At 47.1% G+C, this 72,089-nt stretch overlaps 2 protein-coding genes and 1 pseudogene across 2 annotated transcripts in view; all 3 read left to right on the top strand.

Annotated features, from left to right (window-relative positions):
- The first annotated feature begins 25,208 nt into the window (after positions 1–25,208).
- LOC138419315 (putative killer cell immunoglobulin-like receptor-like protein KIR3DX1) lies at positions 25,209–30,430 on the top strand. Its single transcript, XM_069552039.1, is given in 7 exon segments — positions 25,209–25,242; positions 25,385–25,420; positions 26,693–26,717; positions 26,719–26,966; positions 27,853–28,047; positions 28,050–28,151; positions 29,221–30,430. Coding segments are annotated over 7 exon segments (945 nt in total). The 3' UTR covers positions 29,526–30,430.
- Positions 30,431–38,119: 7,689 nt separating this feature from the next.
- Positions 38,120–59,910, top strand: LOC138419643 (killer cell immunoglobulin-like receptor 3DL1; annotated as a pseudogene).
- Positions 59,911–63,605: 3,695 nt separating this feature from the next.
- Positions 63,606–72,089, top strand: part of LOC138419642 (killer cell immunoglobulin-like receptor 3DL1) — a 9,053-nt gene continuing 569 nt past the window's right edge. The window contains exons 1-2 of the mRNA XM_069552486.1: positions 63,606–63,672; positions 70,859–71,158. Of these exons, the coding sequence (XP_069408587.1) occupies positions 63,606–63,672; positions 70,859–71,158 (367 nt within the window). The remainder of the gene's footprint in view (positions 63,673–70,858; positions 71,159–72,089) is intronic.

Below are 72,089 nucleotides of genomic sequence, written 5' to 3'. Positions count from 1 at the left end.
CCCCAGGGAGAGAACGTGACCCTGCAGTGTTGCTCTGAGGTCCAGTCAGACATCTGTCCAAGGAGAGGTCGCTCGCTGCTCCCCAGCACCTTTGTCTGCAGGACCTGGCTCCACCCATTCAGGCCAACTTCACCCTGTGTGCTGTGACCTCAGACCACAGTGGGACCTACAGGTGCTACAGCTCACAGAGCACTGCACCCCCCACCTGCTGTCGCTCCCCAGCGACCCCCTGGAGCTCCTGTTCTTAGGTGAGGAGACCCCTGCCCATACCCACTGAGGAGTCAGACCCACAGCTCAGCCCTGCCCCTGGGGAGCTCTGGGATGCTTGTAAAGAAGGGAGACACGGGGACGTCAGCCACAGGTGGCCCCACCTCATGGAGGGATGGATAATACAAGGGGGTCCCTCTCCATCTACTCCATGTACCCCTCCCCAGGGTCCAGGCAGTGCTAGGTGTGCAGAGAGGGGACTGGAGAGTGGAAAGCTCTGGGCTCTGAGGGAAGACATGGAGCTAAAAGCAGCATGAAGACCCAGACACACCCCCACACCCTCCTTCTGTCCTTGTTCCAGGGAGCAGCTGGGGCCTGCAGACCCCACCCACTTGTGCAAGCTCCACGTCTGCTGAGTAACCGAGTCCTCCTAGCCTAGAGGAGATGGAGTTTTCCTGGCCCTGGGCGACCTCCTGCTCCCCCTTCCCCACTAAACCTTTACAGGTTGCTTCCCACAGGGTCTAGGTTGGAGTGGGGATGAAGGGAGGGGGGCTTCAGGTCCCAAGTATAATTGAGCTCACAGGTCCCTACTGGCTGCTCAGAGTGAGAAGAACTGTATTAAGGGGAAGCCACCCAGCTGGGCAGGGAGAGAAGAGGAGGCGGCCTCCTCGCCTCTGTCCGTGGTGCTGATGCCCAGGAGCCTGAGAGTCCAGGGCGCCAAGGGAATCAGCCCCACAGTGTGCAGGGCACAGTGAGGGTGGCCTCCTAGCCTCTGTCCATGGTGCTGATTTCCAGGAGCCTGAGAGTGAATGGCACCAAGGGAATCTCCTTCACTGGCTAAGCTAAAGCCTTTGACTGTGTGGCTCACAGCAAACTGTGGAAAATTCTTAAAGAGAGGGCAATACCTGACTACCTTATCTGCCTCCTCAGAAACCTGTATGCAGGTCAAGAAGCAACAGTTACAACCAGACATGAAACAATGGATTGGTTCCTGATTGGGAAAGGAGTACATCAAGGCTGTATATTGTCACCCTGCTTATTTAACTTATATGCAGAGTACATTATGTGAAATGCTGTGCTGGATGAAGCATAAGCTGGAATCAAGATTGCTGGGAGAAATATCAATAACCTCAGATATGCAGATGGCACCACCCTAATGGCAGACAGCAAAGAGGAGCTAAAGAGCCTCAGTGACAGATTTCATTTTCTTGGGCTCCTAAATCACTGCGGGTGGTGACTGCAGCCATGAAATGAAAAGATGTCTGCTCCTTGGAAGAAAAACTATGACAAACATAGAGTGTATTAGAAGGCAGAGACATCACTTTGGTGACAAAGGTCCATGGAGTCACAGCCATGGTATTTCGAGTAGTCATGTATTGGTGTGACAGTTGGACATAAAGAAGGCTGAGCACTAAAGAACTGATGCTTTTGAGCTGTGGTGCTGGAGAAGACTCTTGAGAGTCCTTTGGAGAACAAGATCACACCAGTCAATCTTAAAGGAAATCAACCTTGAATATTGATCGGAAGGACTGATGCTGAAGCTCCAATACTTTGATCACATGATGTGAAGAGCCAACTCATTGAAAAACACCCTGATGCTGGGAAAGATTGAGGGCAAGAGGAGAAGGGTGTGACTGAGGAAGAGAGAGTTGGATGGTATCACTGAATCAATGGACACGAGTTTGGCAAGTTGGCAAATATGGAATCTGCAAAAAAAAAAAAAGGGGGGGGGGAATGGACTGTATTTCAAGAATGAAGATGGAGGTAGAGAGCAGTGTCTGGAGACACAAAGTGGAAGCCCAATGATGGAAAGACAGGCCAGAGGTTCCAGAAAGCAGAGATCCAATTCTCTGTTCCCATCTTACCTCCGTCGCCCCAGTGTTGTCTTCAAAACCTAGCTTTCTCTTTTTCATCCCTTATGCGGAGTGATGCCTCTCACTGAGGAGAGAGCAGGGAGTCTCCCTGTCCATGAACATCCTTGAGGCTGGAGGCAGAGTTGGAACAGCCATTCTGGGAGGATCAGAATCTGGGCTTGCCAGGGAGAGGGCTGCAGGAGTCAAGGAACAGATGGATGGAGAGGCAGCCATTGTTTCCATTCTGATTGAATCAAAACAAATGAACTAAATTTTTCCTCTTAGCACATAGTTCTGCCAACTCTCTTCCCAGCTCCTTCTCTTTTGCCCAAGCAGATTCTGGGCCACAGGCAACCTCTCTATCCATCTGAATCTAGGAATTGGACAGCAGCCTAGGAAGCTCAAGGAGGAACTCTCAGGAACTCTTGCTCTCTCCCTACATCCCTCCCCAGTTGTCCCTGGGTGGGCTCTGCCCTCTGGATTTCCATCTGGCCCTGGGATGAATCAGGTCAGAAGAACAGAGGACAGGGCACCCACATGATCCAACAGGATCCAGAACCAGACGTTTTTCTCGTTTCCCTGCTTTCAAATTAAAATAATAATAACTAAGCAATAAGAAAGAGAGAAGATGAACATTTAACACTCCCCATGCCTGTGTGCTCAGTTGCTCCATCATGTCTGACACTTTGCAGCCCTGTGGACTGAAGCACACCAGGCTCCTCTGTCCATGGGACTTCCCAGGCAAGAATACTGGAGTGGGTTGCCACTTCCTCCTCCAGGGGATCTTCCCCAACCCAGGGATGGAACCCACATCTCCTGCGTCTCCACACTGGCAGGTGGATTCTTTACCACTGAACCACCAGGGAAGCCCAACATCTTCCATGGTGCTGTGGCTGCTAAGTCGCTCCAGTCGTGTCTGACTCTGTGTGACCCCATAGACGGCAGCCCACCAGGCTCCCCCGTCCCTGGGATTCTCCAGGCAAGAACACTGGAGTGGGTTGCCATTTCCTTCTCCAGTGCATGAAAGTGAAAAGTGAAAGTGAAGTCGCTCAGTCGTGTCCGACTCTTCGCCACCCCATGGAATGCAGCCTACCAGGCTCCTCCATCCATGGGACTTCCCAGGCAAGAGTACTGGAGTGGGGTGCCACTTCCTCCTCCAGGGGATCTTCCCCAACCCAGGGATGGAACCCACATCTTCTGCGTCTCCACACTGGCAGGTGGATTCTTTACCAGGGAATCCCAGCATCTGCATAGTCCCTGGGTAATTCACTTTTGCTCCATGTTTTGCTGTAAATTTTAAAGTATTATAGATGCATGCTATAGAGCTTTTGCTTGTTGAATGTATACATCCTCAGAAATGAACAATGTGTCTGACTTTGTTCATTTTTTGACATTACTTTCATGTAATGTCATGGATGGAGGTTCGTGACATTGTACAGAAGTCAGGAATCAAGACCATCCCCAAGAAAAAGAAACACAAAAGAGCAAAATGGCTGTCTGAGGAGGCCTTACAAATAGCTGTGAAAAGAAGAGAAGCAAGAAGCAAAGGAGAAAAGGAAAGATATAAGCATCTGAATGCAGAGTTCCAAAGAATAGCAAGAAGAGATAAGAAAGCCTTCCTCAGCGATCAATGCAAAGAAATAGCTGAAAACAACAGAATGGGAAAGACTAGAGATATCTTCAAGAGAATTAGAGATACCAAGGAAACATTTCATGCAAAGATGGGCTTGATAAAGGACAGAAATGGTATGGACCTAACAAAAGCAGAAGATATTAAGAAGAGGTGTCAAGGATACATAGAAAAACTGTACAAAAAAGACCTTCACGACCCAGATAATCACAATGGTGTGATCACTCACCTAGAGCCAGACATCCTGGAATGTGAAATCAAATGGGCCTTAGGAAGCATCAGTATGAACAAAGCTAGTGGAGGTGATGGAATTCCAGTTGAGCTGTTTCTAATTCTGAAAGATGATGCTGTGAAAGTGCTGCACTCAATATGCTAGCTAATTTGGAAAACTCAGCAGTGGCCACAGGACTGGAAAAGGTCAGTTTTCATTCCAATCTCAAAGAAAGGCAATGCCAAAGAATGCTCAAACTACTGCACAATTGCACTCATCTCACACGCTAGTAAAGTAATGGTCAAAATTCTCCAAGCCAGGCTTCAGCAATACATGAACCGTGAAATTCCAGATGTTCAAGCTGGATTTAGAAAAGGCAGAGGAACCAGAGATCAAATTGCCAGCATCCAATGGATCACTGGAAAAGCAAGAGAGTTCCATAAAACCATCTATTTCTGCTTTATTGGCAATGCCAAAGCCTTTGACTGTGTGGATCACAATCAACTGTGGAAAATTCTGAAAGAGATGGGAATACCAGACCACCTGACCTGCCTCTTGAGAAACCTATATGCAGGTCAGGAAGCAACAGTTAGAACTGGACATGGAACAACAGCTTGGTTCCAAATAGGAAAAGGGGTACGTCAAGGCTGCATATTGTCACCCTGCTTAACTTCTATGCAGAGTACATCATGAGAAACGCTGGGCTGGAGGAAACAAAAGCTGGGATCAAGACTGCTGGGAGAAATATCAATAACCTCAGATATGCAGATAACACTACCCTTATGGCAGAAAGTGAAGAAGAACTAAAGAGCCTCTTGATGGGTGAAAGAGGAGAGTGAAGAAGTTGGCTTAAAGCTCAACATTCAGAAAACGAAGATCATGGCATCTGGTCCCATCATTTCATGGCAAATAGGTGGGGAAACAGTGGAAACAGTGGCTGACTTTATTTTGGGGGGCTCCAAAATCACTGCAGATGGTGATTGCAGCCATGAAATTAAAAGATGCTTACTCCTTGGAAGGTAAGTTATGACCAACCTAGCCAGCATATTGAAAAGCAGAGATATTGCTTTGTCAAGAAACGTCTGTCTAGTCAAGGCTATGGTTTTTCCAGTGGTCATGTATGGATGTGAGAGTTGGACTATAAAGAAAGCTGAGCACCGAATAATTGATGCTTTTGAACTGTGGTGTTGGAGAAGACTCTTGAGAGTCCCTTGGACTGCGAGGAGATCCAACCAGCTCATCCTAAAGGAGATCAGTCCTGAATATTCATTGGAAGGACTGATGGTGAAGCTGAAACTCCAATACTTTGGCCACCTGATGCGAAGAATTAACTCATTGGAAAAGACTCTGATGCTGGGAAAGATTGAAGGAAGGAGGAGAAGGGGATAATAGAGGAAGAGATGGTTGAATGGTGTCACTGACTCGATGGACATGAGTTTGAGTAATCTCCAGGAGTTGGCAATGGACAGGGAGGGCTGGTGTGCTGCAGGCCATGGGGTTGCAAAGAGTTGGACTCTACTGAGAGACTGAACTGAACCATGTCAGAAACTGCACCTTTATTCAATCATGCAACACACCATTAGTCATAAACCTCAAGTTTTCTAGACTAGATTTGGGAGCAAAAAAAAAAAAAAAAGTCTAACAAGATGTGTTCCAGACACATCTATTTCAGCAGAAAGAAGACACATCAGGTAAACAGAGCAAAAACTACACTGAAAATCATCAATTATTATTCAAAGTTCTATCCCTCCTTCCATTTAACTGTTAATTAGCATTTCTGAAGTTGTTAAGAATGTTTAATCATTTTCTTATTCACGGACATGAATTAATCCAATCAACTTGGCTGATTGATAGTTCAAGCAAATATGTTCACGCTTGTTCACAGTAGTGAAGAATTCTCCCAGAAGAAATCTCTTAGGATAAAAACTACTGAGTCAGTGGGTACTGCACTCATTTGATCCTTATCAAATGTCACCAATTCTTTCTTCAACACCTCCAAAAATCGTTTACCAGCGTACATCCCATCAGCAGGAAGAGAAAGCCAAATTCCTCCTCCTGTGTCCAGCTGTCTTGATCAATCCAGTGGGCAATGGAATTAGCATTACATTCATTTGTATATTTTTATCGACATGTATTCACATAACACAAAATTCACCCCTTTAAAGAGGGTATCCCCACCCTGTATGCAAGACAGGAAAAAAGACACAGATGTGTATAACGGACTTTTGGACTCAGAGGGAGAGGGAGAGGGTGGGATGATTTGGGAGAATGGCATTCTAACATGTATACTATCATGTAAGAATTGAATCGCCAGTCTATGTCTGACGCAGGATACAGCAGGCTTGGGGCTGGTGCATGGGGATGACCCAGAGAGATGTTATGGGGAGGGAGGTGGGAGGGGGGTTCATGTTTGGGAACGCATGTAAGAATTAAAGATTTTAAAATTAAAAAAATAAAAAACTAAAAAAAAACCACAGTGAAAAAAAAAGAAAAAAAATTTAATCAATTAATAAAATTGAACAGAGAAACAGGAAAGCTAAAAGATAAAGTAGTAAGCTTTTTTAAGGAGTTTTTTTTTAAATAGCTAAACATATTTTTCAGACGTTATGAACATCTACATTTGATGAACTAGACAGTAGTCACTAAAACTTAGGTTCAGCGTATATATTTCACTGAGCATTAAAGGTTAGAAACTAACTCTGAGTGGAGTCTTTCTTGGTATAGCTTAAAAAAACCAGCATTTCCATCTAGTCCAACAAGTCTTTCACCCAGAATAGGCATTTTGAAACTTCCAAATATTATAAAAGATCACACCTTACTTCTTACATTTTAGAAAAGTATATTGTAGATACTCTTGGAGTCTTACAGTACTGAGATCAAAATTGTATCCCTTATAACCTGACCCTAATGTGCCTCTCTTTTCGGATGGATTTCCTGGAAATGTCTCTGACTCAAATTTGGGAAGAGTAAAAAAAGGTTTTTTTTTTTTCTTTTTTTCATGACAACCAAATTTTGAAGAAAGTTCAACAAATAAAGCTAACTGAACTATAAAAGACAATATTGGAACATTTGTACAGATAATAAAGTGAAAGTGTCAGTCACTAAAAAAAAAAAAAAAAAAAGAGGGTATCCCCAACCTCCAGGATCTAATGCCTGATGATCTGATGTGGAGCTGATGTAATAATAATAGAAATAAAGTACGCAATAAATGTAACTCACTTGAATCGTCTGCAAACCATCCCTCCATCCCTAGTCTGGGGAAGAACTGTCTTCCACAAAACCAGTCCCTGGTGCCAAAAAGGTTGGGGACCACTGCTTTAAAGTATATAATTCAGGGACTTCCTTGGTGGCCCATTGGTTAAAAACTTGCCTGCCAATGCAGGGAACACGGGTTCTATCCCTGGTCCGGGAAGATTTCAAACGCCTCGCTCAGGACAACTAGGCTCGTGCACCACAGCTACTGAGCCCACACTTTAGAGCCCGGGAGCCGAAACTACTGAAGCCCATGCTCGGGAGCCTGTGCTCTGCAACAGCGGAAGTCAGCAATGAGAAAGGACATTGCGAGGAAGAGCAGCCCCCGCTGGCTGTAACTAGAGAAAGCCTGTGCATAACATCGATGACCCAGCACAGTCAAAACTAACTAAATAAAACTTTTTACAGTATACAATCTCATGGTTTTCACTTCACTCACAGAGCTGTGTATCCCTCACCACAATTCATAAATTATATACTTCTGGCATTTTCCTGATGATCCAGTGGTCAAGAATCTGCCTTGCAATGCAGGGGACGTGGGTTCGATCCCTGGTCAGGGAAGTAAGAGCCCACACGCCTCAGGGTGACTAAGTCTGAGTGCCACAACTACTGAAGCCTGTGCAATGCAACTAGAGAGAGTCTGTGCATTGCAAGCAAAGATCCCACATGAGCAAAGACCATCTTGCACGCTGCAACTAAGACCCAGCATAGCCAAGTTAATAAATATTATAAATAAATTATATCATTTCATTAGGGACTATCAGTGAGTTTCTCCATCTATTCATGCTTTTCTTGGCTGGATAAATGCTGCATCGCAGAACCTTTGAGGGCAAGGACCTCGCTTTCCTGCTCTCCACTGGCATATTTATGTGGATTAAAATATGTTAGATGAGAAAGAGCTAGCTGGTGGACTACGAAACTTCCCTACATCCAACCCAAAGTAGCCACCAAAACAATGAGCAAGACCTATAATAACGACATCTACGTTCAGTGGCTCAGTTGTGTCTAACTCTCTGTGACTCTGTGGGGCTGTATCCTGCCAGGTTCCTCTGTCCATCGAATTTTCCAGTCAAGAATTCTGGAGTGGGTTGCCATGCTCTCCTCCAGGGGATCTTCCCCATCCAGGGATCGAACCCACGTCTCTTGCATCTCCTGCACTGGTAGGCAGGTTCTTTACTGCTGCACCATCTGGGAAGTCTGAAGATGTCTATATGTTTAATTTTGAATTTGATCCCCCATGTATTTCCAGCACTCTGGACTGTAAGCTTTGTTAGCCATGCTCTCCTCTAACCCCTGACTTCATGAGGGTCTGGCCACAAGAGAATGAGAGCACCCACTCAGCTGTCTGGACAGAACAGAGGCACCCCCAGCATCTTCCTGATAACCTCTGGCTGAGGGCATTGGCAGATATTGGGCTTTCCTGCTGGCTCAGTGGTAAAGAATCTTCATGCCAGTGCAGGAGACCTGGTTCAATCCTTGGGTTGGAAAGATTCCCTGGAGAAGGAAATGGCAGGCCACTCCAGTATTCTTGCCTGGGAAATTCCATGAACAGAGGCGCCTTGGTGGGCTACAGTCCATGGGGTCACAAAGAGCTGAACACAACTTAGAGACTAAACAACAACATATCACCAAGATATCATCAAGTCCACCCCAAACACCAACCCACACTAGCAAAGTATGAGAAAGCCAGATACCCATACCTTCCCCTACCAATCCCAGGCAAGGTCCCTCTTCTCAATCTTTGCCAATCTAATCAACAAACTACACTCAATTTCCTTTAAGAAATCATCAGAAGATGGCCTCTGGTCACATCTTATACACCAAGGAAATTATTGGATTCTCCCCTGTTGACAGTACAGCCATCAACTGTCCTGGTGACCAGTGTGTTTCCAGGTGCCCAAGAAGCAGAAAAGATGTGCAGTTATGGCAGAATGTTGGCAAAAAGGAAGCCAGGTAAATGTCCACTTTTAGTGGAATGCAACCCCGAGTGACAGTTCACAGTGACATAAATCAAATAAGATCTCTTTGCTGTGGTTCATGTATTGACCACCTATTTAATTTCATCCCACTGCTGATAGTCAAAGTCCCTGGGAATGGGCATCCTAAGTTGTGCTTTCCTCTGACTGGGAGAGAGTGTCCAGGAATTCCCAGGACACCCTGGCACAAGCCATGAGTTCAACCTGATGTTTAGACCCAGGTCTATGCACTCTGTGGAGTCCAGGAGGGGCTGGACTCCAGGGACCTAAGCTCCTGAGTCAGACATGGAAACCCACTTCATTCACTTACATGGGAAAGGGAGCAGGACCCCGGAGGTTTCCTGGCAGCCCCCAGGACAGGACTCAGTGAGCAGTGATTGCTCAGCAATGAAAGGATTAATCGATAATTGCATCTCCTGCGAGGGGGTGGGGCAAAGGAGGGTGGGTCCTGTAGGGTGTGTCAAAGTGGGCACAGTATATAAAGCTGGGATGTAGGGCCCTGGCCTCAGATCTTCCTGCAGAGCCCCAAAGGCAGAGAGCAGAGCAGCACTGAGGAACTAAGAACCTCAGTCCACCATGGGTGAGTACAGGCCAGGGCGAAAGGCCTGGGCCAGAGGCTGGGGGTGGTGAGGCTGGAGGCCTTCTGGGGACCCAGAGGAAGGCCCAGCTGTCGGAGAGGGCTTCCTGCAGTGGGGAGGACACTGCAGAGTCTGGGGGGTGGAATTATGTTATCTGGATGAGATGAACAGAGAGCCGGCCCATCGCGGCCCCCTGCAAACATCAGGGTCGCTTCAGCCCTTGGATAGTGGGGGAACCTGCCGCCCAGGAGAGCCTGTCCTGCCTGCCTTCCCAGGCTGGAGGCCCTGGGGCTGAGATCAGGCCCATCGCAAGGATGTGGACACTGAGGCCCAGAGATGTGTCGGGGCTGGGGTGGGAGAAGAGCCAGGCTGGCACTAGGGGTGGCCGGGCCGGATGCCAGACGCTTACCCCTGCACCGGCCTCTGCCGGCAAGCATGAGACCCCATCCGCTCACCAGGACCTGAGTCAGGCCGGGGTAGCCGGGCTGGGGACCGTCTGGAGGTGGGCTTCGTCTGACCCTTCTCCCTCAATGGCTCTCAGGGCCCGCAAAGAGGCAGCGGCGGCATCGCACGGTGTTCAGCAAAGAACAGTTACGCGAGCTCGAGGAACACTTCGTAAACAACCAGTACCCGAGCTACCGGGCCCGCGAGGACCTGGCGGCCAGGCTCAACCTGGAGGAGTTCCAAGTGCAGGTCAGATCCCACTCCCCGTCCCCACAGCCGTACCAGGGCCAGCTCCCACGTTGGCAGTTACCACGCGCCGCATCCGGGGGCCAGCTTTCCGCCCCTCCGAGGTCCAAGGGGCCCGAGCGTGGTCCTGGGTCACTCAGGAAGCAAGGGCTCTGCTGGGGTCTGGATGTCAGGGCCTCTGGGAACCCCGGGGGCCCCTCTGGCAGACCCCCCCCCCCTTCTGGCGCTCGAGCTCCTGAGTGACCAAGACCGGCCACTCCCGCCCTCTTCAGGTCTCCTTGAGGCCTCCTGAAAACCCCAGGAGCCTCTAATTGGGCCTGGGGGGACCGAGGCCGGCTTCCCCTGCAACAAGTTGGACTATAAAGAAAGCTGAGCCCCAACGAATTGATGCTTTTGAACTACGGTGTTGGAAAAGACTCTTGAGAGTCCCTTGGGGGCGGGCAGCCTCGCACCCACCCCCGGCGGCCGTAGATGCGCATGGCCCCTCCCTTGACGTCCCCTCCCTGGCCCCTCTGTCTCCCCAGGTGTGGTTCAAGAACCGCCGGGCCAAAAACGCTCGGCTGAAGCGATTGACCCAGGGGCCTGGCCGGGGTCCCCGCAGCGCTTCCACCGACGGCGGAGTCCCCGACGCCCTCGCTCCCGGGACTGCCTCCATCCCTGCCGCTGCGGCTGCAGGCTCTGCACCCCCAGAGGGCCCGGGGTTCCACAGCCCCTCTCCGCCCAGCCCCGCCGGCACGCTCAGCACACCAGCGCCCGGAGGCGTCCCCAGCCAAGGCCAGGCCAGCTGCGCCCCGGTGCAGGGCGCCCAGGACGACTTCTGTACGGCAGCTCCAGCCTCGACCGCAGGTCCAACTTCAGCCCCGACTCCAGACTGGGTTCAGGATCCCTGCGCCGCCTCGGACTCCTGGCCAGACTCTGTTGTCATCTTTGATTTCGCAGACCTCTTCCCTCTCCAAGAACCCTCTCACGAACCTCCCTCCATCTTGTTCTCGGAGTACCAAAAGGGAGATGACTCTGCGGATGCGAACGACTCTAGCCCCCGGCAGTGTCTGAGTTTATAGAGTCATCTGTCTCCGCAAAGTCCAGCAGACCTTGGCCTGCGCTGGCGCGCGGAAACCCTGGTGGCTTGGCCAATCATCAGATAACGGCTGGTCACTGTTGGGAGAGACTGCACCTCGGTGTATCCAGCCTGCGGAGGGGGTCATCTGTGTTCACCGAGAAGCGGCCCTCGGGGGTCGCGCTGCTCTGAGTGTCCCCACCACTTTATTTAGGGTGCACACGGGCAGTTCAGCTGGTTCCTAAGCCAGCCATGGAATTGCTGCTCCCGGTGTGTGCTCGGTTTTGGTGGGTGCCACCCGCGGGAACTTCCCAGGGGACACTTGACCAGCCTCGATCGCGCAGCGCTCCTGCTGATCCCCAGGGACATTTAGGATGTGAGCCTTTGTAATGTTTGCCCATCTGCTGTCTGGCGACTTCTGTGATTTTTCATATTGATTCCCCGATGAGAGAGAAGCTGAGCCCTACTCCTGTTTATTAGGCGTTAGGAATACTTGCAGAGTGCCCTTTATTTTTATTTTTTGAAATTTTTTTGTTAATTTTTCTTAATTTGTTTGAATGTATCATTTTATCCCTTTTGGTAATTAAAGTGTTGCAAACATTTCTTTTCCCACTGGTGTTTTTTGGAAGTAGAATTTCCTGACTTTCCTGTCTATTTCAGTGCCTCTCCTTATCTGTTGTGGTTAACCAGCATTTTCGTTTTTTTTTTTTTTTTGTCTCCATCAGTGGCACACTGACATGCTGTAAAACAAAATGTATTTATTAATAAAGACTTAACCTTCAGAAGCCACATTCTCAAGTTGACATAAAAATTCAGAAAACCTGACACTCAGTGTCAACTTGCCTTACCACAGACTGGAAATTGTTGGGGGTATCAGTTCTGCGCCCTTGGTCTACTACTTTCAATCCACCTCAAGGTTTGGGCAGCAGGGGACTGGGGAGGACTCTGTTTTAACTATTCCCTTCTACAGGTCATGCTTTTTCTTTTATCTTTCTTGTTTAAGAAAGCTTTCATTATCATAAGAAAGATATTGGTCATAAACATATTGTATTCTCTAAAATCTTACCAGTATCATCTCCCATGTTTAGGTCTTATTGAAAGTGTTAGTTGCTCAGCTAGGTCCAGTGCTTTGCGACCCCATGGACTGTAGCCCGCCAGGCTCTGTTTTGGGGAGCCAAGAGAGAGGAAATATCTCTGGAAATGGGATTTCCTAGGCAAGAATACTTGAATTGGGTAGCCCTTCCCTTCTCCAGGGGATCTTCCTGACCCAGGGATTGAACCTGGGTCTCGTGCACTGTGGGCACTTTGGGCCTTAAGACTTCCGGGATTGATTGTGTGTGTGTGGTGTGAGGCAGGGATTCCTTTCTCACTTATCCTCATGAATCTACTGCTGTCAGTGTACGGAGAGACTGGTCAACTTGTCATAAATCAGAGATCCATTCATGCGTGGGTTTAGTGTCTACAGAGTCTGCGTTTAGGGTTGACGGTCTGGTATCCTTGCGCCAATTATACGCTCCTTTGTCTCCAGTTTCTCGGCTGTCTTCTGGCACCATCTTGGCTCCAGGGTCTCCCCGCAGCTGGTTCTCTGACCCTGCCCTGGTCCTATTTAGCAAATGCTCCAATCCTCTTAAGCCAGCAAAGCCGCAGCTGAGCAGAAAGAGAATTAGATCAGACTGGAGGGAGGGAAGGGAGACACATAACAGGTCACAGATGTGGCAAGGGTGGACAGACATGAGAGTGTGGACAGCCCTGGCGGCTACCAGGCTATAACAGCAGCGGCTCCTGCTTCTCTAACAGAACCTGTTGGGAAAAATATAAAAGCATACCTAGGAGACAGGAGCAGAGAAAGGAAACCAAGAGGGAGAAGCGCTGGCACTTCCCTGGCCAACCAGCGGCTAAGAATCTGCTTTCCAATGCGCTGGCCTCAGGCTCAATCCCTGATCAGGGAGCTAAGATCTCACATGCTGCACAGCACGAAGCCCATGCACGCATCAGCCAGAGACAGCCTGTGTATGGCAAGGAAGACCCAATGCAGCCAAAATAAATGAGATAAAAAATACATTACCGTATGTAAAATAGACGGGTTTCCCCGATAGCTCAGTTGGTAAAGAATCCGCCTACAACACAGGTGATGCTGGTTTGGTTCCTGGGTCGGGAAGATCCCCTGAAGAAGGGACAGGCTACACCACTCTAGTATTCTTGGGCTTCCCTTGTGGCTCAGCTGTTAAAGAATCTGCTGGCAATGCGGGATACCTGGTTCAATCCCTGGGTTGGGAAGATCCCCTGGAAAAGGGACAGGCTAACCACTCTAGTATTCTGGCCTGGAGAATTCCATGAACTGTATAGTCCGTGGGGTCACAAAGAGTCAGACACGAGTGAGTGACTTTCATTTCACTATGTAAAATAGACAGTCAGTGTGAGTTTATTGTATGACACAGGGCACCCAAAGCTGGTGCTCTGTGACAACCTAGAGGGATAGGGAGGGGAGGGAGGTGGGAGGAGGGTTCAGGAGGGAGGGGACATATATATGCCTATGGCCAATTCATATTGATGCATGGTAAAAACCACCACAATATTGTAAAGTAATTATCCTCCAATTAAAATAAATATTTTTTAAAAAGTAAATGAATGTTTATAGCAGCATTAGTCATAATAGCCAAAAGATGGAAACATCTCAGGTGTCCACCAACCGAAGAAAGAACAAACAAAATGTGGTACATTTCTACAACGGAATATTATTCCACCCTAAAAAGGAGTGAAGCACTGATTCATGCTACAACACGACGGACCTTGAAAACGAACATGCCAAGTGAAAGAAACCAGACACAAGAGAGCACACAGTGTATGATTCCATTTCTATGAAATATGCAGAATAGCCAAGTCTGTAGAGACACAACATGGATTTATGGCTGCCCAGGGCTGGGGGGCAGGGGGCAGGGAAGGGACAATTGGGGCTGACTGCTTAACAGGTTCCCAGTTTCTTTAGGAAGTGATGAAATGTTCTAGAACTAGACAGTGGTGGTAGTTGTGTAACACTGTGTTGCTGTGCTAAGTCACTTCAGTCGTGTTCAACTCTTTGCAACCCCATGGACTGTAGCCCACCAGGTTCCTCTATCCATGGAATTCTCCAGGCAAGAATACTGGAGTGGGTTGCCATGCCCTCCTTCAGGGGATCCTCTTGACCCAGGAACTGAACCTACACCTCTTATGTCTCCAGCATCAGCAGGCAGGTTCTTTACCACTAGCGTCACCTGGGAAACTCTACATTGCATAACATTGGAAATATACAAAATATCACTGAATCAACTGTACACTCTAAGATGGTTCAAATGGTAAATTTTATGTTTTGTGTATCTTACCTTGATTTTACAAAACGGCATGAGAACAGACACTAAAGGTGGGTGTACAGACAGGGTGGCTTTTCCCTATTTCTTGTTTTGAACAAAGATGTGATGTCTGGAACGGCAATGGCCATCTTACCACCATGAGGCAAAAAACCAAGCAGATTCCACAAGCTAAAGAAAGGAGAGAATGAAAAAACAAAAAAATTCTAAGACCTTGATTACACTGTTGAGCTGACTGAACCACAAGACTCCTTAACAATAAATGTCCTTGAAGCTAAAAAAAAAGAAAAAAAAAGGGAGGAGCTGCCTGTCACGAGGTACCGCGAAGTGGAGTTGCTAGGGGACTGGCTGAAAAGAGAGGAGGACTCGGTCTTTTCCCTGGATGGAAAGAAATGAGGAAGGTCAGAGAGCCATAAAAAGCAGTTCTCTGCAGCCTTATGGTTCCCAAGGTGGGGGCTGGGGGAGGGATGGACTAGGAGTTTGGGGTTAGCAGATGCAAGCTATTATATATACAGGATGGATAAACGACAAGGTCCTACTGTATAGCACAGGGAACTATCTTCTTTGACAAGTATCGTGTCACCAAGCCCAAGATGGTGATTCACCTGACTATGCTAAATCTTAGAGATGGGAAGCGATTCCGTGAGTACACACTGGGGTCCCGCATTGATTCCTGGTGATCCCACGGGATCGGGGAAGATGCAGTTCTCACAGTCGGCCATAGGGTGTCGCTGTTAGAAAGAATTCCCTGTCCCGGTGCGCCTCTTGCTGAATTCTACTTGAAAGCACGACTTGTCTTGCTTAGTTGCTCAGTCTCGTCCGACTCTTTGCGACCCCATGGACTGTAGCCCGCCAGGCTTCTCTGTCAATGGGATTCTGCAGGCAACGAAACTGGAGTGGGTTGCCATTCCCTTCTCTTAGCTAAGCCAAATTAGGATTATGGAACTGTCTCCCGCATGAAGAGGTAAAATTAAAATAAAAGGATTATGGTACATTTTTCTAGTGCCTACCATTTTTTCCAGCTCTCTTCCTTTTTCCTGACCACAGTCCCCAGGCAGGTTCTACTGGTGGGCGGGGCCGCGTGTCTGTTCTGGCCAATAGGCTTCCGGTAGAGGTGATATGCGTCACTTCCTGGCTGGCATCTTAAAGAGCTAGTGCGTGCTTCTTTACGCTGTTTCCCAGCCAGGTGCACTGAGGGTGCTGGGGTTCCAGGGGTAGAAACAGGACAACAAGATCTCCCTCAGTCTGGATCTGCGCTGGCCAATAAAGTAGTTACCCAGCCACACAGTACAGACAATGACTCTACACGTATATGAAGTAAAGCATTCAGTTCTTCAGTCACATCCACCACATTTCTTTTTATTTTTTATTTTTAAAATTGATTTATTTTAATTGGAGGCTAATTACTTTACAATATTGTATTGGTTTTGCCATACATCAACATGAATCCGCCACAGGTATACACGTGGTCCCCATCCTGAACCCCTCTCCCTCCCCCCTTCCCCATACCATCCCTCTGGGTCGTCCCAGTGCACAGCCCCAAGCATCCAGTATCATGCATTGGACCTGGAGGATGGGATGATTCGGGAGAATGGCATTGAAACATGTATAATATCATGTATGAAGCGAATCACCCACCACATCTCAAGTGCTCAGTAGCGTCATGTGGCCAGGTGCCATGGTGCTGGACAGAGCAGATGTTTAAAAAGTCCCCTCACCACAGAGAATCCTACTGGACATTCCACTCCAGATCACTGAGGGCTGCAGAGGGAACACTTGCCCCAAGGAGTCTTTGCATGTGCTAAGTTAATCCATAGATATTTGGGCTTATTGTTTATTTTTGCTTGTTTTCACTGAAAAAAGGATTTGAGAATCTTTTAAATTAACAACTAGTGGCACAGTGTGGCTTGGCTCAACCAAGGGGAGGGCTGAAGAGGATAACACCATGAGGCCCCCGGTGTGAACTGAGCTGGCAAGTGGGGTGAAGATCAAGCTCCACGGAGCCTTAGTTGCTCATTGACCTCTCTGTGTGTGATCTTCCTCCCAGCTTAGAACTAAACCGCCCAAGAACTGTTTTACTAAGAGAAATGTCAGGATCGCTAGAAATGAAGACGTGCTGGGGCTTCATTTCTTGTTGCTACTGTGAGTGAGCATATACCACACTGCTGTGCAATAAATATATCTGAAAGTGTAATCATTTCATAATATATGTAAGTCAAGTCAATTATAACTCATTGAAACTGGATAGATAGATGATACCTGTCTGACTCTTTGTGACCCTTTGGACTGTAGTCCGCCAGGATCTTCTATCCATGGGATTCTCCAGTCAAGAATATTGGAGTGGTTTGCATTCCATTCTCCATGATGATACACAGATCGATCGATTGATCGATCAATAGATTTCAGTGGTGGCAATACCACTTCCTGAGGCGGTTGATGACATTAGCACGCTACTTCCTCTTTTATTTCACTTCATGGAAATATACCATATGTATTAATATATGCATCTGTCCTTGATCAGGAGCTCTGATGAGGACCATTCTTGTCTAACCCTGAGTCTCCGTTGGTTGAAGAGGAGAGCAACATGCAGCATCAAAGGATGCCTTGAAGAGACAGAATGACTCACATGCTTCCCCTCAAGGGGACAGAGACACAATCTGCTTTTTACAGACACTGGCCTGTCACTGGGAGAAGTAAAGCCTGCCCTCTGGGCCCAAGAGGAAGAGTTGTGCTTTCTTGTGAGAGCAGAGTGTACTTTGCAAAACTCCCCAGCCCTCCTCACTCCCCCACCCCTTGGTTCACCAGGTCTCTGAGGGCATCGCTGGTGCCTCCACCCAACCAAGGTGGGGAGTGAAGGTCACATTCAACTCCTCGACTCTTACATCTTGTATTCAATCACACAGTAAAAGAATTCAGCCTCCAGGGTGCCACTGACCCCTGCCGTCCTCTCCACCCCCATAGTCCAGCCCACAGCCACATCTGGATCCCAGCCATAACCTCCCTGGGTTCTGAGGTGCAGAGACACACTTCATCTCCAGTTCACCCTCCACATTTCATCTTTCTAACTTCCATTTCAGAATCTGCTTTCTGCCCCAAATCCTTCCATGGTGCCCACCATCTTCAGGGCCAACTCCAAACTCTTCTATCTGAATTCAGTCCTGTTCATGGTCCTCCAGAGGTAAACCCCCCCAACCTCAGCTCTCACCTCTTCTTCCCTCCAAATGATAATGGTGCAGTTACACCACACACAAACACACACACACACACACACACACACACACACACACAAAGAAAATGGGCCATTTAACATTTGTGTGCTCTCTCATATCAGCTCTTTTGAGAACACTCAGACTCAAGTTCCTTTTCTACTCCCAATCAGAAGTAGACACAAAGGTAAACTCTATCATTTCTATCACTTGTTAATCAGTTTTTGCCTTATCAAAGGGGTAATTTTAATATGAAAAATCCACATAACTCATTTAGAATGCTGGTTGACACACCCATATTGAGATATTGAAGATCAAGCATTATTTCTTAAAAAAATTTTTTTAAATTTATGCTCTCCTTGTGGCTCAGCTGGTAAAGAATCTGCCTGCAGTGTGGGAGACCTGGGTTCAGTCCCTGGGTTAGGAAGATCCCTTGGAGAAGAGAAAGGCTACCCACTGCAGTATTCTGCCCTGGAGAATTCCATGGACTGTATAGTCCATTGGGTCACAAAGAGTTGGACACGACCAAGCAATTTTCTCTCACTTCCCTTTTCTCTATAGCAGCTAATATAATATGACCTTCATAAATTTTTATCATAGTCTTTTGCTTATATATTCCATTTCTCTTAAAAATAAAATTGAGCAGCCTTGCAGAGGAGATAGCCCCTGACATGACAACCACCAAGTCCCCCTGCTCCCCCTCAGAAAGTCCCTGTGTCCCCAAGGTTCTAAGGAATGTCCTTGTCTCTCTAGAATGTACTTGGTCCTACCTCATGGCTCTCTGCCTCTTCAAACAGCTATTCCCTCAATTACAGTGTACACGTTGTTGTTGTTCAGTCACTAAATCATGTCTGACTTTCTCGACCCCCTGGACTGTCAACCAGGCTTCTCTGTCCTTCACCATCTCCCAGAATTTGCTCAGACTCATGTCCATTGAGTCATTGATGCCATCCAATCATCTCATCCCGTCGCCCTCTTCTCCTCTGCCTTCAATCTTTCCCAGCATCAGGGTCTTTTCCAATGTGTTGGCTCTTTGCGTCATGTGGTCAAATTATTGGAGCTTCAGCTTCAGCATCAGTCCTTCCAGTGAATATTCAGGATCAATTTCCTTTAAGATTGATTGGTTTGATCTCCTTACAGTCCAAGGAACTCTCAAGAATCTTCTCCAGCACCACAGTCTGAAAGCATCAGTTCTTCAGCACTCAGCCTTCTTTACAACCAAATCTCACATCTGTAGTTCTTCCCTGATCATTCGGTTGATAAAGAATCCTCCTGCAATGCAGGAGACCCCAGTTCGATTCCTGGGTAGGGAAGACCCCTGGAGAAGGGATAGGCTGCCCACTCCAGTATTCTGGCCTAGAGAATTCCATGGAGTGTATAGACCATGGGGTCACAAAGAGTTGGACATGACTGAGTAACTTTCACTTTGACTTTTTCTTTCCTCCCATCTGTACATGCTTACTGGAAAAACCATAGCTTTGACTATACAGACCTTTGTCGGCAAATGATGTTTCTGCTTTCTAATATGCTGTCTAGGTTTGTCATAACTTTTCTTCCAAGGATCAGGTGTCTTTTAATTTAATGGCTACAGCCACTGTCAGTAGTGATTTTGGAAATCAGGAAAGGAAATTATGCCAGTTTCCACTTCTTCACTTTTTTTTTTTTTTGGCCATGAAGTGCTGGGACGAGAAGCCATGATCTTCATTGTTTTGAATGTTGACAGTGTAGACATGAACCCCAGTTATTCTCATATTTCTTTTAAGAAAATGATTGAATATTAGCATTTGATGCCTACATTCTGCACAATCTGAGTTCTTCAAGCACTTACAGAAGATGGGTTTACCTGGGTCATGGATGTATTTCTGCTGTGTGGCACCAATGCCTGGTACACAGTAGGTGGTCTGCAATAATCTATGAACTCACCAAAGATGAGAAGTAATTCCATTTCTGGAGGGGACTAGAAAAATAAAGTTTTGAGTCCTAGTTGGAGACAGACTGTCAGGGCTGATTCAGGATGAGAACCTGGGCCCCACCCTCTAGAGTAGGTGGTCAGACTGGGCAGAAAGAGAAAGAGCTGAGACCTCAGGTCTGGGCTGAGATGCCCCCTGAGCCCTGCCTGGAGACATCAGAGCCGGGTCCATGGAGGGGCCGCCCCCTTCTGCGAGTCCACGGCCGTGGGAACCCGAGGGGCAGCGCAGCCCCCCAGGGACCGCATCCTGTTTGTCCTCTAGGGCCCCGTGGTCTCCTCATCTGCACAGGGTGGGGGCGGGGGCGGCTGGGTGCTCAGAGCTGCACACATGCCTTCCATCCTCTCCGAGGTTCTCCTCCTTGGCCAGATGTTCAGGGGAGGGAGGGGACTGCAGGAGGGTACAGGACGCCCACCCTGCCACCAGTTCATGGGAACTTCAGGGCTCGGGCAGCTGGAGGGGCCAGGGATCCTGACGGGGAGAGAATCAGCCCAAGCTTTTGGTGGCAAATCTTTGACTTGCAGGGCTGAGTCTGGGCCAGAGGCCCCCGAACCCTGCAGGTGGGTTCTCCCAGGTCTCCTGGGACCCATATTTCACTTGAGTCCCGGGAACTTGGTGGGGGGCAAGGTCGGGACATTGGGATTCTAGAGTGATGCTGGTGAAACCTGGAAGGGCTCCTGAGCTGAGCTGGGGAGTGAGGGGTGGGGAGGTCCTGAGACTCAGCCTCTGACTTCCTTCCAGGGACCTTCCACAAACTCACCATCTGGGCTGAGACTCTTTTGGGCAGCTCAAGGTGCCCATGTGAATACACCGTATGCAGAGTTGGAATGTGAGAGTGAGTACACAGACCATCAGGGAGTATGCTGCAGTTGGCCTGCACTCTTTGGAGAAGGAAATGGCAATGCTTTCCAGTATTCTTGCCTGGAAAATCCCATGGACATTGGAACCTGCCAGCCTACAGTCCATAGAGTTGCCAAGAGTCAGACATGACTGAGTGACTTCATTTTCTTTTAAAATTTATTTATTTTACTGGTTCTATCTTTAATTTCATCATATACATATTTTATTGAAGTGTAGTTGGCTTACAATGTTTCAGATGCACAGCAAGGTGATTTTCAGTTATACAAATACGCATATATTATTTTTCAGATTATTTTCCATTTTAGGTTATTATAAGATATTGACTATCGCTCCTCATGCTATACAGTAAATCTTTGTTGTTTGTTGCATATCTTTTTTTCTTTAATGAGAAATCTAGCATTGTATTCATACTTCTATTTTTAAATTTATGGTGTATTCCACATCAGTGTTATGTTACACTGAGAGTGAAAGCATGATGCCCATATCCCACCATGTCCATGTTAAAGTAAATGGAAAACAATGGCAATGTTAATTGTGGGAGGAAATATTGAATCGCGTTATGTTACTGGTGGGCTTTCCTGGTGACTCAGATGATAAAGAATCTTCCTGCAACGCAGGAGACCTGAGTCGATCCCTCGATTGGGAAGATCTCCTGGAGAAGGAAATGGCAACCCACAGCAGCATGCTTGCCTGGAGAACCCCCAGGGACAGAGGAGCCTAGCGGGTCACAGCCCATGGGATCACAAAGAGTCAGACACGACTGAGGGACTAAACTATTCTCCAGGCTCTGAACTTGAAAGGTGTAACACTTTCCCATTCGTATAGAGATAAAAAGTGGCAGAAGAGACAGAACCTTCTGTCTTGTCAGGGGCTTAAAGGGATGTTATGAGCAGACCTGCATGGACAGCTTCAGGAACAAAGGATTCCAGCATTAAAGGATTCCACAGTGCAGGGGATGTAAGTACAGCGATGGCTGATCCATGCTGATGTGTGGCAGAAGCCATCACAGTATTGTAATTGTCCTAAAATTAAAATTAAAAAGAAGTCTTGCAAAAGGACTTCCCTGGTGGTCCAGTGGTTGGGAATCTGCTTCCCCATGTAGGGGACATGGGCCCGATCCTGGGAATGGGAAGATTCCATGTGCCTCGGGGCAGTTAAGCCCATGGGCCACAAGCCCATGTGCCTAAGCCACGGCGATGAGAGACCCTGCCCCACAGCAAAGAGCAGCCCCCTTCCCACAGCTAGAGAAAGCCTGTGCACAGCGACGAAGAGCCAGCACAGCCATTAACTAGTCAATTAAAGCACTGCAACAACCAGGCACACCTCCTCCTCTTCGTGTGTGTGTGTGTGTGTGTGTGTGAATTCACACGTGGGTGTTTAATCTGTATTTTTCTCTCTTCTTGGAATTTTCTTCCCCATTGGCTAGGGTTATTTTACATTCAGTAAACACTGTTGGACCATCCCTCTCACTCCCCAAAAAGCCCATCTAACTCAGGTAAGATGATTCTTTGGGGCAAAAGTTCACGATCTCATTGGTCTGCTGGCTTTCCAAATAAAGTCACTATTCCTTTCCTGAAGGCCTGATCACTCTGACGCTTGACAAGCAACATGAGGTTGGACTCAGAGCACATTCATGAGACTTTAGCAGAGGTGTCGTTCGTTTTAGACAAAATCCATAGACGTCACTCTAACAATTGATATCTGTGGCTTAAAAGAAGATACCCAGATGGCGAACAGGCATATGAAAAGATGCTCAGCATTGCTAATTAGTAGAGAAAGGCAAATGAACACTGCAAGGACATACCACCTCATATCAATCAGAAAGGCCATCATTAGACAGTTGATGAATAACAGATGCTGGAGAGGTTGTGGAGAAGAGGGAAACCCTCTGACACTGTTGGGGGAGTGTAAACTGGTGCAGCCACTGTGGAAAACAGTACGACAGTTCCTCAAAAAAAGTAAAAACAGAGTTTTCATAAGATCCAACAATTCCAGTCCTGAGCATATATCTGGAAAAAAAACTATACCTTGAGAAGATTCATGCACCCCTTGTTCACAGCAGCAAAACTTACAATAGCCAAGACATGGGAACAGCCTAATTGTCCATGGACAGATGAATAGATAAAGAGGATGTATGTGCTTATACACACAGATAATGAAATACCACTCAGACATTTAAAGATTGAAATCATGCCATTTGCAGCAACATGGATGAACCTGGAGATTAACATATTATGGAAGGAGACAGAAAGAGAAAGACAATTTTCCTGTGATATCACCCGTATGTGGAATCTAAAAGGAACATATCAATGAAACAGGAACAGACTCACAGACATAGAGAACAGGCTTGTGGTTGCCAAGGAGGGAAGGACTGGAGGCTTCGGATTAGCAGACAAAATCTATTTATACATAGAATGGATAAAGAATGAGGTCCTACAGTTTGGCACAGGGAAATTTATTCAGTATCTTGCCATAAATCATAATGGAAAGGAATATGCATGTCGAGCTGAATCAATTTGCTGTATGGCAGAAATGAACTATACTTCAATACATTTTTTTAATTTTTAAAAATCTGTATGCGAGACAGCAAAAGAGATGTGTAGAATAGTTTTTGGAATCTGTGGGAGACGGAGAGGGTGGGATGATTTGGGAGAATGCCACTGAAACATGCATAATATCATATATGAAACGAATCACCAGTCGAGGTTCGATGCTTTGATGCATGATACTGGATGCTTGGGGCTGGTGCACTGGGACGACCCAGGGGGATGGTACAGGGAGGGAGGAGGGAGGGGGGTTCATGATGGGGAACACGTGTATACCTGTGGCAGATTCATGTTGATGTATGGCAAAACCAATACAATATTGTAAAGTAATTTACCTCCAATTAAAATAAATAAAATTATATTTAAAAAATTTTGTGGTTTAAATATCTGCAATGAAACACTACATGGCAGTAAAAATGCACAAACTGAAATGACAAAGAATACAGATCAATTCTGAAACATGATATTAAGTAAATAAAAGGACATTTAAGAAGGGTGACTGTACTGTTACTCCATTACATACATAATGATCAAGAGGAGACCTGACTTATTACTTAGGGAGCATCACTAATGTTAACAAGCCCCATCCCCAGGAAAACGGTGTGGAATCACTGCCTTTACTGAGGTTCTTTCCTGTCTATGAACAACAGCTGAACTGGGTGTATGTCTGCCCTTGGCGTCCTGAAACAGCTGGGCCATTTTGTCCCAGTTTGGAGTTGATTGTTGTGGACACGTTGCTCATTCAAGCATTCTGGAGCTTGGAAGTCTCTACTTGACATATTTTGCGTTCATCTGAGTATCTAGGAAGCAAGGTGGTCTACTTGTTTAGGCAGAACAAATCCCCCTCCCAAAAAACACCACAGTCATCTTTACACACGTTATCTTTGTGTACATGTGTGGTCCTTGGATTGGAAAGGGAGGAAGAGAGAGACAGAGAGAGTGTCTGTGTGCAAAGTCTCTACTCACAGTCACGAAATAATTTCAGATGAAGAAGAGTCACAGAAACACAAATATCACATGGTATCTCTTACTTGTGACATCTAAGAAAATGAACTTATTTACAAAACAGACTCACAGAGAAGGAACATACCGTTACCAGGAGGGATAGTGTCAGGGAGAGGTTCTATTGTAAGTTTGGGATTGACGTATACACCTGGCTATATTTTAATGGATGACCAACAAGGATGTACTGTATAAAACAGAGAATTCTACTTAATATTCTGTGACTACCTAAGTGGGAAAAGAATTTGAAAAGCGAGAGATGCATGTATCTGTGTAACTGAATCACTTTGCAGTACACCTGAAACTAACACAGTTAGTTCCTTAATCACATATATTACAGTGCAGAATTTTTTCATATTTTCAAAGGGCCATAATACACAGGTCTGGTCCTCTCATAAGAATGCAGAATCAAAGTCTCTGTTAATGAGTCTTTAATTGGCAATCTGCACTGAGCCTGACATACGAGGTGGGAACATGTGGTTTGTCTTCTGTGAAGAGTTAAGGTGAATGAGATTTATCATGAGCGTGGGAAAAGCATCCTGCATGGTATATACTGAAGCACAGTTACTACTTCCTAAACGCAGCAAGATCTGTTCGAATCCTCTTAGGTTTATAGTGTTTAGGGAAACAAAAAGGGATGATCGGGTCACGAGGCACTCTCCAGGATGCGGCTCAAGTCAGACTTCCATCCCTAGCATGAGAAGAGGCTGGCCATCTTCCCATGTGACATGAACCAGGCTGACTGTACCAACAACACTGACCGCTTCCGCATCCTGTGACTCTGTCAGCTTTGCTCAGTTCTGCCTCCTGTCTCACAGAAGCAGAGCCATGTGCCCCACACTCCTCAGCCTCCTGAGTCTCGGTGAGTCCCGAAACACACGGTTGAAGCAGGTTATGGTGGAAATCGGGGGGTCCTTGCACCACTGACCAGGTTCCCTGCATGACGGTGCAAAGAGTGTGGGGTCCATCGGGATAAGCCATCTCTGACGTGGTTTTCCTTCTAGGATTCTCTGTGGGTCTGAGGATCTGGGCAGCTGTGGGTGAGTCCTCCCCATCCCGTATTTCTGTGCTGAGCAGAGCAGTAGCGGTTGATGCAGAGGACACAGGGGCTAGGGTGAGACCCCTGTCAGTCAGTACAGTGAGAGCTGTGTGCCCTGTAGATCCCAGGTCCTCCTATTGGCCTTGATACTCATCTTCACTATTCCCAGAGGTTAGCCCAGCTCTGGACTCTGGAACTGAAGGCACAGTGTGAAGTCTGGGAGCTGGGAGCTAGGCCCACTGAGTGCCATTTCAATCATGAGAGGGAGGAGGGGGCTGTAGCCCACAGACCCTCCCCCACAAGGTGGCTCATGGCATCTCCAGCTGGCCCTTAACAACAGCATCTGCAGGAAGCCCGCTGGACCTGAGCCCAGGGAAGGGTCTGCTCATCAGGCAGGGCCACCTGGACCTTGTCACACACTTGATGTTGGTTAGCTAACAAAGGAGCCAGGTTCAAGCTTTATTTCCTTCTTTTCAGTCAAGTGGCTTTTTCACTGGTTGCCTGTGTTACTGTTAGTCGCTCAGTCGTGTCAGACTCTTTGCGACCGCACGGACTGTAGCTCACCAGGCTCCTCTGTCCATGGGATTCTCCAGGCAAGAATACTGGATGGGGTTGCCATTTCCTTCTCCAGGGGATCTTCCCTACCTGAGGAGTGAACCCTGCTCTCCTGCATTGCAGGAAGTTTCTTTACTGTTTGAGCTACAACAAATCCAACAGGGAAGCCCTCTCACTTCTTTTCCATGCATCAGTTTTTTGGTGGTGTTTCTTTTGCCTGCATCGTACAGCATGTAGGATCTCAGTTCCATGATTAGGGATTCAACCCGGGCCCTTGGCAGAGAAAGTGCTGAATCCTAACGACCAGGCCACCCAGGAATCCCCAGTGTTTTGTGTTTTGAGAGTTTTCAACATTTTGTCAACCCAAGGAGTTGTTCTTCTCCTGATAAGAATCACTGCTGAGAATCATATTCTTAGAATCTCCGTGATGTCTGTCCTGGGTTGACTGTGTCTCTGCCTGTCCCCAAGCCCCAGGTGTCCTTGAGTATCATGGTGATGCACTTCAAGGTTGGTGCCTTGGAAGAATTGAAGGGGAAGCGCTCCAATAAGACCTGTGGGGAGAGGGGACCATTCCTATTTTCCTCTTAAAACCTGTGACTCCTTCTCTCCTAGGTGAACATGACAAGCCCTCTTTGTCGGCCAAGCCCCACCGTTCCCTTAGGACAGACTGTGACCATTCCTATTTTCCTCTTAAAACCTGTGACTCCTTCTCTCCTAGGTGAATATGACAAGCCCTCTTTGTCGGCCAAGCCCCACTGTTCCCTTAGGACAGACTGTGGCTCTTCAGTGTCACTTCCATTCTCCACTTAAGACATTTAGACTGTTCAAAACAGATGGGGCCAGTTTGACCAAGCTCCATGGAAATCATTTTAACAACTTCACACTTGGCCCGGTGACCAGAGAACATGCCAGGTCCTACACATGTTCCGGATTATCCAGGTCTCTCCTAGGGTTATCCAGACACAGTGACCCCCTGCAGATTGTGGTCACAGGTAGGAGGGGTCCAGCCCAGCCCGGGACAGCCATCTATGCAGGCAATCCCATCCTAGGTCCAAGTTCCTTATGAGGTCTAATATTCAGTCAGGATTTCCAGTCAGCAAGGAACCAGGAAAGAGAACCAACTCTGAGAGCTTAAACTCAGGATGTTGAATAGATGGGGTGCTCTGGCCAAGGAAGGAGGAGCCTCCCTAGGCATTAGTTAGACAGGATGCTGCCGCTGCCTGCCAGTAAGGAGGATGGGGAATGACCCTGATCCAGTACCTGCCACCCAGTAGGGAGCTGTAATCCCATATGAAAGAGCTGGAGCCCCAGGGAGGAGTCCCTGGAATGTTTCCAGAGGCATGTGGTGATGGTCACAGATGGGGAAATGTTCCTTTTTTTCTCCACCTCCTTTCCAATCTCCTGCCAGTCATCACTCACATTCTAGATGAGTGTGAACGGAGCCAGGGAATGCATCGTCAGAACCACCCAGCTCCCCACCACACATATTAGGGACAGGATGAAGCTGAGAGCATGGCAACCCACACCAGTATTCTCGCCTGAAGAATCCTATGGACAGAGGAGCCTGGCAGGTTATGGTTCATGTGGTTGCAGAGTTGGACAGGACTGAAGTGTCCGAATATGCATGCATGAAACTGAGAGCAGATCCAACAGCTAAAGAGCTTAGAATAAACACAGAGGAGCCTGGAGGTCTTGAGCAAAGAGAAACAGAAAAGCATGAGCCAGACCCTGAGAACAAGGCTAAAGAAAATGCAACAGAACAGACAGGAAGGTTAACTGGCTTTGATGGTTCACAGGGACACTTTTCACACCTTAAGATGTCAGGTGTAGCGCCGAGGTGGGGTGACTCACTGAAGCTCACAAGCTGTTTGCTCCTAGGTGTGTCCACAAAACCCTCCATCTCAGCCCACCCAGGCCCCCTCGCTCGTGCAGGAGAGAATGTGACCCTCCGCTGTCACTCATCGATGCTGCTTGACAAATTTATTCTGCACAGAAAAAGCAGCACAGGGCATTTCCAGAGACGTGGAGAGACGTTCACTGGTGGGCATGCCCCAGCTGACTTCCCCATTGGCCCCTGACTTTGGCGAGTGCGGGCACCTACAGATGCTATGGGTCCCTCAGACACTCCCCCTATGAGTGGTCAGCCCCAAGCGACCCCGTGGACATCATCATCACAGGTGAGTGTGGCCAGCCAGTCCCTTCTGCTCTCTGTGTCACAGAAGGTCTGGTGTCCTGTCCAGCATCAGTACTGGGAGAGAGTGACAGGCGTGCAGAGACACTCACAAACTCGGGAGAGGGAGCAAACCAGAGAGAGAGGAGGTGTGAACACGGAAGGGAGAAGAGAACAGAGTCCCTGCCGTGTGCTAAGGGGAAGACACAGCCGGTGACAGAGCAAAGGAGCGAGAACGTGAAAGAACGACCAACGGAGAAAAATGCACCAGAGCAGGGACACGGGCAGTTCCTGCTCAGGCAGCCAACGATGGGTGGTTAAGCGGTAGGTTTCCCGCTTTCTTGTCAGAGCTCCCTTCCTCTGTCAGCAGCACATATGGTACCAGACGCCCTGCAGTCCAGGCCCTGGGTGATCGAGATGGAGGTCGACACCCTGACGTTGCTCATCCTCTTGGTTTAACATGTCGTTTTGCACAAAGAGGAGGGGGGAGTGGTCCCTTCAACCCTCCCACTGAGGAGTACCTTCCAGCCCCTGGGTGTGGGCATGGCAGCCCTGAACCCGCCCTCAAGAATGAGATGGTCTAAGATCGAATGATTTTCTGGCAATTTCCACTCCATAATCTGCTTCTGCGTCAATGCCATGTTTTCTGATAGTCCCAGCGGAAGTTAGTAAGTTCTATTTATTTCAAGAGAACCGCACATGTTTGATTTTTTAAATTTATTTTTTATTTATGTTTGTTGAAGTCTAGTTGATTTAAGATGTTGTTAATTCCTGTTGTACTACAGAGTGATTCATTTATTCATATAGATATTTACTCTTTCTTTAAAACAGACAGTAAATGACAATCCATTTTAAAAATTATTAATTTGTTCAAGAGGATTTTAAATGACACCCCATATTTAAAGGTATTTCTGAATGTTTCCCTGTGCTGAGTACCCCTTTCTGTGGGTCTTTCTCTCCTGGTGGTGGGCGGCCTTCTCACTGCAGTGCCTCTCTTGTTGCACACTTCAGCCTTTAGTCCTCTGTTTAGGACTCGAGTTACTTTGTGCTCTGAGATCAAGGTCTCTTCCTTCCAGGTCTGTCCAGGAAACCCTCAATCTCAGCCCAGGGGGGCCCTGTGGTGAGGTCAGGGGAGAACATGACCTTGGTCTGCAGCTCCGAGAGTGCCTTTGACCAGTTCCATCTGCTCAGAGAGGGGGAGAACCTTGGGCGCTCGCAGGCTGGAGAGTGTGGCCCAGGCAGAGCACTCCAGGCAGAGTTCCCTCTGGGTCCTGGGACCCCAGCCCACAGCGGGGTCTACAGGTGCTACGGCTCCTTCTCTCGCTCTCCCTACTCGTGGTCAGACTCCAGAGACCCACGGGTTCCTGTCTGTCACAGGTGAGGAACCGCTTCCTGGCCCATGCTTTGCTGTGCCTGTTCAGTTGCTATTCTCTGTCCAACTCTTTGTGACCCCGTGGACTGCAGCACAACAGACTCCTCTCTCCTTCACTATCTCCTCCTCATGGATCACAGCCTTGTAGTGGTGAAGGGGCCTTCATACCCCAGGGAAGCTATGAGCCAGTCGTGCAGGGCCACCCAAGCCTGACGGGTCATAGTGAAGAGTCTTGGTAAAATGTGGTCCCCTGGAGGAGGAAATGGCAACCTATTCCAGTATTCTTGCCTGGATAACCTATGAAGAGTCCCATGCTTTCAGTTCAGTTCAGTTCAATTCAGTCGCTCAGTCGTGTCCAACTCCTTGCAACCCCATGAATTGTTATGTAAAAATGTAACTTGATCACTATCTTAAGACTAAATAGATCTTAAGGGGAGCATTGGTGAAAGGATTTTCATTTGTTGGGCTGATGTTTGCTGCTAAATCTCCATGTTCCCTGCCCTTATAATGAACATAACTAACATATAGGAGAAATAAGTATTAACCTTTAAGATTAATCATGTTAACCTTGGGTTAAATAAATTCCTTTCTTGATTGTAACTCACTACACCCGCACCCTATAGGAATGTAACTTTATATTGAGAGTGGTGCCTGGTTTAAGAAAAAACACCCTTGGAAGAAATAAGTTTTTTGGTTATCAGAAAGAAAGGATCATAAAATGTCAGCAGGTCTCACTCATGGCCAGAAGATGATGTAATATCCCTAAGACTTATTTTTATACATTTATGTGAAGCACCTGATTTTGATAAAGGTCAGGACTGCTGACCCCCGAGTGACTCTGTATTCATCCCTATGTGTAACAAAAGGTATATAAACAAACCCCCAAATAAAGAAATCGGATCAGTTTCCAGAAAGACTGATTCCCCCATGTCGTTTCTTTCTTGCTCCCTGTTTTTCTGGCTGAATTCCCATCTGGAGCATGGATGCTATTCCACGTAAACCAAGTTATTCAGCCTCTTTTTCTCCACTAATTTTCCTACTTACTATCCATTTCTAATCTCTCTATATATCTGTGATTAAATATGTATTTTTCCAAGGACACCGATGCCGTCCCCACCTTCCAATTCCCTGGATCCACCGGGGCTGGACCCTGGCCTCCTGGGAAGTGGAGACCATACTGATCAGGTTGAGAGCTGCTGACACACTTTGACACAAGGATACAGTAACTCCTGCGTGTAGGGGCAGGGTGTATGCAACGAAAGCAGTCCTTCTTCCGTTGGCTTGTTGGCAGAAGCACGGCTTCCTCAAGGCCACTCCAGCCAGCTGCACCTTCTCCTTAGGCTCTCCATAGCCTTCATCTATACCAGCATCTTCCTCGCTGTTCTTGTCTGTCACTGGTTACCCACAAAGTATGAAGAGCCAAACTGTCACTGGTGCTCTACCCACAGTCTCAAGTCTGAAGGAGGGAAGCACAGCGTCATCTGACCCAGGGGGAGGTGGGCTCATAGCAGAGAATGGCGTTTTCACTTCCTGTAGGTTAAAAACTGATTTCCATTGTTGTAATCCCTGAGGGATTATCTTCCAGAGGACGATGGAACCCTCTTACGCTGTTGGTGGGAATTCAAGCTAGTATAGCCACTATGTAGAACAGTGTGGAGATTACTTTAAAAACTGGAAGTAGAACTGCCTTATGACCTAGCAATCCCACTGCTGGGCATATACACCGAGGAAACCAAAAATGAAAGGGGCACGTGTACCCCAGTGTTCATCGCAGCACTGTTTATAATAGCCAGGATATGGAAGCAACCTAGATGTCCATCAGCAGACAAATGGATAAGAAAGCTGTGGTACATATACACAATGGAGTATTACTCAGCCATTTAAAAGAATACATTTGAATCAGTTCTGATGAGATGGATGAAACTGGAGCCTATTATACAGAGTGAAGTAAGCCAGAAAGAAAAACACCAATACAGTATACTAACACATATATATGGAATTTAGAAAGATGGTAACAATAACCCTGTATGTGAGACTGCAAGAGAGACACACATGTATGGAAGTCTTTTGGACTCTGTGGGAGAGGGTGAGGGTGGGATGATTTGGGAGAATGACACTGAAACATGTATAATATCATATGTGAAACAAATCACCAGTTCAGGTTTGATGGAAGATACAAAATGCTTGGGGCTGGTACACTGGGATGACCCAGAGGGATGGTATGGGGAGGGAAGTGTGAGGGGGGGGGGCTCAGGATGGGGAACACATGTACACCCGTGGCAGATTCATGTTGATGTCTGCCAAAACCAATACAACATTGTAAAGTTGAAAGAAACATTAAGTTAGTTTCAGGTATTTAGAACTGAAATTTTTAAAAATACCATTTACAATAGCACCAAAAAATGAAATACTTAACTATAAATCTAACACAATATGTACATATCCATGTCTAGAAGATGATGAAACTGTGAGAAAAAATCAAATAAAATCTAAGTAAATGAAAAAAAAACAACCAATACAATATTGTAAAGTAATTAACCTCCAATTAAATAAATTTACATTTAAAAATAAAATAAAAAAAATTAAAAAATAAATAAAACTTCCAAAAAAAATTTGTGGACTGACTGAAAATGAGAAGTAAATTCCATTTCTGGAGGGAACTGGGAGAATAAAGTTCTGAGTCCTAGTTGGAGCCAGACTGTCCAGGCTGACTAAGGACAAGAACCCAGGTCCCACCCTCTAGAACAGGCAGCCAACTGGGCAGAAAGAGAAAGAGCTGAGACCTCAGGTCTGGGCTGAGATGCCTCCTGAGCCCTGCCTGGAGACATGGGCACCGGGTCCACTGAGGGGCCGCCCCCTGCTTGAGTCCACGGCCGTGGGAACCCCGAGGGGTGGCAGCCCCCCAGGGACCGCATCCTGTTTGCCCTCTAGGGCCCCGTGGGCTCCTCATCTGCACAGGGCGGGGGCGGGGGCGGCTGGGCGCTCAGAGCTGCAGACATGCCTCCCATCCTCTCTGAGCTTCTCCTCCTCGGCCAGATGTGCAGGGCAGGGAGGGGACCACAGGTGGGCACGGGACGCCCACCCTGACCCCAGGTCAGGGGAACCACAGGGCTCGGGCAGCTGGAGGGGCCAGGGATCCTGATGGGGAGAGAATCAGCCCAAGCTTTCAGTGGCAAATCTCTCCCTTCCAGGGCTGAGTCTGGGCCCAGGGACCTTGAACCATGCACGTGTGTTCTCCCGGGTCTCCTGGGACCCATATCTCTCTTGAGTCCCAGGAACTTGGTGTTGGGAAAGGTCGGGACACTGGGATTCTAGAGTGATGCTGGTGAAACGTGGAAGGGTTCCTGAGCTGAGCTGGGGAGTGAGGGGTGGGGAGGTCCTGGGACTCAGCCTCTGACTTCCTTCCAGGGACCTTCCAGAAGCTCACCATCTGGGCTGAGACTCTGGGGCAGCTCAGGGTGCCCATGTGAATACACCATATGCAGAGCTGGAATGTGAGAGTGAGTACACAGACCATCAGGGAGGATGCTGCAGTTGGCCTGCACTATTTGGAGAAGGAAATGGCAATGCATTCCAGTATTCTTTCCTGGAAAATCCCATGAACATTGGAGCCTGCCAGCCTACAGTCCATTGGGTTGCAAAGAGTCAGACACGACTGAGTGACTTCATTTTCTTTCATTTCATTTTGAAATTTATTTATTTCATTGGTTCCATTTTTAATCTCATCATATACATATTTTATTGAAGTGTAGTTGACTTACAATGTTTCAGGTGCACAGCAAGGTGATTTTCAGTTATACAAACATGCATACATTATTTTTCAGAATATTTTCCATTTTAGGTTATTACAAGATATTGACTATAGTCCCGTGCTATACAGTAAATCTTTGCTGCTTGTTGAATATCTTTTTTTGTTCTTTTTATTTATTTATTTATTTTTAAATTATTTTTACTTTATTTTACTTTACAGTACTGTATTGGTTTTGCCATACATTGACATGAATCCGCCACGGGTGTATACGACCTCCCAATCCTGAACCCCACTCCCACCTCCCCATATCATCTCTCTGGATCATCCCCATGCACCAGCCCCAAGCATCCTGTATCCTGTATTGAACATAGACTGGCGCTTCGTTTCTTATATGATAGTATACATGTTTCAATGCCATTCTCCCAAATCATCCCACCCTCTCCCTCTCCCTCTGAGTCCAAAAGTCTGTTCTACACATCTGTGTCTCTTTTGCTGTCTCGCATACAGGGTCATCATTACCATCTTTCTAAATTCCATATATATGTGTCAGTATATTGTATTGCTGTTTTTCTTTCTGGCTTACTTCACTCTGTATAATAGGCTCCAGTTTCATCCACCTCATTAGAACTGATTCAAATGTATTCTTTTAAATGGCTGAGTAATACTCCATTGTGTATATGTACCATAGCTTTCTTATCCATTCATCTGCTGATGGACATCTAGGTTGTTTCCATGTCCTGGCTATTATAAACAGTGCTGCGGGGAACATTGTGGTACATGTGTCTCTTTCAATTCTGGTTTCTTCTGTGTGTATTCCAAGCAGTGGGATTGCTGTGTCATATGGCATATCTTTTTTTAAAATTAGAAATCTAGCATTGTATTCATACTTCTGTTTTTAAATTTATGGTATATTCCACATCGGTGTTTTGGTACACTTATAGTGAAAACATGATACCAAAATCCCACCATGTCCATATTAAAGGAAATGGAAAACAATGGCAATGTTAATTGTGGGAGGAAATATTGAATCGCGTTATGTTACTGGTGGGCTTTCCTGGTGACTCAGATGATAAAGAATCTTCCTGCAACGCAGGAGACCTGAGTCGATCCCTCGATTGGGAAGATCTCCTGGAGAAGGAAATGGCAACCCACAGCAGCATGCTTGCCTGGAGAACCCCCAGGGACAGAGGAGCCTAGCGGGTCACAGCCCATGGGATCACAAAGAGTCAGACACGACTGAGGGACTAAACTATTCTCCAGGCTCTGAACTTGAAAGGTGTAACACTTTCCCATTCGTATAGAGATAAAAAGTGGCAGAAGAGACAGAACCTTCTGTCTTGTCAGGGGCTTAAAGGGATGTTATGAGCAGACCTGCATGGACAGCTTCAGGAACAAAGGATTCCAGCATTAAAGGATTCCACAGTGCAGGGGATGTAAGTACAGCGATGGCTGATCCATGCTGATGTGTGGCAGAAGCCATCACAGTATTGTAATTGTCCTAAAATTAAAATTAAAAAGAAGTCTTGCAAAAGGACTTCCCTGGTGGTCCAGTGGTTGGGAATCTGCTTCCCCATGTAGGGGACATGGGCCCGATCCTGGGAATGGGAAGATTCCATGTGCCTCGGGGCAGTTAAGCCCATGGGCCACAAGCCCATGTGCCTAAGCCACGGCGATGAGAGACCCTGCCCCACAGCAAAGAGCAGCCCCCTTCCCACAGCTAGAGAAAGCCTGTGCACAGCGACGAAGAGCCAGCACAGCCATTAACTAGTCAATTAAAGCACTGCAACAACCAGGCACACCTCCTCCTCTTCGTGTGTGTGTGTGTGTGTGTGTGTGAATTCACACGTGGGTGTTTAATCTGTATTTTTCTCTCTTCTTGGAATTTTCTTCCCCATTGGCTAGGGTTATTTTACATTCAGTAAACACTGTTGGACCATCCCTCTCACTCCCCAAAAAGCCCATCTAACTCAGGTAAGATGATTCTTTGGGGCAAAAGTTCACGATCTCATTGGTCTGCTGGCTTTCCAAATAAAGTCACTATTCCTTTCCTGAAGGCCTGATCACTCTGACGCTTGACAAGCAACATGAGGTTGGACTCAGAGCACATTCATGAGACTTTAGCAGAGGTGTCGTTCGTTTTAGACAAAATCCATAGACGTCACTCTAACAATTGATATCTGTGGCTTAAAAGAAGATACCCAGATGGCGAACAGGCATATGAAAAGATGCTCAGCATTGCTAATTAGTAGAGAAAGGCAAATGAACACTGCAAGGACATACCACCTCATATCAATCAGAAAGGCCATCATTAGACAGTTGATGAATAACAGATGCTGGAGAGGTTGTGGAGAAGAGGGAAACCCTCTGACACTGTTGGGGGAGTGTAAACTGGTGCAGCCACTGTGGAAAACAGTACGACAGTTCCTCAAAAAAAGTAAAAACAGAGTTTTCATAAGATCCAACAATTCCAGTCCTGAGCATATATCTGGAAAAAAAACTATACCTTGAGAAGATTCATGCACCCCTTGTTCACAGCAGCAAAACTTACAATAGCCAAGACATGGGAACAGCCTAATTGTCCATGGACAGATGAATAGATAAAGAGGATGTATGTGCTTATACACACAGATAATGAAATACCACTCAGACATTTAAAGATTGAAATCATGCCATTTGCAGCAACATGGATGAACCTGGAGATTAACATATTATGGAAGGAGACAGAAAGAGAAAGACAATTTTCCTGTGATATCACCCGTATGTGGAATCTAAAAGGAACATATCAATGAAACAGGAACAGACTCACAGACATAGAGAACAGGCTTGTGGTTGCCAAGGAGGGAAGGACTGGAGGCTTCGGATTAGCAGACAAAATCTATTTATACATAGAATGGATAAAGAATGAGGTCCTACAGTTTGGCACAGGGAAATTTATTCAGTATCTTGCCATAAATCATAATGGAAAGGAATATGCATGTCGAGCTGAATCAATTTGCTGTATGGCAGAAATGAACTATACTTCAATACATTTTTTTAATTTTTAAAAATCTGTATGCGAGACAGCAAAAGAGATGTGTAGAATAGTTTTTGGAATCTGTGGGAGACGGAGAGGGTGGGATGATTTGGGAGAATGCCACTGAAACATGCATAATATCATATATGAAACGAATCACCAGTCGAGGTTCGATGCTTTGATGCATGATACTGGATGCTTGGGGCTGGTGCACTGGGACGACCCAGGGGGATGGTACAGGGAGGGAGGAGGGAGGGGGGTTCATGATGGGGAACACGTGTATACCTGTGGCAGATTCATGTTGATGTATGGCAAAACCAATACAATATTGTAAAGTAATTTACCTCCAATTAAAATAAATAAAATTATATTTAAAAAATTTTGTGGTTTAAATATCTGCAATGAAACACTACATGGCAGTAAAAATGCACAAACTGAAATGACAAAGAATACAGATCAATTCTGAAACATGATATTAAGTAAATAAAAGGACATTTAAGAAGGGTGACTGTACTGTTACTCCATTACATACATAATGATCAAGAGGAGACCTGACTTATTACTTAGGGAGCATCACTAATGTTAACAAGCCCCATCCCCAGGAAAACGGTGTGGAATCACTGCCTTTACTGAGGTTCTTTCCTGTCTATGAACAACAGCTGAACTGGGTGTATGTCTGCCCTTGGCGTCCTGAAACAGCTGGGCCATTTTGTCCCAGTTTGGAGTTGATTGTTGTGGACACGTTGCTCATTCAAGCATTCTGGAGCTTGGAAGTCTCTACTTGACATATTTTGCGTTCATCTGAGTATCTAGGAAGCAAGGTGGTCTACTTGTTTAGGCAGAACAAATCCCCCTCCCAAAAAACACCACAGTCATCTTTACACACGTTATCTTTGTGTACATGTGTGGTCCTTGGATTGGAAAGGGAGGAAGAGAGAGACAGAGAGAGTGTCTGTGTGCAAAGTCTCTACTCACAGTCACGAAATAATTTCAGATGAAGAAGAGTCACAGAAACACAAATATCACATGGTATCTCTTACTTGTGACATCTAAGAAAATGAACTTATTTACAAAACAGACTCACAGAGAAGGAACATACCGTTACCAGGAGGGATAGTGTCAGGGAGAGGTTCTATTGTAAGTTTGGGATTGACGTATACACCTGGCTATATTTTAATGGATGACCAACAAGGATGTACTGTATAAAACAGAGAATTCTACTTAATATTCTGTGACTACCTAAGTGGGAAAAGAATTTGAAAAGCGAGAGATGCATGTATCTGTGTAACTGAATCACTTTGCAGTACACCTGAAACTAACACAGTTAGTTCCTTAATCACATATATTACAGTGCAGAATTTTTTCATATTTTCAAAGGGCCATAATACACAGGTCTGGTCCTCTCATAAGAATGCAGAATCAAAGTCTCTGTTAATGAGTCTTTAATTGGCAATCTGCACTGAGCCTGACATACGAGGTGGGAACATGTGGTTTGTCTTCTGTGAAGAGTTAAGGTGAATGAGATTTATCATGAGCGTGGGAAAAGCATCCTGCATGGTATATACTGAAGCACAGTTACTACTTCCTAAACGCAGCAAGATCTGTTCGAATCCTCTTAGGTTTATAGTGTTTAGGGAAACAAAAAGGGATGATCGGGTCACGAGGCACTCTCCAGGATGCGGCTCAAGTCAGACTTCCATCCCTAGCATGAGAAGAGGCTGGCCATCTTCCCATGTGACATGAACCAGGCTGACTGTACCAACAACACTGACCGCTTCCGCATCCTGTGACTCTGTCAGCTTTGCTCAGTTCTGCCTCCTGTCTCACAGAAGCAGAGCCATGTGCCCCACACTCCTCAGCCTCCTGAGTCTCGGTGAGTCCCGAAACACACGGTTGAAGCAGGTTATGGTGGAAATCGGGGGGTCCTTGCACCACTGACCAGGTTCCCTGCATGACGGTGCAAAGAGTGTGGGGTCCATCGGGATAAGCCATCTCTGACGTGGTTTTCCTTCTAGGATTCTCTGTGGGTCTGAGGATCTGGGCAGCTGTGGGTGAGTCCTCCCCATCCCGTATTTCTGTGCTGAGCAGAGCAGTAGCGGTTGATGCAGAGGACACAGGGGCTAGGGTGAGACCCCTGTCAGTCAGTACAGTGAGAGCTGTGTGCCCTGTAGATCCCAGGTCCTCCTATTGGCCTTGATACTCATCTTCACTATTCCCAGAGGTTAGCCCAGCTCTGGACTCTGGAACTGAAGGCACAGTGTGAAGTCTGGGAGCTGGGAGCTAGGCCCACTGAGTGCCATTTCAATCATGAGAGGGAGGAGGGGGCTGTAGCCCACAGACCCTCCCCCACAAGGTGGCTCATGGCATCTCCAGCTGGCCCTTAACAACAGCATCTGCAGGAAGCCCGCTGGACCTGAGCCCAGGGAAGGGTCTGCTCATCAGGCAGGGCCACCTGGACCTTGTCACACACTTGATGTTGGTTAGCTAACAAAGGAGCCAGGTTCAAGCTTTATTTCCTTCTTTTCAGTCAAGTGGCTTTTTCACTGGTTGCCTGTGTTACTGTTAGTCGCTCAGTCGTGTCAGACTCTTTGCGACCGCACGGACTGTAGCTCACCAGGCTCCTCTGTCCATGGGATTCTCCAGGCAAGAATACTGGATGGGGTTGCCATTTCCTTCTCCAGGGGATCTTCCCTACCTGAGGAGTGAACCCTGCTCTCCTGCATTGCAGGAAGTTTCTTTACTGTTTGAGCTACAACAAATCCAACAGGGAAGCCCTCTCACTTCTTTTCCATGCATCAGTTTTTTGGTGGTGTTTCTTTTGCCTGCATCGTACAGCATGTAGGATCTCAGTTCCATGATTAGGGATTCAACCCGGGCCCTTGGCAGAGAAAGTGCTGAATCCTAACGACCAGGCCACCCAGGAATCCCCAGTGTTTTGTGTTTTGAGAGTTTTCAACATTTTGTCAACCCAAGGAGTTGTTCTTCTCCTGATAAGAATCACTGCTGAGAATCATATTCTTAGAATCTCCGTGATGTCTGTCCTGGGTTGACTGTGTCTCTGCCTGTCCCCAAGCCCCAGGTGTCCTTGAGTATCATGGTGATGCACTTCAAGGTTGGTGCCTTGGAAGAATTGAAGGGGAAGCGCTCCAATAAGACCTGTGGGGAGAGGGGACCATTCCTATTTTCCTCTTAAAACCTGTGACTCCTTCTCTCCTAGGTGAACATGACAAGCCCTCTTTGTCGGCCAAGCCCCACCGTTCCCTTAGGACAGACTGTGACCATTCCTATTTTCCTCTTAAAACCTGTGACTCCTTCTCTCCTAGGTGAATATGACAAGCCCTCTTTGTCGGCCAAGCCCCACTGTTCCCTTAGGACAGACTGTGGCTCTTCAGTGTCACTTCCATTCTCCACTTAAGACATTTAGACTGTTCAAAACAGATGGGGCCAGTTTGACCAAGCTCCATGGAAATCATTTTAACAACTTCACACTTGGCCCGGTGACCAGAGAACATGCCAGGTCCTACACATGTTCCGGATTATCCAGGTCTCTCCTAGGGTTATCCAGACACAGTGACCCCCTGCAGATTGTGGTCACAGGTAGGAGGGGTCCAGCCCAGCCCGGGACAGCCATCTATGCAGGCAATCCCATCCTAGGTCCAAGTTCCTTATGAGGTCTAATATTCAGTCAGGATTTCCAGTCAGCAAGGAACCAGGAAAGAGAACCAACTCTGAGAGCTTAAACTCAGGATGTTGAATAGATGGGGTGCTCTGGCCAAGGAAGGAGGAGCCTCCCTAGGCATTAGTTAGACAGGATGCTGCCGCTGCCTGCCAGTAAGGAGGATGGGGAATGACCCTGATCCAGTACCTGCCACCCAGTAGGGAGCTGTAATCCCATATGAAAGAGCTGGAGCCCCAGGGAGGAGTCCCTGGAATGTTTCCAGAGGCATGTGGTGATGGTCACAGATGGGGAAATGTTCCTTTTTTTCTCCACCTCCTTTCCAATCTCCTGCCAGTCATCACTCACATTCTAGATGAGTGTGAACGGAGCCAGGGAATGCATCGTCAGAACCACCCAGCTCCCCACCACACATATTAGGGACAGGATGAAGCTGAGAGCATGGCAACCCACACCAGTATTCTCGCCTGAAGAATCCTATGGACAGAGGAGCCTGGCAGGTTATGGTTCATGTGGTTGCAGAGTTGGACAGGACTGAAGTGTCCGAATATGCATGCATGAAACTGAGAGCAGATCCAACAGCTAAAGAGCTTAGAATAAACACAGAGGAGCCTGGAGGTCTTGAGCAAAGAGAAACAGAAAAGCATGAGCCAGACCCTGAGAACAAGGCTAAAGAAAATGCAACAGAACAGACAGGAAGGTTAACTGGCTTTGATGGTTCACAGGGACACTTTTCACACCTTAAGATGTCAGGTGTAGCGCCGAGGTGGGGTGACTCACTGAAGCTCACAAGCTGTTTGCTCCTAGGTGTGTCCACAAAACCCTCCATCTCAGCCCACCCAGGCCCCCTCGCTCGTGCAGGAGAGAATGTGACCCTCCGCTGTCACTCATCGATGCTGCTTGACAAATTTATTCTGCACAGAAAAAGCAGCACAGGGCATTTCCAGAGACGTGGAGAGACGTTCACTGGTGGGCATGCCCCAGCTGACTTCCCCATTGGCCCCTGACTTTGGCGAGTGCGGGCACCTACAGATGCTATGGGTCCCTCAGACACTCCCCCTATGAGTGGTCAGCCCCAAGCGACCCCGTGGACATCATCATCACAGGTGAGTGTGGCCAGCCAGTCCCTTCTGCTCTCTGTGTCACAGAAGGTCTGGTGTCCTGTCCAGCATCAGTACTGGGAGAGAGTGACAGGCGTGCAGAGACACTCACAAACTCGGGAGAGGGAGCAAACCAGAGAGAGAGGAGGTGTGAACACGGAAGGGAGAAGAGAACAGAGTCCCTGCCGTGTGCTAAGGGGAAGACACAGCCGGTGACAGAGCAAAGGAGCGAGAACGTGAAAGAACGACCAACGGAGAAAAATGCACCAGAGCAGGGACACGGGCAGTTCCTGCTCAGGCAGCCAACGATGGGTGGTTAAGCGGTAGGTTTCCCGCTTTCTTGTCAGAGCTCCCTTCCTCTGTCAGCAGCACATATGGTACCAGACGCCCTGCAGTCCAGGCCCTGGGTGATCGAGATGGAGGTCGACACCCTGACGTTGCTCATCCTCTTGGTTTAACATGTCGTTTTGCACAAAGAGGAGGGGGGAGTGGTCCCTTCAACCCTCCCACTGAGGAGTACCTTCCAGCCCCTGGGTGTGGGCATGGCAGCCCTGAACCCGCCCTCAAGAATGAGATGGTCTAAGATCGAATGATTTTCTGGCAATTTCCACTCCATAATCTGCTTCTGCGTCAATGCCATGTTTTCTGATAGTCCCAGCGGAAGTTAGTAAGTTCTATTTATTTCAAGAGAACCGCACATGTTTGATTTTTTAAATTTATTTTTTATTTATGTTTGTTGAAGTCTAGTTGATTTAAGATGTTGTTAATTCCTGTTGTACTACAGAGTGATTCATTTATTCATATAGATATTTACTCTTTCTTTAAAACAGACAGTAAATGACAATCCATTTTAAAAATTATTAATTTGTTCAAGAGGATTTTAAATGACACCCCATATTTAAAGGTATTTCTGAATGTTTCCCTGTGCTGAGTACCCCTTTCTGTGGGTCTTTCTCTCCTGGTGGTGGGCGGCCTTCTCACTGCAGTGCCTCTCTTGTTGCACACTTCAGCCTTTAGTCCTCTGTTTAGGACTCGAGTTACTTTGTGCTCTGAGATCAAGGTCTCTTCCTTCCAGGTCTGTCCAGGAAACCCTCAATCTCAGCCCAGGGGGGCCCTGTGGTGAGGTCAGGGGAGAACATGACCTTGGTCTGCAGCTCCGAGAGTGCCTTTGACCAGTTCCATCTGCTCAGAGAGGGGGAGAACCTTGGGCGCTCGCAGGCTGGAGAGTGTGGCCCAGGCAGAGCACTCCAGGCAGAGTTCCCTCTGGGTCCTGGGACCCCAGCCCACAGCGGGGTCTACAGGTGCTACGGCTCCTTCTCTCGCTCTCCCTACTCGTGGTCAGACTCCAGAGACCCACGGGTTCCTGTCTGTCACAGGTGAGGAACCGCTTCCTGGCCCATGCTTTGCTGTGCCTGTTCAGTTGCTATTCTCTGTCCAACTCTTTGTGACCCCGTGGACTGCAGCACAACAGACTCCTCTCTCCTTCACTATCTCCTCCTCATGGATCACAGCCTTGTAGTGGTGAAGGGGCCTTCATACCCCAGGGAAGCTATGAGCCAGTCGTGCAGGGCCACCCAAGCCTGACGGGTCATAGTGAAGAGTCTTGGTAAAATGTGGTCCCCTGGAGGAGGAAATGGCAACCTATTCCAGTATTCTTGCCTGGATAACCTATGAAGAGTCCCATGCTTTCAGTTCAGTTCAGTTCAATTCAGTCGCTCAGTCGTGTCCAACTCCTTGCAACCCCATGAATTGTTATGTAAAAATGTAACTTGATCACTATCTTAAGACTAAATAGATCTTAAGGGGAGCATTGGTGAAAGGATTTTCATTTGTTGGGCTGATGTTTGCTGCTAAATCTCCATGTTCCCTGCCCTTATAATGAACATAACTAACATATAGGAGAAATAAGTATTAACCTTTAAGATTAATCATGTTAACCTTGGGTTAAATAAATTCCTTTCTTGATTGTAACTCACTACACCCGCACCCTATAGGAATGTAACTTTATATTGAGAGTGGTGCCTGGTTTAAGAAAAAACACCCTTGGAAGAAATAAGTTTTTTGGTTATCAGAAAGAAAGGATCATAAAATGTCAGCAGGTCTCACTCATGGCCAGAAGATGATGTAATATCCCTAAGACTTATTTTTATACATTTATGTGAAGCACCTGATTTTGATAAAGGTCAGGACTGCTGACCCCCGAGTGACTCTGTATTCATCCCTATGTGTAACAAAAGGTATATAAACAAACCCCCAAATAAAGAAATCGGATCAGTTTCCAGAAAGACTGATTCCCCCATGTCGTTTCTTTCTTGCTCCCTGTTTTTCTGGCTGAATTCCCATCTGGAGCATGGATGCTATTCCACGTAAACCAAGTTATTCAGCCTCTTTTTCTCCACTAATTTTCCTACTTACTATCCATTTCTAATCTCTCTATATATCTGTGATTAAATATGTATTTTTCCAAGGACACCGATGCCGTCCCCACCTTCCAATTCCCTGGATCCACCGGGGCTGGACCCTGGCCTCCTGGGAAGTGGAGACCATACTGATCAGGTTGAGAGCTGCTGACACACTTTGACACAAGGATACAGTAACTCCTGCGTGTAGGGGCAGGGTGTATGCAACGAAAGCAGTCCTTCTTCCGTTGGCTTGTTGGCAGAAGCACGGCTTCCTCAAGGCCACTCCAGCCAGCTGCACCTTCTCCTTAGGCTCTCCATAGCCTTCATCTATACCAGCATCTTCCTCGCTGTTCTTGTCTGTCACTGGTTACCCACAAAGTATGAAGAGCCAAACTGTCACTGGTGCTCTACCCACAGTCTCAAGTCTGAAGGAGGGAAGCACAGCGTCATCTGACCCAGGGGGAGGTGGGCTCATAGCAGAGAATGGCGTTTTCACTTCCTGTAGGTTAAAAACTGATTTCCATTGTTGTAATCCCTGAGGGATTATCTTCCAGAGGACGATGGAACCCTCTTACGCTGTTGGTGGGAATTCAAGCTAGTATAGCCACTATGTAGAACAGTGTGGAGATTACTTTAAAAACTGGAAGTAGAACTGCCTTATGACCTAGCAATCCCACTGCTGGGCATATACACCGAGGAAACCAAAAATGAAAGGGGCACGTGTACCCCAGTGTTCATCGCAGCACTGTTTATAATAGCCAGGATATGGAAGCAACCTAGATGTCCATCAGCAGACAAATGGATAAGAAAGCTGTGGTACATATACACAATGGAGTATTACTCAGCCATTTAAAAGAATACATTTGAATCAGTTCTGATGAGATGGATGAAACTGGAGCCTATTATACAGAGTGAAGTAAGCCAGAAAGAAAAACACCAATACAGTATACTAACACATATATATGGAATTTAGAAAGATGGTAACAATAACCCTGTATGTGAGACTGCAAGAGAGACACACATGTATGGAAGTCTTTTGGACTCTGTGGGAGAGGGTGAGGGTGGGATGATTTGGGAGAATGACACTGAAACATGTATAATATCATATGTGAAACAAATCACCAGTTCAGGTTTGATGGAAGATACAAAATGCTTGGGGCTGGTACACTGGGATGACCCAGAGGGATGGTATGGGGAGGGAAGTGTGAGGGGGGGGGGCTCAGGATGGGGAACACATGTACACCCGTGGCAGATTCATGTTGATGTCTGCCAAAACCAATACAACATTGTAAAGTTGAAAGAAACATTAAGTTAGTTTCAGGTATTTAGAACTGAAATTTTTAAAAATACCATTTACAATAGCACCAAAAAATGAAATACTTAACTATAAATCTAACACAATATGTACATATCCATGTCTAGAAGATGATGAAACTGTGAGAAAAAATCAAATAAAATCTAAGTAAATGAAAAAAAAACAACCAATACAATATTGTAAAGTAATTAACCTCCAATTAAATAAATTTACATTTAAAAATAAAATAAAAAAAATTAAAAAATAAATAAAACTTCCAAAAAAAATTTGTGGACTGACTGAAAATGAGAAGTAAATTCCATTTCTGGAGGGAACTGGGAGAATAAAGTTCTGAGTCCTAGTTGGAGCCAGACTGTCCAGGCTGACTAAGGACAAGAACCCAGGTCCCACCCTCTAGAACAGGCAGCCAACTGGGCAGAAAGAGAAAGAGCTGAGACCTCAGGTCTGGGCTGAGATGCCTCCTGAGCCCTGCCTGGAGACATGGGCACCGGGTCCACTGAGGGGCCGCCCCCTGCTTGAGTCCACGGCCGTGGGAACCCCGAGGGGTGGCAGCCCCCCAGGGACCGCATCCTGTTTGCCCTCTAGGGCCCCGTGGGCTCCTCATCTGCACAGGGCGGGGGCGGGGGCGGCTGGGCGCTCAGAGCTGCAGACATGCCTCCCATCCTCTCTGAGCTTCTCCTCCTCGGCCAGATGTGCAGGGCAGGGAGGGGACCACAGGTGGGCACGGGACGCCCACCCTGACCCCAGGTCAGGGGAACCACAGGGCTCGGGCAGCTGGAGGGGCCAGGGATCCTGATGGGGAGAGAATCAGCCCAAGCTTTCAGTGGCAAATCTCTCCCTTCCAGGGCTGAGTCTGGGCCCAGGGACCTTGAACCATGCACGTGTGTTCTCCCGGGTCTCCTGGGACCCATATCTCTCTTGAGTCCCAGGAACTTGGTGTTGGGAAAGGTCGGGACACTGGGATTCTAGAGTGATGCTGGTGAAACGTGGAAGGGTTCCTGAGCTGAGCTGGGGAGTGAGGGGTGGGGAGGTCCTGGGACTCAGCCTCTGACTTCCTTCCAGGGACCTTCCAGAAGCTCACCATCTGGGCTGAGACTCTGGGGCAGCTCAGGGTGCCCATGTGAATACACCATATGCAGAGCTGGAATGTGAGAGTGAGTACACAGACCATCAGGGAGGATGCTGCAGTTGGCCTGCACTATTTGGAGAAGGAAATGGCAATGCATTCCAGTATTCTTTCCTGGAAAATCCCATGAACATTGGAGCCTGCCAGCCTACAGTCCATTGGGTTGCAAAGAGTCAGACACGACTGAGTGACTTCATTTTCTTTCATTTCATTTTGAAATTTATTTATTTCATTGGTTCCATTTTTAATCTCATCATATACATATTTTATTGAAGTGTAGTTGACTTACAATGTTTCAGGTGCACAGCAAGGTGATTTTCAGTTATACAAACATGCATACATTATTTTTCAGAATATTTTCCATTTTAGGTTATTACAAGATATTGACTATAGTCCCGTGCTATACAGTAAATCTTTGCTGCTTGTTGAATATCTTTTTTTGTTCTTTTTATTTATTTATTTATTTTTAAATTATTTTTACTTTATTTTACTTTACAGTACTGTATTGGTTTTGCCATACATTGACATGAATCCGCCACGGGTGTATACGACCTCCCAATCCTGAACCCCACTCCCACCTCCCCATATCATCTCTCTGGATCATCCCCATGCACCAGCCCCAAGCATCCTGTATCCTGTATTGAACATAGACTGGCGCTTCGTTTCTTATATGATAGTATACATGTTTCAATGCCATTCTCCCAAATCATCCCACCCTCTCCCTCTCCCTCTGAGTCCAAAAGTCTGTTCTACACATCTGTGTCTCTTTTGCTGTCTCTCATACAGGGTCATCATTACCATCTTTCTAAATTCCATATATATGTGTCAGTATATTGTATTGCTGTTTTTCTTTCTGGCTTACTTCACTCTGTATAATAGGCTCCAGTTTCATCCACCTCATTAGAACTGATTCAAATGTATTCTTTTAAATGGCTGAGTAATACTCCATTGTGTATATGTACCATAGCTTTCTTATCCATTCATCTGCTGATGGACATCTAGGTTGTTTCCATGTCCTGGCTATTATAAACAGTGCTGCGGGGAACATTGTGGTACATGTGTCTCTTTCAATTCTGGTTTCTTCTGTGTGTATTCCAAGCAGTGGGATTGCTGTGTCATATGGCATATCTTTTTTTAAAATTAGAAATCTAGCATTGTATTCATACTTCTGTTTTTAAATTTATGGTATATTCCACATCGGTGTTTTGGTACACTTATAGTGAAAACATGATACCAAAATCCCACCATGTCCATATTAAAGGAAATGGAAAACAATGGCAATGTTAATTGAGGGAGGAAATATTGAATCACATTATGTTACTGGTGGGCGTACCTGGTAACTCAGAGGATAAAGAGTCTGCCTGCAACGCAGGAGACCTGAGCTCGATTCATCGGTTGGGAAGATCTCCTGGAGAAGGAAATGGCAACCCACTCCAGCATGCTTGCCTGGAGAACCCCCAGGGACAGAGGAGCCTGGCAGGTCACAGCCCATGGGATCACAAAGAGTCAGACACGACTTAGGGCCTAAACTATTCTCAAGGCTCTGAACTTGTATAACACTTTTCTATTAGTATAGAGATAAAAAGTGGCAGAAGAGACAGAACCTTTTGTCTTGTCAGGGTCTTAAAGGGACATTATGACCAGACCTGCATGGACAACTTCAAGAACAAAGGATTCCAGGATTAAAAGATTTCCACAGTGGAGGGGACATAAGTATAGCTATGGCTGATGCATGTTGATGTATGGCAGAAGCCATCACAGTATTGTAATTGTCCTAAAATTAAAAATGAATAAATTAAGGGGAAAAAAGCTTGCCACAGGACTTCCCTGGTGGTCCACTGGTTGGGAATCTGCCTGCCTATGTGGGGGACATGGGCCCTATCCTGGGACCTGGAAGATTCCACATGCCTCGGGATAGTTAAGCCCATGGGCCACAAGCCCATGTGCCTAGAGCAGGTGCTCAAAACAGAGAAGCCACAGCGATGAGAGACCCTGCACCACAGCAAAGAGCAGCCCCCTTCCCACAGCTAGAGAAAGCCTGTGCACAGCGACAAAGAGCCAGCACAGACATTAACTAGTTAGTTAAAACACTGCACCAACCAGCCACACCTCCTCCTCTTTTAGTGTGTGGGTGTAAGTGTGAAAGTGTGAGTTCACAAGTGGGTGCTTAATCTGTATTGTTCCCTCTTCTCCTTGGCATTTTCTTCCCCATGGGCTAGGGTTATTTTACATTCAGCAAACACTGTTTGACTATCCCTCTCCGTCCCCAAAAAGCCCATCTAACTCAGGTAAGATGATTCTTTGGGGCACAAGTTCACAAAATCGTTGGTCTGCTGGCTTTCCAAATACAGTCATTCTTCCTCTCCTGAAGGCCTCATCACTCTGTCCCTTAACAATGTGAGGTGGGACTCAGAGCACATTCATGAGACTTTAGCAGAGGTGTCGTTCATTTTAGACACAATCCACAGACATCACTCACAGTTGATATCTGTGGTTTAAAAGAAGATACGCAGATGGCCAACAGGCATATGAAAAGATGCTCAGCATTGCTAATTAGTAGAGAAAGGCAAATCAACACTGCAAGGAGGTACCACCTCATAACGATCAGAATGGCCATATTTAGACACTTGATGAATAATAGATGCTGGAGAGGGTATGGAGAAGAGGGAAACCCTCTTACAGTGTTGGGGGAGTGTAAACTGGTGCAGCCACTGTGGAAAACAGTACGACAGTTCCTCAAAAACACTAAAAACACCTTCCATCAGTTCAGTTAGGTTCAGTACAGCTGCTCAGTCGTGTCCGGCTCTTTGCGACCCCATGAATTGCAGCACGCCAGGCCCCCCTGTTCACACCATCTCCCGGGGTTCACTCAGACTCATGTTCATCGTGTCAGCGATGCCATCAGCCATCTCATTCTCTGTCGTCCCCTTCTCCTCCTGCCCCCAGTCCCTCCCAGCATCAGAGTCTTTCCAATGAGCATGAGGTGGCCAAAGGACTGGACTTTCAGCTTTAGCATCATTCCTTCCAAAGAAATCCCAGATTTGGAAGAATGACATTCTAACATGTATACTATCATGTGAATTGAATCGCCAGTCTATGTCTGATGCAGGATGCAGCATGCTTGGGGCTGGTGCATGGGGATGACCCAGAAAGATGTTATGGGGAGGGAGGTGGGAGGGGGGTTCATGTTTGGGAATGCATGTAAGAATTAAAGATTTTAAAATGTAAAAAATAAAAAACTAAAAATAAAAAAAAAGCATCAAAAAAAAATAAAAAAAAATAAAAAAGAAATGCCAACTTCAAAAAAAAAAAAAAAAAAAAAGAAATCCCAGGGTTGATCTCCTTCAGAATGGACTGGTTGGATCTCCTTGCAGTCCAAGGGATTCTCAAGAGTCTTCTCCAACACCACAGTTCAAAAGCATCAATTCTTCGGTACTCAGCCTTCTTCACAGTCCAACTCTGACATCCATACATGACCACAGGAAAAACCATAGCCTTGAATAGACGGACCTTAGTTGGCAAAGTAACATCTCTGCTTTTGAATACACTATCTAGGTTGGTCATAACTTTTCTTCCAAGGAGTAAGCGTCTTTTAATTTCATGGCTGCAATCACCATCTGCCGTGATTTTGGAGTCCAAAAAAATAAAGTCTGCCACTGTTTCCACTGTTCCCCCATCTATTTCCCATGAAGTGATGGGACCAGATGCCATGATCTTCGTTTTCTGAATGTTGAGCTTTAAGCCAACTTTTTCGCTCTCCTCTTTCACTTTCATCAAGAGGCTTTTTAGGTCCTCTTCACATTCTGCCATAAGGGTGGTGTCATCTGCATATCTGAGCTTATTGATATTTCTCCTGGCAATCTTGATTCCAGCTTGTGTTTCGTCCAGTCCAGCGTTCCTCATGATGTAGTCTTTCCATGTGATCCAACAATTCCAATGCCGAGCATTTATCTGGAAAAAAACTATACCTTGAAAAGATTGATGCACCCCTATGTTCATAGCAGCAAAACTTACAATAGCCAAGACATGGGAACAGCCTAATTTTCCATCGAGAGATGAATGGATAAAGAAGATGTATATGCTTATACACACAGAGAATGGACACCACTCAGACATTTAAAGAATGAAATCATGCCATGTGCAGCAGCATGGATGGACCTGGAGATTAACATATTAATGGAAGGAGACAGAAAGAGAAGGACAATTTTCCTGTGATATCACCCGTATGTGGAATCTAAAAGGAATATACTATTGAAACAGGAACAGACTCACAGACATAGAGAACAGGCTTATGGTTGCCAAGGAGGGAAGGACTGGGAGCTTGGGATGAGCAGATGAAATCTCTTTACGCATAGAATGGATAAAGAATGAGGTCCTACAGTATGGGACAGGGAAATTTATTCAATGTCTTGGCATAAATCATAATGGAAAAGAATATACATGTTGGGCTGAATCAGTTTGCTGAACAGCAGAAATGAAGTACACTTCAATACATTTTTTTTTAATTTTTAAAAATCTGTATGCAAGACAGCAAAAGAGATGTCTAGAACAGTCTTTTGGACTCTGTAGGAGAGGGCGAGGGTGGGATGATTTGGAAGAATGCCATTGAAACATGGATAATACCATATATGAAACAAATCGCCAGTCCAGGTTTGATGAATGATACTGGATGCTTGGGGCTGGTGCACTGAGATGACCCAGAGGGATGGTACAGGGAGGGAAGAGGGAGAGGGGTTCAGGGTGGGGAACACGTGTATACCTGTGGTGGATTCATGTTGATGTAGGGCAAAACCAATACAACATTGTAAAGTAATTAACCTCCAATTAAAATAAATAAATTTATATTTAAAAAAATTTGTGGTTTATATGTCTGCAATGAAACACTACATGGCAGTAAGAATGCACAAACTGAAATGACAAAGAATACAGATCAATTCTGAAACATGATATTAAGTAAATAAAAGGACATTTTAAGAAGGGTGACTGTACTGTTACTCCATTGCACAAATAATGATCAAGAGGAGACCTGATTTATTGCTTAGGGAGCATCACTAATGTTAACAACCCCCACCCCCAGCACAATGGTGTGGAATCGCTGCCCTTACTGAGGTTCTTTCCTGTCTATGAACAACAGCTGAACTGGGTGTATGTCTGCCCTTGGGCTCCTGAAACAGCTGGGCCATTTTGTCCCAGTTTGGAGTTGATTGTTGTGGACACGTTGCTCACTCAAGCATGCTGGAGCTTGGAAGTCTCTACTTGACATATTTTGTGTTCATCTGAGTATCTAGGAAGCAAGGTGGTCCACCTGTTTAGGCAGAACAAATCCCCCTCCCAAAAGGACACCACAGTCACCTTTACACACGTTATCTTTGTGTACATGTGTGGTCTTTGTGTTGGAAAGGGAGGAAGAGAGAGAAACAGAGAGAGTGTTGTGTGTGCAAAGTCTCCACTCACAGTCACGAAATAATTTCAGATGAAGAAGAGTCAGAGAAAGACAAATATCACATGATATCACTTACTTGTGACGTGTGAATAAATGAATTTATTTACAAAACAGACTCACAGAGAAGGAACTTCAGGTTACCAGGGAGGATAGTGTCAGGGGGAGGTTATGTTGTAAGTCTGGGATTGACATATACATACGGCTATATTAAAAATGCATGACCACCAGGACCTACTGCACAAAACAGAAAATTCTACTTAACATTCTGCAACTACCTAAGTGGGAAAAGAATTTGAAAAGCAAGAGATGCATGTATATGTATAACTGAATGACTTTGCTGTACACCTGAAACTAACACAGTTAGTTCCTGAATCACATATATTACAATGCAGAATTTTTTTATAATTTCAAAGAGCCATAATATGCATGTCTGGTTCTCTCATAAGAATGTAGAATCAAAGTCTGTATTAATGAGTCTTTAATTGGCAACCTGCACTGAGCCTGACATACGAGGTGGGAACATGTGATTTCTCTTCTGTGAAGAGTTAAGGTGAATGAGATTTATCATGAGCTTGGGAAAGGCATCCTGCATGGTATATACTGAAGCACAGTTACTACTTCTTAAAGGCAGCAAGATCTGTTTGAATCCTCTTAGGTCTACAGTGTTTAGGGAAACAAAAAGGGATGATCGGGTCATGAGGCATGCTCAATGATGTGGCTCAAGTCAGACTTCCATCCCTGGCGTGAGAAGAGGCTGGCCATTGTCCCATGTGACATGAACCAGGCTGACTGTACCAACAACACTGCCCGGCTTCCGCATCCTGTGACTCTGTCAGCTTTGCTCAGTTCTGCCTCCTGTCTCACAGAAGCAGAGCCATGTGCCCCACACTCCTCAGCCTCCTGAGTCTCGGTGAGTCCCGAAACACACGGTTGAAGCGGGTTATGGTGGAAATCGGGGGGTCCTTGCACCACTGACCAGGTTCCCTGCATGACGGTGCAAAGAGTGTGGGGTCCATCAGGACAAGCCATCTCTGACGTGGTTTTCCTTCTAGGATTCTGTGTGAGGCTGAGGATCTGGGCAGCTGTGGGTGAGTCCTCCCTATCCCTTATATCTGTGCTGAGCAGAGCAGTAGCGGTTGATGCAGAGGACGCAGGGGGACTAGGGTGAGACCCCTGTCAGTAAAGTGAGAGCCATGTGCCCTGTGGATCCCAGGTCCTCCTATTGGCCTTGATACTCATCTTCACTCTCCCTAGAGGTTAGCCCAGCTCTGGAGTCTGGAACTGAAGGCACAGTGTGAAGTCTGGGAGCTGGGAGCTAGGCCCACTGAGTGCCATTTCTATCATGGGAAGGGAGCAAGGGGCTGTAGCCCACAGACCCTCCCCCACAAGGTGGCTCATGGCATCTCCAGCTGGCCCTTAACAACAGCATCTGCAGGAAGCCCGCTGGACCTGAGCCCAGGGAAGGGTCTGCTCATCAGGCAGGGCCACCTGGACCTTGTCACACATTTGATGTCAGTTAGCTAACAAAGGAGCCAGGTTTAAGCTTTATTTCCTTCTTTTCAGTCAAGTGGCTTTTTCACTGGTTGCCTGTGTTACTGTTAGTTACTCAGTCGTGTCTGAATTTTTGTGACTCCATGGACTGTAGCTCACCAGGCTCCTCTGTCCATGGGACTCTCCAGGCAAGAATACTGGAGGGGGTTGCCATTTCCTTTTCCAGGGGATCTTCCCTACCTGGGGACTGAACCCTGCTCTCCTGCATTGCAGGAAGTTTCTCTATCATGTGAGCTACAACAAATCCAACAGGGAAGCCCTCTCACTTCTTTTCCATGCATGAGTTTTTTGTGGTGTTTCTTTTTCCTGCACCGTACAGCATGCAGAATCTCAGTTCCATGATTAGGGATTCAACCCCGGCCCTTGGCAGAAAAATTGCTGAGTCCTAATGACTGGACCACCCAGGAATCTGGTGTTTTGTGTTTTGAGAGAGTTTTCAACATTTTGCCAACCAAGGAGTTCTTCTCCTGATAAGAATCACTGCTGAGAATCATATTCTTAGACTCTCCGTGATGTCTGTCCTGGGTTGACTGTGTCTCTGTCTGTCCCCAAGCCTCAGGTGTCCTTGAGTATCAGGGTGATGCACTTTAGGGTTAGTGCCTTGGAAGAATTGAAGGGGAAGCGCTCCAATAAGACCTGTGGGGAGAGGGGACCATTCCTATTTTCCTCTCAAAACCTGTGACTCCTTCTCTCCTAGGTGAACATGACAAGCCCTCTTTGTCAGCCTGGCCAAGCCCCATGGTTCCCTTAGGAAAGACTGTGACTCTTCAGTGTCACTTCCGTTCTCCACTTAAGACATTAAGACTGTTCAAAACAGATGGGGCCAGTTTGACCGAGCTCCATGGAAATCATTTCAACAACTTCACACTTGGCCCGGTGACCAGAGAACATGCCGGGTCCTACATATGTTCCGGATTCTCCAAGTCTCTCCTAGGGTTATCCAGACATAGTGACCCCCTGCAGATTGTGGTCACAGGTAGGAGGGGTCCAGCCCAGCCCGGGACAGCCTTCTATGCAGGCAATCCCATCCTAGGTCCAAGTTCCTTATGAGGTCTAAGATTCAGTCAGGATTTCCAGTCAGGAAGGAACCAGGAAAGAGAACCCACTCTGAGATCTTAAACTCAGGGTGTTGAATAGATGGGGTGCTCTGGCAAAGGAAGGAGGAGCCTCCCTAGGCATTAGTTAGACAGGATGCTGCCGCTGCCTGCCAGCAGGGAGGATGGGGAATGACCCTGATCCAGTACCTGCCACCCAGTAGGGAGCTGTAATCCCATATGAAAGAGCTGGAGCCCCAGGGAGGAGTCCCTGGAATGTTTCCAGAGGCATTGGTGATGGTCACAGATGGGGAAATGTTCCCTTTTTTCTCCACCTCCTTTCTAATCTCCTGCCAGTCATCACTCACATTCTAGATGAGTGTGAACGGAGCCAGGCAATTCATCGTCAGAACCACCCAGCTCCCCACCACACATATTAGGGACAGGATGAAGCTGAGAGCATGGCAACCCACACCAGTATTCTCTCCTGGAGAATCCTATGGACAGAGGAACCTGGCAGGCTATGGTTCATGTGGTTGCAGAGTTGGACAGGACTGAAGTGTCCGAATATGCATGCATGAAGCTGAGAGCAGATCCAACAGCTAAAGAGCTTAGAATAAACACAGAGGAGGCTGGAGGTCTTGAGCAAAGAGAAACAGAAAAGCATGAGCCTGAGCCTGAGAATAAGGCTAAAGAAAATGCAACAGAACAGAGAGGAAGGGTAATTGGCTTTGCTGCTTCATGGGGAGGTTTTTCACACCTTAAGATGTCAGGGGAAGTGCCAAGGTGGGGTGACTCACTGAAGCTCACACGCTGTTTGCTCCTAGGTGTGTCCACAAAACCCTCCATCTCAGCCCACCCAGGCCCCCTCGTTCGTGCAGGAGAGAATGTGACCCTCCGCTGTCACTCATCGATGCTGCTTGACAAATTTATCCTACACAGAAAAAGCAGCACAGGGCATTTCCAGAGACGTGGAGAGACGTTCACTGGTGGGCATGCCCCAGCTGACTTCCCCATTGGCCCCTGACTTTGGCGAGTGCGGGCACCTACAGATGCTATGGGTCTCTCAGACACTCCCCCTATGTGTGGTCAGCCCCAAGCGACCCCGTGGACATCATCATCACAGGTGAGTGTGGCCAGACCAGTCCCTTCTGCTCTCTGTGTCACAGAAGGTCTGGTGTCCAGTCCAGCATCAGTACCGGGAGAGAATGACAGGCGTGCAGAGACACTCACAAACTCGGGAGAGGGAACAAAGCAGAGCGAGAGGAGGTGTGAACACAGAAGGGAAAAGAGAACAGAGTCCCTGCCGTGTGCTAAGGGGAAGACACAACCGAGGACAGAGCGAAGGAGTGAGAAAGTGAAAGAACGACCAACGGAGAAAAATGCACCAGAGCAGGGACGCGGGCAGTTCCCCGCTCAGGCAGCCACTGATGGGTGGTTAAGGGGTTGGTTTCCCGCTTTCATGTCAGAGCTCCCTTCCTGTGTCAGCAGTACACTGTGGTGCCAGACGCCCTGCAGTCCAGCCCCTGGGTGATCGAGATGGAGGTCGACACCCTGAAGTTGCTCAGCCTCTTGGTTTAACACATCCTTCTGCACAAAGAGGGGGGAGTGGTCCCTCCAACCCTCCCACTAAAGAGTCCCTTCCAGCACCTGGGGGTGGGCAGGGCAGCCCTGAACTCGCGCTCAAGAAAGAGATGGTCTAAGATTGAATGAGATTCTGGCAATTTCCACTCCATAATCTCTTCTATTGTTTTAATGCCACGTTTTTTGATGGTCCCAGCAGTAGTTAGTAAGGTCCATTTATTTCAAGAGAACCGCACATGTTTGATTTTTTACATTTATTTTTTATTTATATTTGTTGAAGTCTAGTTGATTTAAGATGTTGTTAATTCCTGCTGTACAACAGAGTGATTCAGTTATTCATATACATATACACTCTTTCTTTAAAAAAGGACATTAAATGACAATCCATTTTAAAAATTATTAATTTGTTCAAGAGGATTTTAAACAACACCTCATATTTAGAGTTACTTCAGAAGTTTTCCCTGTGCCGGGTATCCCTTGCTGTGGGGCTTTCTCTCCTGGCGGTGGGCGGCCTTCTCACTGCAGTGCCTCTCTTGTTGCACACTTCCGGCTTTAGTCCTCTATTTAGGACTCGAGTTACTTTGTGCTCTGAGATCAAGGTCTCTTCCTTCCAGGTCGGTCCAGGAAACCCTCTCTCTCAGCCCAGGGAGGCCCCGTGGTGAGGTCAGGAGAGAACGTGACCTTGGTCTGCAGCTCCGAGAGTGCCTCTGACCAGTTCCATCTGCTCAGGGATGGGGGAAACCTTGGGCGCCCGCTCGCTGGAGTGCAGGGCCCCTTTGGAGCACTCCAGGCAGAGTTCCCTCTGGGTCCTGGGACCCCAGCCCACAGCGGGGTCTACAGGTGCTATGGCTCCTTCACTCGCTCTCCCTACTCGTGGTCAGACTCCAGCGACCCACTGTTCCTGTCTGTCACAGGTGAGGAACCTCTACCTGGCCCATGCCTTGTTGTTCCTCTTCAGTCGCTATGTTGTGTACAACTCTTTGTGATCCTGTGGATGCAGCACGACAGACTTCCCTCTCCTTCACTATCTCCTCCTCATGGATCACAGCCTTGTAGTGGTGAAGGGGCCTTCATACCTCAGGGAAGCTATGAGCCAGTCGTGCAGGGCCACCTGAGACAGATGGGTCATAGTGAAGAGTCCTGACTAAAGGTGGTCCCCTGGAGGAGGAAATGGCAACCCACTGCAGCATTCTTGCCTGGAGAACCCATGAAGAGTCCCATGCTTTACATTATAGTAAATGAGATTGCCCTGGGCAAATCGTCCATTTGGGTTTTTCCATAATATCTTACTGTATCATGAGCTCTATCTCAAGGGCTCCGTTTTGGTGTCAGGAGAACCATAGCACTTCTGCAGAAATGGAGGCAATGAGAAAAAGAGAGGAAGACAGATTGTTGATGGCATCTCAGCCCTTTTACACCTCCTGTATGGATGCTCCACAGCAGAGTCCTGTCTATCCAGGCAAATACAGAAAAGTGTCAGGGTAGACCCAGGAGGAGAAGAGGCTGGGCTGATTTGGGAAGATCAGAAATTGCCTTGGCTCCTTGCTGTTAGTGCTTTCCCAGAAGCAGCTCTGACATACAGGTGATTCCCAATTAAGAAGCACAGACACTCGTTCCTGGAGCAGAGAGGATGTCTCCAGCTTGCAGCTGCCTTTCACCACCAGGCACATCCTTCCCGTCTCCTTCCACCATCCCGTCTCCAGGATGGAGAGTGTACTCAGTGCATTCATGGGGAGGGACCAGAAGTCCCCCCCTCCCCCATCAGTGCTCTGAGGGATGACAGAGTCAAGGACAGGCAGGAGGTCAACCTTCCAGAAAGAATAGTCCTCATTCAGTGGGTATGAGGAAGGTTACTCTTCACCCCTTCTGACTTTTCTCCCCTAGGATCCACTACAAGTAGTTGCCCGACAACCATGGATCCACACACCTCAGAAGGTAAGCAAGACGGTCTCCTATCTCAGCAAGTTTTCGAGAAGACAGGGGGCTCCTGTGTGAGTGTTGGCTCTGCCACCTCCCAGCTCTGTGACTTTGGACTCCTCAATGTCCCTGTCATGTCAGCATTGGAGACCGTTGTCTGCCTAGAACCAGAGGGGGCATTGAGCTTCTCATGCTCTGTGACTGGGAATTTCTAAATTGAACAAAGCAGGTCAGAGTGACCTAACCCCATACTAAGGGAGCTGCTCACCCTCCCTCCACCAGGATCTTTGGGGAAGGATGGCGGGGGAGGTGGAGAATTTTAGGGAGCACCTTCAATATGTGTTATTCCTGTTAGTGTTTTGTGAACTAAGCATTCCACAGGTCAGAAATAAGTGTCATATCTTCTTGAGGATTCCATTCCAGGTCTATGTGGATGGAGGGGAAATGTATTGCGGATTAAAGGGTCACATTCAACCAAAATCACCATGCCTTGTCATACGGGGCAGCAGAGAAAAGCTGCATCAGTGCCCGGGGAACCTTGGTTCAGATGTCTGCTAGTTTTCATGGACTCTTTATCCACTGCTAGCATCTCTCCTGGATGCTTTGGTACCTCCTGGGACGTGGAGACCATAATTGATCAGGTTGACAGATGCTGACAGTTTGATGCAACGATACAATAAATCCAGTGTGTAGGGGCACAGCGTGTGCAACAAATACCCAGACCTTCCATTTGCTTGTTGGCAGAAGCACCGCTTCCTCAAGAACACTCCAGCACATGGTACATTGTCCTTGGGCTCTCCATAGCCTTCACCTCTACCAGCATCATCCTCTCTGCTCTTGTCTGTCGCTGGTGTTCTACCCCAAATCGTAAGTCTGAAGAGGCGAGCTCAGCATTATCTGACCCAGGGGAAAGTGGGCTCATAGTAGAGAATGGCATTTTCACTTCCTGCAGGTTAAAAACTGATTTCCGTTGTTGTAATCCCTGATAGAACATTTTCCTGACACCCATGGAACCCTGTTCTTTTTATGAAAATATGTATTGATTTATTCTTGGCTGCATCAAATCTTGGCTGCAGCATGGGGAATCCTCATTGTGGAGCTGCGGTGCAGTTCAAGGCTACAGAACTTGTGGGCTCAACAGTTGCAGCATTAAGGATAGTTGCTTCAAGGCATGTGGCATCTCAGTTCTCCCACCAGGGATAGAACTCACGCTCCCTGAACTGGAAGGTTGACTCTTAATCCCTGGGCCACCAGGGACATTCCAAGCCCTGTCTTCCCTTCAACTAAAGCCATCCACTTTTCTGTCTTACATGATCTTGGGACTCCGCTGATATGTAGAAGAGCTTGGTCCACAGCAGAAGATGTAGGATGGGTCCGTGGGTTTGCACAGGTTTCTGAGACTGTCCATGAATGGCCGGGCTTGTATATGGGATGTTTTGTTTTGTTTCATTTAGTGGAAAAGACAGGCTCAGCAACCTGGGGCACACCCCTGCCTTTTTCTAACTTTGATGTAACTATCAAAGTTACGGAGGTCTGAAATAACTGCATCCACCCTGAAGGGCCTTGACTCTCTTCCATTCACAGATGTTGCCGTCATGGAAGGAGAGCCCATGGAAGACAGAACAGTGAACGGTGAGGTGAGTCCTCCCAGCCAAAACCCTTACCATAGTCTGAGCCCCTCCAATGCCCAGTGGCCCAGCCTTCGAAGATCACGTCTCAGTTCATCATTCTCACCTCTCTCCTCTCAGGACTCTGCAGCAGAAGACATGATATACGCTCACTTGGACCTCAGGACCCTCTCCAAGAGACGGTCCACTCCTGCTCCCCTGAGGCCCATGCACCCCTCTGCCGAGCCCATTATCTATGAGGAATTCAACATAAACCAAGACCATGCTGAGCCCTGACCTGGCCCCATAATCTGAGCACACAGAGTGTTACAAATCAAGGACCTAGATCTCTTGTTAAAGGGGTCATTCGTGGACACCCCTTCTCCAAAGCAGCCCAGCAGCTCTGAGGTGAGGAGTGGAGTCCAAGAATTATGGTAACATCTTCAAAACTCCCTCCATCTCTTAATAATCTCCTGGCTATTCTAGGACTCTATTGTAACTATCTCACCGTTTGGGGAGATGCTATAATCAATCACTCATACTAGGTAGCTTATCATGATCACCCTACTTTTTCTACAATTCTAATAAAGCATTAAAAATTTGCCAGTTGATTCTTCAAATTAGTCAGTTTAAAATAAAACAAAACCAATAAAAGAAAAGCCCTCTTCAGTACCATTTTACAAGGGTGAACTTATTTGCAGGCTGAAACAGACTAGTAGACTTAGAGAACAAACTTAGAGTTACCAGAGGGGAAGAGTGGTGGGACAGATAGAGGGGAGTGTGGGATTGACGTGTGAACACTGCTATGTTTAAAATTAAATGCTTTCAGTGAAAAAATAATAATGCTAGTTGGCAAAATAAAAAGATGAAGTATACTCTGTTTGAGATAGCCAGTATGGTGCCACTAACCATGTGAGGCTGAATACATGCATGCTAAGGAAACTCAGTCATCTCCGACTCTTGCGACCCATGGACTGTAGCCGCCCAGGCTTGTGTGCATGGGATTCTCCAGGCAAGAATTCTGGAATCGGTTTCCATTCTCTTCTCCAGGGGATCTTCTCGGCCCACCGAACCCAGGTCTCTCACGTCTCTTGCAATGGCAGGCAGATTCTGCACCACTGAGCCTCTAGGAAAGCCCCCTCAGCTTTCTAAAAAGAACAAAGTCCTGGCTTTTGAGAACAGGGATTGACTTGGAGGCCATTATGCTTAGTGAAATAAGTCAGACAGGGAAAGAGAAATGCTGTATGTTTTCACTTATATGTGGAATCTAAACATCAAAATAGGGATTTCCTTGTTGGTCCAGTGACTAAGACTCTGGGTTCGCAATGCAGGGGGTCCAGGTTGAATCCCTGGTCAGAGAACTAGATCCCACAAGCTACAACTAACAAGATACCACATTCCACAACTCAGATCTGATGCATCCAGATAAACAATAATAAGTGTTAAGAAAATAAAAATAGATGAACAAATATAACCAAAGAGAATCAGACTCACAGATTCAAAGAAGAAACTAGTGGTTACCAGAGGGGAGAGGGGAGAGGGGTGGGTGTGAGGGACAGCAAAGTATGTAGAGTGAGTTAAGAAACACCAACAACCATTTATGAAATAAATAACTCACAGGATGATAATGTCCAGCACAGGGAATATAGTCAATATTTTATAAATTTTGTATTGTGTGTAATCTCTGAAAATACTGAATCATTATGTAATACACATGTAGCTAATATAATGTTGTAAGCCAACTATACATAAATTATTAACAATTGTTTCATTTTCAAGGAAATGAAAATGGCCATGCATACATAGAAAAGAAAATACAATATAGGAAAATCCATAAATTAAAAAAAATCATGAAATTAGCATTTTCCATAAAGACAGTTTTACTGTGGATGTCATAGAGATGGTTGAACATTAGAGATAAAATATAATGCTTGAAAAAATTTTAATATAGGAATGAAATAAGAAATTATATGAAAATCATATCAAGAATGAAATCAGAAAATAATTCAGTGCCTCAAAGTCATAGCAGATTAGATATTGCAGCATACATTTTTGGTAAACTTTTAAACGTAGCCAAAGGTAGGCTGGGTCAGAGGTTGCGGTTCAAGCTGTTATACAATCTGAAGAGACAGAACTGGCCTTAAAATTTTCCCGGAAGCCCAATTCCTCCCTCAGCTGGGGCCCCCACACTCTGCTTTTTTAAGGTAAGAAGAGCCTGTGTGAGTCACCTTTCCGTCCTGTGGTCAGCTTGCACACAATGTTAGTTTGGGCGTCATTATAACATCCTGTGTACTCTTCAGGTCTGCTGAGCTGCTGCCTCCTGCTCAGTAGAAGCAGCACCATGCTGTCCACCACCATCAGCCTGGCATGTCTTGAGTCCTGGAATGAAACAAAGCCTGGTGCAAATATTGACCTGGAGGGCTGGGTCCACCTTAACAGAGAGCCCTGCCTCCACAGGGGTGAAGTGGATCTTAATGGTTGGGTTCATCAAGGCTGAGCACCGTCCTTGCCAACGAGGCCCATAGAACAGGCTGGGGGAGTAGAAGGCCAGGTCTGACATGAGATGGATTGTTGAGTCTTTCTTTCCAGGGTTCTTCTTGATCCAGCGCATCTGGGCGCAAGAGGGTGAGTCTTTCCCCCAAACCGTGGTTGCCATCCACCTCAAGTAGGACTCTCCTGTAATAAGAGGGGAGATGGCACAGAAGGTAGGGTGGTGGTCAAGCATGGGAAGTCATAATCATATAAGGGTGAGTCTTCTGGAAGTAGAAAATGGGAGGCCGGGGTGGCTTTGATGGTAGAGAGTCTGCCTGCAGTGAGGGAGACCTGGGTTTGATCCCTGGGTTGGGAAGATCCCCTGGAGAAGGAAATGGCAAGCCACTCCAGTATTCTTGCCTGGACAATTCCATGGATACAGGAGTTTGGTGGGCTATAGCCCATGGGCTCACAAAGAGTCAGACACGACTGGTTGATTAACACTTTCAGGGAAATCTAGCCCCCAGTTCTGGCCCAGAGACCCTCCCCCAGACACTCTTCCCTCTGCTCAGCAGGCCTTATGGGAACCTACAGGAGACTGTGATGCTCAGAGCTGGGGTAACTGGGAGGGTCTGGTGTTATCTGTAGACTGAGGGAAAGCAGCAGGGCCAGGGACAACAGACCCTTGGAGGACATGTGATGGCTCCAACTCTCCAGCAGTTCCATGAATAAGCATTGCAGAGAACTGCTGCTGCTGGCCTCCATTCAGAAGAAGGGGAGAACCTATGCCCTGCCCCCTGAGATTCCAGAAGGTTCTACCACAGACTCCATCATGTCCTGTGTTTCTCATGTGAGCTGACATCATTTCACTCACACAGGTTGTTCTTCCATTGGGTGTCTACTCCGTGTTGTTTTATAAAACACATTTAACATCATCAACATCCAGGAAGAGTCTCTTAGTTGACAGTTGCTCAAAATTCTCAGGCTTCCCTGGTAGCTCAGTGGTGAAGAACCTGCCTGCAATGCAGGGGCTGCAGAAGATGGGGGTTCAGTCCTGGGGTTGGAAGATCCCCTGGAGAAGGAAATGGAAACCCACTTCAGTATTCTTGCCTGGACAATCCCCATGGACAGAGGAGCCTGGCGGGCTACAGTCCATGGGGTCACAGGAGTCAGACACGGCTGAGCACACACACATGCTCAAAATTCTCAGCAGATGTTTTTCGTGTAGGGTGTGCTATGCCTCTGTGGTGTGGGAATCTCCATGCAGCATGGGTTCCCCTGGTTTGAAAAGGAGCCTTAGAGATGTGGAAAGGGGTGGGTCGTCTGAGCCCAGGGAGGGGAAGGGGTTCCCCATTTTCTACTGTAAACCATGCATTCTTTTCCCCTAAGGTGATCACTACAAGCCTTCCCTGTCATCCTGGCCAAGCCCTGGGATTCCTCAAGGACAGCATGTGACTCTCAGGTCACTCCCCTCTTGGATTTGACAGGTTCAGGTGCACAAGGGTGATAGAACTGATGTCCCTGAGCTCCAGGTCGTGATGTTCTGGAAGGACTTCCTCGTGGGCCCATGACTGTAGCACACGCAGGGACCTCGAGGCGGCATATTCTGGAAAGACTGCCTTGTGGCCTGTGACTGAGGCACATGCGGGGACTACCAGACATCATATTCTGGAAGGACTTCTTCGTGGGCCCGTGACTGAAGCATGCGCAGGGACCCCCAGGCGTCATGTTCCGGAAGGAGTTCCTCGTGGCCCGTGACTGAAGCACATGCGGGGACCCACAGGCAGCATATTCTGGAAGGATTCCTCGTGGGCCCATGACTGAAGCACACGCAGGGACCCCCAGGCGTCATGTTCCGGAAGGAGTTCCTCGTGGCCCGTGACTGAAGCACACGCGGGGACCCCCAGGCGTCATATTCCGGAAGGAGTTCCTCGTGGCCCGTGAGTGAAGCACATGCGGGGACCCACAGGCAGCATATTCTGGAAGGATTCCTCGTGGGCCCATGACTGAAGCACACGCAGGGACCCCCAGGCGTCATGTTCCGGAAGGAGTTCCTCGTGGCCCGTGACTGAAGCACACGCGGGGACCCCCAGGCGTCATGGTCACTACGGTCACCTCCCCCTGCGTGGTCAGCACCCAGCGACCCCTGGAGACTGTGGTCACAGGTCAGAGAGCTCTTGTCCAGAGAGGCCACCCATTGTCCCAGGCTCCCGGACCCCAGACATTTCTGGTGGGAGTGTGAGTCAGGGTCCAGTCAGAATGACAGAAAGTGCTCCAGGCATTCTAGATAAAACACTATTTAATAGAGGAAATTTGGCCTCGCTGTGGGCAGAATGATGGCGTGCCTTGATGCCCGCATTCTAAAACCCCAAATCTACGATTGCTATGTCCCATTCCAAGGGAAATGAAACCACATGTGGAACTAAGGTTGGTAAGCAGATGACCTTGAGACGAGGAGGTTTTCCTGCAGATGTTTCTGTGCTTTCAATCTCTCCCACTCTGAGTGTTCAGCCCCTCAGTGACCCTCTGGACATGGTGATCACAGGTGAGAATGTCAAGAGCTGGCATACAGACTGGATGTACCAGGATGTGGAAGCCCCAGGTGTTTGACAGAACTGTTGTCCCTGAGCTCCAGGCAGTAATGTTCTGGAAGGACTTCCTCATGGACCCCAAGAGTGTGGGAGATGAGAGTAGGGTGCTTTTCATGGAGAGAAACTGACTTGGAGAGAGTTGCATCCGACTGACAAAGAAAGAGGAGAAACAAGTACAGACCACCTGTTATGACAGAAAAGACAGAGGCAGGGGCAGAGACAGAGGAACTCAGAGACAGAGATAAAGAGTGAAGTGAGAGACACAGACAGAAGGGCAGGGAGCAGAGAGGGTGCCCTTCCTCCCTGACTTTACTCAGAGACCAGAAGCAGTATAGGAGCCTGGTTTCCACTTCAACTCCATACTCTCTTTTCTACTCAGAGAACACAAGGATACACCATGTATCTGCCCAGGACTTCATGACCAGGTTGGTCTGTCTCAGGCTCTTTCCCCAGGAGGCTTAGTCCTCATGCCCCGGGTGACACACAGATACTGTGTTCACTCAGATGTGGCTTCGTTCCAGGTGGTTGAGCCACACTGTGCCCCAGGACACCAGGTCCCTGGTGATGGAGCCAAATGCCAGCTCCTGTATGTTGTGTGTTTCATGGGTTCTCATGCTGTATGCTCAGGCCTATGTGCAACTTCACAACAAACGTTGTAAGATTATAGAGGTCAAAGCCCACAGAGAGATGGAATCAGAGAGAAAAGAGAGTCAACGGAATGCAGAGGCAGAAACACTGTTGAAGTGTGCACACACAGAAAATAAGCCAGAGGGACTGGGGCGGTGGGAAAAAATCTTTTTTTTTTTTTTACCAGCTTCATTTTATTGTTGAGGAAATTGAAGTTAATTAAATTTCCTAAGGTTACTCATCTAGAAATAGATGAAAAGAAAAATCTTTAAGAAATAAAGGTAAATAAAAAGAAAAAGGGATAGTGAATTAATGAGAAAGAAGTGAGTGGACAAAGAAGCCCTAAAAATAAGAGACTTGGGAGGGTGGATGGGTGCAAAGATTGAGAAAGATGGTGATGTGTGGGCAGATAATAGGGATTACAAAAGAGAGCCAGGGAGACCGAGAAGCAGAGGAAGTCATGGAAGTGGAAATAGATGATAGACAGGCAGGTAAAGTGATGGATAAACATGTACATGGATGATAAAACAGATAGAGAGCTACGTACATAGAAAGGTAGATAGATGGTGGAACGATGGATGGATATATAGATAGATGATAAGATGGGTAGATGGAATGGTGGATGGAGATATAGACAGATAATAGAACAGATGAATAATGCTGAAAGATAGAGACGAGGTAGAGAATGAGAGCCTCAGAATGAAAGAAGGCAGATCTAATCAACCAATCCAAGGAGAAGTAGAGAGAGCTAAAAAAAAATACAAGAAGGAAAAAAATTAGGAGGGAGGCAATTTCAGAGACCTAGAGAAAGTAAGAGAGAGGCAGGAGAGAATAAGAGCATGAAAGAGAGAGAGAGAGAGAGAGAGTTGAGAAGAACAGCGGGTGTGAATTCTCAGTTCAGGGGTGAAGGACACGGGATTCGGGAAGAGTCTGTCTCACGAAACTGCCTCTCCTCCTTCCATGTCTGTCCAGAAAACCCTCTCTCTAAGCCCGGGGGGGGGGGCCTGTGGTGAGGTCAGGGTACAACGTGACCTTGGTGTGCATCTCCGAGAGCACCTTTGACCAGTTCCATCTGCTCAGGGAGGGGGAGGACCCTGGGCACCCGCTCACTGGAGGGCGGTCCCCCGCGGAGCCCTCCAGGCAGAGTTCCCTCTGGGTCCTGGGACCCCAGCCCACAGTGGGGTCTACAGGTGCTCAGATGGTGAACAGACTTATGAAAAGATGCTCAGCATTGCTAATTAGTAGGAAAGGCAAATCGACAGTGCAAGGAGGTACCACCTCATACCGATCATAATGGCCATCATTAGACAGTTGATGTATAATAGATGCTGGAGAGCATGTGGAGAAGAGAGAAACCCTCTTACATTTTTCAGGGAGTGAAAACTGGTGCAGCCACTGTGGAAAACAGTATGCAAGTTTCTCAAAAAACCAAAAACAGAATTTCCTTAAGATCCAACAATTCGAGTCCTGAGCATATATCTGATAAAAAACTATAACTTGAAAAGACTGATATACCCCTATGTTCACAGCAGCAAAACCTACAATAGCCAAGACATGGGAACAGCCTAATTGTCCATCGAGAGATGAATGGATAAAGAAGATGTATCTGCTTATACACACAGAGAATGGAACACCACTCAGACATTTAGAAAATGGAATCATGCCATTAGCAGCAGCATGGATGAACCTGGAGGTTAACATATTAATGGAAGGAGACAGAAAGAGAAAGACAATTTTCATGGAATATCACCTGCATGTGGAATCTAAAAGAGCGTATCAATGAAACAGGAAGAGACTCACAGACATAGAGAACAGGCTTGTGGTTGCCAAGGAGGGAAGGACTGGGAGCTTGGGATGAGCAGATGAAATCTCTTTACACATAGAATGGATAAAGAATGAGGTCTTAACTATGGCACAGGTGTTCTAGTCAGTATCTTGCCATAAATCATAATGGAAAAGAATATATATGTCAAGCTGAATCAATTTGACATATGGCAGAAATGAACTATACTTCAATACACTTTTTTATTTATAAAAATTCATGGTTTATATATCTGCAATGAAACATTACATGGCAGTAAAAATGCACAAACTGACAAAATGACAAAAGACACAAAATGTCACAAAATGCACAAACTGACAAAATGACAAAAGACACAAAATGTCACAAAATGCACAAACTGACAAAATGACAAAAGACACAAAATGTCACAAAATGACAAAGAATACAGATCAATTCTGAAACATGATATTAAGTAAATAAAAGGCCATTTTAAGAAGGGTGAGCATCACTAATATTAACAACCCCCACCCACAGCAAAATGGTGTGAAATTGCTGCCCTTAACTGAGGTTCTTTCCTGTCTATGAACAACAGCTGAACTGGGTGTATGTCTGCCCTTGGCCTCCTGAAACAGCTGGCCATTAGTTCCCAGTTTGGAGTTGATTGTTGTGGACACGCCCCTCACTCAAGCATTCTGGAGCTTGGAAGTCTCTCCTTGACATATTTTGTGTTCATCTGAGTATCTAGGAAGCAAGGTGGTCCACCTTTTCAGGCAGATCAAATACCCCTCCCCCAAAAACACCACAGTCATCTTTACACACTTTATCTTTGTGTACATGTGTGGTCCTTGGATTGGAAAGGGAGGAAGAGAGAGAGACAGAGAGAGTGTTGTGTGTGCAAAGTTTCCACTCAGTCACGAACTAGTTTCAGATGAAGAAGAGTCAGAGAAAGACAAATATCACATGATATTGCTTAATTGTAACTTCTGAAAAAATGAACTTATTTACAAAACAGACTTACAGAGAATGAACTTATGGTTACCAGGGGGGATAGTGTCAGGGTGAGGTTTGATTGGAAGTTTCGGATTGACATATACACCCGATTATATCTTAATGGATGACCAAGGACCTACTGTGTAAAACAGAGAATTCTACTTAATATTCTGTAACTACCTAAATGGGAAAAGAATCGAAAAGCAATAGATGCATGTATCTGTACAACTGAATCACTTTGTGTACATCTGAAACTAACAGAGTTAGTTAGTTTCTTAATCACATATATTACAATGTAGAATACTGTAAGATTTTCAAAGAGCCATAATACGCATGTCTGTTCCTCTCATAAGAATGCAGAATCAAAGTCTCTATTAATGAGTTTTTAATTGGCAACCTGCCCTGAGCCTGAAACATGACGTGGGTACATATGATTTCTCTTCTGCAAAGCGTTAACGTTAATGAGATTTATCATGAGCTTGGGGAAAGCATCCTGCATGGTATACACTGAAGCACAGTTACTACTTCCTAAAGGCAGCAAGATCTGTTTGAATCCTCTTAGGTTTACAGTGTTTAGGGAAACAAATGTGATGCTCAGGTCATGAGGTGTGCTCAGTGATGTGGCTCAGGTCAGACTTCCATCCCTGGTGTGAGAAGAGGCTAGCCATCTTCCCATGTGACATGAGCCAGACTGACTGTACCAACAGTACCAGCCGCCTTCCGCATCCTGTGACTCTGTCAGCTTTGCTTAGTTCTGCCTCCGGTCTCACAGAAGCAGAGCCATGTGCCTCACACTCCTCAGCCTCCTGAGTCTTGGTGAGTCTGGAAAGACAGAGTCAGGAAGGGTTATGGTGGAAAACAGGGGGTCCTCACAGCACTGATCAGGTTCCCTGGATGACGGTGCAAGGAATGTGGGGTCCATCAGAACAAGCCATCTCTGACGGGTTTTCCTCCTAGGATTCTGTGTGAGTCTGAGGATCTGGGCAGCCATGGGTGAGTCCTCCCATCCCTTATTTCTCTGTTGAACAGAGCAGTTGGGGCTGATGCAGATGACACTGGGGGTTGGGGTGAGACCCCTGTGAGTACAGTGAGAGCCGCGTGTCCTGTGGATCCCAGGTCCTCCTACTGGCCTTGATACTCATCTTCACTCTCCCCAGAATTTAGTCCAGCTCTGGACTCTGCACCTGAAGGGACAGTGTGAAGTTTGGCAGCTGAGACCTGGGCCCACTGAGTGCCATTTCAATCATGAGAGGGGAGCAAGAGGCTGCACCCCACAGATCCCTCTATGACAAGGTGGCTCCTGGCCTCTCCATCCAGCCTTAACAACAGGATCTGCAGGAGCACCCACTAGAGCTGACCCCAGGAAGGGTCTGGACATCAGGCAGGGCCACATGGACGTTGTCACACATTTGATGTAGGTTACCTAACAAAGGAGCGAGGGTCAAGGTTTACTTCCTTCTTTGCAGGCAAGTGGCTTTCTCACTGCTTAGTTGTGTTAGTGTTAGTCGCTCTGTCTTGTCCGACCCTTTGTGACCCCACAGACTGTAGCTCAGCAGGCTCCTCTATGCATTGGATTCTCCAGGCAAGAATGCAGGAGTGGGTTGCCATTTCCTTGGCCGAGAGATCTTGCCAGCTCAGAGACTGCTCTCCTGCATTGCAGGAAGACTCTTTACCATTTGAGCTACAACAAATGCAACAGGGAAATCCTTTCCTTTCTTGTCCAGGCATCAATTTTTGGTGATGTTTTCTCTTGCCTGCATTGTGCAGCTTGCAGGATCTTAGTTCCCTGATCAGGGTTTCAACTCGGGCCCTCGGCAGAGAAAGTGCTGAGTCCTAACCACTGGACCGCCAGGAAATCCCCAGTGTTTTGTGTTTTGAGAGAAAGTTTCTCAACATTTTGTTAACCCAAGGAGTGATTCTTCTAAGAATCACGTCAGAGAATCGTATTCTTAGAACTTCAAGATGTCTGTCCTGGGTTGACCATGTCACTCTCTGTCCCCAGGCCCCAGGTGTCCCTGAGCATTAGGGTGATGCACTTTAGGGGAGGAGAGTTGGAAGAATTGAAGGGGAAGCACCCACGAGGGCAGTGGGGAGAGGAGATAATTCTTATTTTTCTCTCAAAGCTTCTGTCTCCTTCTTTCCTAGGTGAATATGAGAAGCCCTGTTTGTCAGCCTGGCCAAGCCCCGTGGTTCCCTTAGGACAGATGTGACTCTTTGGTGTCACTCTAATCCTCCATTGTGATATTCAGACCATTGAAAAGAGATGGGACCAGTTTGCCCAAGCTCCAGGGACAACATTTCAACACCTTCACCCTTGGCTTGGTGACCACAGAACATGCTGGGTCCTACACGTGTTCTGGATTCTTCAGGTCTCTCTCTGTGTGGTCTGATGCCAGTGACCCCCCTGCAGATTGTGGTCACAGGTAGGAGGGGTGCAGCCCAGCCCGGGACAGCCGTGCCTGCAGGCAATCCTACCCTAGGTCGACGTGCCCTTGCAGCCAAAGACGTCCTCAGGATTCCCAGCCAGAACCAAACCAAGGAGAGAGAACCAAGTCTGAGAGTTTAAACTCAGGGTGTTGAATAGAGGTATGCGTTCCCCTGGCTCAGGAAGGAGGAGCCTCCCTAGGCATTAGTTAGACAAGATGCTGCCACTGCCTGCCAACTGGGAGGCTGAGGGTGGACCCAGATCCAGCACCTGCCACCCAGGAGGGAGCACTATTCCATATGAAGGAGCTAGGGTCCAGTTAAGACCAGGCCAGCCCAGGAATGTATCCAAAGGCATGAAGAGGGGGTCACAGCTGGGGAAATGTTCACTTTTTTCTCCACCTCCTTCCCAAACTCCTGTCAATCATCACCCACATTCTAGGAGATGAATGTGAAGGGAGCCAGGTAGGTATTATACCTAGTATGTATTATACCAGAGAAGCAGACCCACCCCAGCACCCCCCCCCCAATGCATAATAGGGATGGGATGAAGGTAGGAGCGTTGCAACCCACTGCAGTATTCTCAACTGGAGAATCCCATGGACAGAGGAGCATGGTGGGCTACAGCCCATGGGGCCCCACAGAGTCAGACACAGCTGAAGGGACTGAGTGTGTATGCATGAAGCTGAGAGCAGATCCAACAGCTAAAGAGCTTAGAATAAACACAGAGGAGGCTGGAGTTCTTGAGCAAAGACAAACAGAAAAGCATGAGCCAGAGCCCGAGAACAAGGCTAAAGAAAATGCAACATAACAGAAGGGAAGGGTAATTGGCTTTGCTGCTTCATGGCGAGGTTTTTCACACCTTTAGATGTGGGGTGGGGGGGGGGGCGCCAAGGTGTGGTGACTCACTGAAGCTCACACCCTGTTTGCTCCTAGGTGTGTCCACAAAACCCTCCATCTCAGCCCACCCCAGCCCCCTCGTGCATGTGGGAGAGAATATGACACTCCGCTTTCACTCAGCGATGCAGCTTGACAAATTTATCCTGCAGAAAAAAAGCAGCACAGGGCGTTTCCCGACACGTGGAGGGACGTTCACTGGTGGGCATGCCCCAGCTGACTTTTTCGTTGGCCCCATGACTTTGGCGAGTGTGGGCACCTACAGATGCTATGGCTATCTCAGACACTCCCCCTATGTGTGGTCAGCTCCCAGCGACCCCGTGGACATCATCATCGCAGGTGAGTGTGGCCAGACCAGTCCCTTCTGCTCTCGGTGTCACAGAAGTTCTGGTGTCCAGTCCAGCATCAGGACCGGGAGAGAATGACAGGCATGCAGAGACATTCACAGACTCGGGAGAGGGAACAATGCAGAGAGAGGAGGTGTGAACACAGAATGGAAAAGAGAACAGGGTACCTGCTGTGTTGTAAGGAGAAGACACAGCCGGTGACAGAGCGAAGGAGCAAGAATGTGAAAGAACGACCAATGGAGAAAAATGTACCAGAGCAGGGACATGGGCAGTTTCCTGCTCAGGCAGCCAGCGATTGTTGGTTCAGGGGTTGGTTTCCCGCTTTCATGTGGTACCTGACGCCCTGCAGTCCAGCCCCTGGGTGATCGACATGGAGGTTGGCATCTTGAAGTTGCTCAGCCTCTTGGTTTAACTCGTCCTTCTGTACAAAGAGTGGGGAGTGGTCCCTCCAACCCTCCCACTGAGGAGTCCCTTCCAGCCCCTGGGGGTAGGCAGGGCAGTGCTGAACACACCCTCAAGAAAGAGGTGATCAAAGATCGAATGAGATTCTGGCAATTTCCACTCCATAATCTCTTCTTCTGGGTCAATGCCATGTTTTCTGATGGTCCCAGCAGTAGTTAGTAGTCTGTTTGTTTAGTTAGTAGTCCATTTATTTCAAGAGAACGGCACATCTGGTTGATTATTAAAATTTATTTTATCTTACTTATGTTTGTTGAAGTCTAGTTGAATTCAGATGTTGTTAATTCCTGTTGGATAACAGAGTGATTTAGTTATTCATATACATATATTCTTTCTCTAAAAAAGGACATTAAATGACAATCCATTTTAAAAATTATTAATTTGTTCAAGAGGATTTTAAATGACACCCCATTTTTACAGTTATTTCTGAAATTTTCCGTGTGCCGGGTATCCCTTGCTGTGAT

Source organism: Ovis canadensis, chromosome 14 (genome assembly GCF_042477335.2).
Source record: "Ovis canadensis isolate MfBH-ARS-UI-01 breed Bighorn chromosome 14, ARS-UI_OviCan_v2, whole genome shotgun sequence".
Classification (NCBI taxonomy): domain Eukaryota; kingdom Metazoa; phylum Chordata; class Mammalia; order Artiodactyla; family Bovidae; genus Ovis; species Ovis canadensis.
This window is presented reverse-complemented; position numbering and strand designations above follow the sequence as displayed.